At 40.9% G+C, this 70,684-nt stretch overlaps 4 protein-coding genes across 4 annotated transcripts in view; 1 reads left to right on the top strand and 3 right to left on the bottom strand.

Moving 5' to 3' along the window:
* Positions 1-3,848: 3,848 nt before the first annotated feature.
* Positions 3,849-28,184, bottom strand: mphosph8 (M-phase phosphoprotein 8). Its single transcript, XM_070914978.1, has 14 exons — positions 28,083-28,184; positions 25,187-25,348; positions 23,476-24,504; positions 22,137-22,233; positions 19,481-19,741; positions 19,116-19,238; positions 18,378-18,466; positions 7,212-7,352; positions 6,593-6,679; positions 5,354-5,508; positions 4,918-5,069; positions 4,556-4,680; positions 4,229-4,312; positions 3,849-3,890 (listed from the first exon to the last, which is right to left on the bottom strand). Exons 1-14 carry the CDS (start codon positions 28,182-28,184, stop codon positions 3,849-3,851), a joined length of 2,649 nt encoding a protein of 882 aa, XP_070771079.1.
* A 1,074-nt stretch (positions 28,185-29,258) lies between these two features.
* ttf2 (transcription termination factor, RNA polymerase II) lies at positions 29,259-42,610 on the bottom strand. Its single transcript, XM_070914308.1, has 23 exons — positions 42,583-42,610; positions 42,114-42,219; positions 40,264-40,350; positions 40,005-40,074; positions 38,787-39,632; positions 38,042-38,162; positions 37,598-37,780; positions 37,199-37,356; positions 36,626-36,707; positions 36,267-36,392; positions 35,955-36,105; positions 35,359-35,464; positions 35,061-35,245; positions 34,266-34,419; positions 33,966-34,057; positions 33,526-33,611; positions 32,744-32,886; positions 32,484-32,663; positions 31,903-31,958; positions 31,493-31,646; positions 31,177-31,259; positions 30,465-30,539; positions 29,259-30,215 (listed from the first exon to the last, which is right to left on the bottom strand). Exons 1-23 carry the CDS (start codon positions 42,608-42,610, stop codon positions 30,071-30,073), a joined length of 3,417 nt encoding a protein of 1,138 aa, XP_070770409.1. The 3' UTR covers positions 29,259-30,070.
* Positions 42,611-43,816: 1,206 nt separating this feature from the next.
* cpap (centrosome assembly and centriole elongation protein) lies at positions 43,817-55,908 on the top strand. The gene is made up of 18 exons (XM_070914307.1): positions 43,817-44,200; positions 45,053-45,179; positions 45,378-45,584; positions 45,839-45,983; positions 46,167-46,272; positions 46,590-47,375; positions 48,177-49,044; positions 49,352-49,484; positions 49,923-50,088; positions 50,524-50,655; positions 51,048-51,179; positions 51,527-51,632; positions 52,402-52,556; positions 52,853-52,942; positions 53,565-53,705; positions 54,435-54,519; positions 55,064-55,184; positions 55,716-55,908. The coding sequence occupies exons 1-18, from the start codon at positions 43,817-43,819 to the stop codon at positions 55,906-55,908; spliced, it is 4,077 nt and encodes a 1,358-aa protein (XP_070770408.1).
* A 1,354-nt stretch (positions 55,909-57,262) lies between these two features.
* rnf17 (ring finger protein 17) overlaps positions 57,263-70,684 on the bottom strand; it is an 18,711-nt gene continuing 5,289 nt past the window's right edge. Inside the window, exons 10-37 of the mRNA XM_070914306.1 lie at positions 70,476-70,684; positions 70,247-70,336; positions 69,510-69,668; positions 68,887-69,058; positions 68,060-68,201; positions 67,517-67,704; positions 67,225-67,354; positions 66,806-66,968; positions 66,270-66,385; positions 65,797-65,914; positions 65,522-65,639; positions 65,067-65,306; positions 64,205-64,352; positions 63,907-64,019; positions 63,351-63,441; positions 63,006-63,135; positions 62,571-62,758; positions 61,960-62,077; positions 61,527-61,690; positions 60,702-60,821; positions 60,185-60,265; positions 59,854-59,976; positions 59,668-59,724; positions 59,159-59,269; positions 58,732-58,855; positions 58,112-58,247; positions 57,606-57,792; positions 57,263-57,358 (exon numbers count right to left, since the gene is read on the bottom strand). The exon at positions 70,476-70,684 is cut by the window's right edge and continues 63 nt beyond it. Of these exons, the coding sequence (XP_070770407.1) occupies positions 57,263-57,358; positions 57,606-57,792; positions 58,112-58,247; positions 58,732-58,855; positions 59,159-59,269; positions 59,668-59,724; positions 59,854-59,976; positions 60,185-60,265; positions 60,702-60,821; positions 61,527-61,690; positions 61,960-62,077; positions 62,571-62,758; positions 63,006-63,135; positions 63,351-63,441; positions 63,907-64,019; positions 64,205-64,352; positions 65,067-65,306; positions 65,522-65,639; positions 65,797-65,914; positions 66,270-66,385; positions 66,806-66,968; positions 67,225-67,354; positions 67,517-67,704; positions 68,060-68,201; positions 68,887-69,058; positions 69,510-69,668; positions 70,247-70,336; positions 70,476-70,684 (3,832 nt within the window). The remainder of the gene's footprint in view (positions 57,359-57,605; positions 57,793-58,111; positions 58,248-58,731; positions 58,856-59,158; positions 59,270-59,667; positions 59,725-59,853; positions 59,977-60,184; positions 60,266-60,701; positions 60,822-61,526; positions 61,691-61,959; positions 62,078-62,570; positions 62,759-63,005; positions 63,136-63,350; positions 63,442-63,906; positions 64,020-64,204; positions 64,353-65,066; positions 65,307-65,521; positions 65,640-65,796; positions 65,915-66,269; positions 66,386-66,805; positions 66,969-67,224; positions 67,355-67,516; positions 67,705-68,059; positions 68,202-68,886; positions 69,059-69,509; positions 69,669-70,246; positions 70,337-70,475) is intronic.

Raw genomic sequence — 70,684 nt, forward strand, 5'->3', positions numbered from 1 at the left:
CAAGAGAACAAGACGAGAACAGGGAATAACTTTTCTACAAGGTGCCTAAAATTTTAAAATATCATCTTATGACATCTTTTCTGTCTTTCTGTAAAGTGGTGACTGCACCAAACTCCATGTATTTATTTGGGCAAATTAAAATATGTAGGTCATCACATATCCACATGTGATGATTAACACTCTCCTCTATTAAATATGGGATTTGATTTGATGACCTATGGGGTCCAAGTGCTGACCAGTCTGGCCTGGGACCCCCCACTTCTTGTCTCTGTTCTATCCTCTACCAAATAAAGGCAAAACATTTTTTTATTTTAATTAAATTTGATCACGTATACCAACCTCTACCATCCTTTAAAAACGTCCCATATGATGATTGAACACAGGCAGAGAAACCAGTGTGGAAATATATGTACACATTTTTATTTAGGACAGAGACACAGCCTCAGGGTAAGCAGTGACTGGCTGCAGCGTCTAATCAAATAACACTGAGATCACGCTCTCTCACACATACAGTACATGTCTACCTGCAGGAACAATCAGAGCCAAATATTTGTCAACACCCTTCAAAGTAAAAGGTGTATACGTTGGGAGATTCTAGAGGCAAGACAGAAGGGGATTGGCAAAGTAGTCAGAAAACCATGAGGGTTAAAAGCATCCGCAAACACAGAATCAAGACAAACTGTGGGTCACTTATAAAACAGCCGGTTCACATTTCTCTTTTTATAAGTTTTATCTCAACTACAAATCCTACATATTGTTCATTACTATTGACAAGTTTTGAACGCATGCTTGAAGGTTTCAGATTTCTTCAGAGATTTTTCCTTCCTTTCAGGTAGCCACTGACTTCTATTTATTTCCATGAATTGTGAAAACCAACTAGCAGACTCTTGGAACTTGCTACATGTGTAATCCATCACATTAATAATGGAGCTTTTTGTTAATGTTCCATTATTGTGGTAGAATAATTCATTTTTGTTCAAGCGTCATTATCGAGGCAGAGTAAAGCAGTTTAAAGTCCAGATTGATTTGAAAAGCCAGTACTATCATAATAATAATATGACTTTAACAAAAATCAATGGCAGGTTAATGCTCTCTGTGGTGGTTTACTATAGCAAGTCTTGAGTCTATTCTTGATTTTCATCCCATTTAGCAATAAATGTGGACCAATCACTGCGTGTAAAGTAGGAAAAGTACATTAAACAATATTAAACACAGCTCAGTGATTTGCAAAATGGTCAGTTTTGTAATTGTAAAGTATGTAATAAATGGGCATGCAAAAATCACTAGTATGGTCTGATCTGGAGTCATCTTTGGTTTGTCAGATAATCCGTGGAGGGAACAGGGCAAGTAATCCTCAAACAGCCCTCCCAACTCCAAAGGCTGGACACACAAGTTTCATATCTTGCCATCACTAATTTTCCCGTCTTTTTCAGTCACATTGATTGGTGCTGATCACAATCACAGTCGTCACTTAACTATAGAGCTACGCAGATCTTGCTAGTGTCCAAAAACCTACACCAAAACATTTTCCACACACTGAATCCTCACTCTGTAACGAAACATGTAGGTTTCAGGATGAAAATCTAAAGCCAGTTCTAATGTTGATTTGGCTGCATTTGTTATGTCCCCGTCACTTAACATGGTACAATTAAACTGTACTGCATGCCTCCACTAAGTGAAGTAAAATAGTTAGGTCAGGGATAAACCGAAAATGAAAGTCTTGTCAGAGTGTCAGTGTGATGGATGATGTTGTTGGGTTAGATTTCTGGAACATCCGTATGCCTGTTAAGACTAAACTGAGTCCAAAAGCTGTGACATCAGGTAAACAAGAGGTGAGCAGCTCTACAGTAAAATGGCTGACAAGGATATGGTCAGAAAGTGACCGAAAAACAGGAAGCAGTAAGAAAAGGTTTTCTTAAAGGGAGAATCAAACTTTAGCCAGCTGAATGAGGCGCTGAAGAGAGACAATTATGTTTTCATGCAAACAGCACTGAATACAGGCGTCCATATTGTCTCTGCTTGCTACAGCCTCAACAGTCTTAACATTTTGTATGTCGTCACTGAGACAAAATCACAAAACAGGAAGAAGGCTATTGATATCTATGGATTAAAAGCAATAACTGGAGTCAGATTTGCACGTACGCCATTGAGCTGTTGGTTAATATGTTCTTTTAACAGTCAAAAATACAACAACTGGGTATTTTCCTCCTTCACCTTTTAACTTTGACAGAAATGAGAAAGAAAAACAAAAGTGAAAACAGTGGATATTAAGGCAGCATGGAGAGGCCCCATCAATTTAGAGTTTCTGACATCAGCAGTGGTTCATTTTTACACTGCAAACAGACAAAAAAAAACAAAAAACATTTCACCAGCATTGTTCAAGGCTTTAAAGACATATTGCTGCCCTGAGCTGAGTTCGTAGGCAATATCAGACAGCTAAAATCTAAGCGTGTTCTCAAAACATTTGGGTTTGGTATTTATGTCTTGCAGAAGAGGGGCTCCTTCTAATATAAACTACACTTTTCAAATCCTGACGAAAAAGATTGTCAGAGGAGAGCGAGTGAGTTTTGATTGGCCGTCCCGCACTGACAGGCTCGGTACTGTGTCCGTGTAAAAATGTCTGAATTCTTCAGCGATCAGTAGGCGACTAAGAAGCTTTTCAATTTAAAAACCTCTAAACTTTGCTAGCGGGGCGGTCGATCTAAGGTGAGACATTTTAGCCCTTAAAAGTAAATTAACATTAGAGCTCTTTACTGTACACACTAAATAAGTTAACCCACTGCTCCAGTGGCAAAACAACAAACAAAACATTATCAGTCATCAGATGACACTGTATATATGTATGTATACATTTATATATAGTATGTGAATATGTACAGACCAGAAAATATAAACAGCAACTCTGTGTATGGAAGGCAAAAGGGACTTTTCTTCATTCATTAAAACTTTCAACATCTTACTTTGCAATCACCTCGTTCTGGTGTATTAACTTGTGGAGAAGTGCTGTAAACTGGTTTTGAGACACAAATCTCATTTTGGATGTAGAAATTTACACAAAAACAATTTTGTTGTCAGCGGAGCAGTGGCAGATTTGACATCCAAAACACATCACTACTTTAGGAAGTTTTTCCACCATGACAAGAATAAAATAAACACTGATACACAAGTTAATACCCTGAAATAAGTCCATTACAAAGTAATGTGTTATCAAAAACACAGTGGGAAAGCATTGGTCCAAGAAAAAAGGTAGACATAAAAATAAAATTAAAAAACAACGATGGAAAAATCCCCTCCTTATGTTTCTCAAATGCACCCAAAAGACTTTTTCAATCTACACTCACGTACACACAAGCTAGTTTTACAAACAACACACGCGTCTATCATATCCATGCTGACAGAAGGTGGAACTCGGAGAAAGGCACGACCCAGGAGGGTTTCAGTATTGGAAGTAGCTCCAGCGATGGAGGAGGAAGTTTGTGACTGCCTCCTTCCACCCGTAGCGATGGTATCACCTACAAATGGACAGGCTGCTCGAGGGCTACTCAAGGTTTAATTGACCTCGCAAGATCCTCTGATTTGTGCTGTGCATATGTAGGCCAACACAGAGCAGTGGTCTGGACAGGATTCCTATCATCAATGAGCTTCAGTCTTAGAGAATTTGCACTGACGTCAGAGGAAGCCAGCTTTTAATTTCACTTCACGGTGATAAACTCTTCCCTCTCTTAGAAGACGATGAGCTTGGCAGAATATATCAAGAATATATGTGTTATGTGCGTTAGTGTTTTTATTTGTGCGTTTCGCTGTGTTGGCCAGGCTTGGCGTAACCTTTGACATGATCAGAGGGGGCATCACTGCAGCTGGACTCTGTATGCACAGATGAGGAGCTTGACCTAAGGAAAGAGGAACATCAGAGAAGAAAAGTTCAGCCAGTTAAAAAATCATTGATACAATTGAAATCATTGATCGACCTTTTAGCATCTTACACTGACTGAGGCAACAAAATGGTTATTGTGTTTTTGAAAGCTTTTACATTGATGCTCCCAAACAGAGAAAATTGGATATTACATTTTTACTGTGTCTCTAAACCTGCTGACTGTTATTCTTCCTTTAAATGGCTAAAAATGACAATCCTCAATCCCAAAAATAACTCTGTATGATGGCCTGATTGGCTGCATATGTTTAAAATTGTGCATGTGTCTGTGTTTGTGTATTTCTGTATGTGTGTCACCTTGGCAGTTGGTGCCTCTGCTAGACGAATGAAGAGTTTGTTGATGCCAGGAACCGGGCTGAAGGAGTAGATGAAGTGACTATCCTGAACATTTGAAGACAAAAAGGAATAAATTAGGAAGAATAAGCATATTGCCACTTAATATGAAAGATTTCATACAATTAATTAAATTACAAACTCCTTCAGCTGCTGTTTTGTATGTTTTCAACAGTTCTATCTATTTGTATTTTACCAACCTTCTCATGATAAACCACTTTGTACATTTTGCTTTTAGCTAAGCGCTGTGTAACTGAACAGTGCTGTCTGCTGTTTTTGTTCAAAACCAACCAGGAAGATGGGCAGCTGGAACTTGTCGTTGAGCACCACGGCATGAACGCTGCAGGGTCCGCAGAGCCTGGCTGTGATTTCACTCAGAAAGTTAGCGTGGAAGATGAAGAGGAGGATGCCCGAGCCTGGAATAGGAGGAAGGGGAGAGGAAAAGTAGAGACAGTCTTAGAAGTCTCCCACAATGTCGTCTGCATATCAAGTCCCAACCCCCGAGGTTGAGAAACCTGGATGGATCAATGATAAGTTCAACAACAGAAAAACAAACCACATCTCTATGTGTGAGATATTTAAGTTGTGTTTTCAGAAATGCAACCAGCCGTTAACAGAGTCGATGCCCTCCAAATTGAAAGGTTGTGTTTTACCGTCTGGTTGTGGCTGTGACTTGAAGCCAAACTCCATGGAGAAGTCCGGTCCCTCACAAAGCCTGTGGCAGGCAAGAGGGAAGACGGGCTCCAGCAGCACCAGACGAGACTCAAAGTATGCTCGGATGGTGTCCTCCGCCACACTGGACAGCCTGAGAGACGGAGAGAGGGGCAGAGAAAAACAGCATGAATGACTTGAGAACACAGGACGGATAGATTGACAGGAACACAAACACACGCCAAAATGCCATGATTATTGGCCCTCAGAGGATTTCTTTGAAGTAATGCAGTTCAGAGTTTTCAGACATACTACACTATGGCATCAATTAAGTATTTAAATTTTTGTCTCTCTACCAACACAAATTGTGTCTCAAATCCAAATCTCAAATCTCATCATCAGTGCCCAGCGAGGCTGGAAGCCGTGGTTAGCACTCACATGTTGGTGTGGTCTTTGATGAGGTCGCACACCATCAGGTTGTTGCTGAGCTTGGCGAAGTACATGGCCGTGTTCTTGTGTTTGGACAGGATGTTGCAGTCCGCTCCATACTCCAGCAGGAGGCGCACTACGTCAGCGTTCCCTCTTTTGCATGCCTGAAGTGAAGGACAGGAAACATTTACCAACACAACCTGTGTCCCATGTACAGATCCTACCACTGTAAATCACACAAGCCTAAAGGTATGTCAAAAGTTATTTTTTTCATCACTGCCTGTCTCACTTCTTTTTATCCCCCTAACTCTTTTCAGACGCTGTAGTGACGTAGGATAAATCCGGTTTGCCATCACTCTGAATGGTAAAAGCATGTCATCCACTCTGATTGCGATCTAAGTTCAACACATTTCTGACACCAGAAGGCGTGAAATAGTAAACAGAAGTTTCTATTGAGGCTGGGTGATATGATTGAAATCAGTTTTCTTGTAAACAAACAAAAGTTCTGTTTACATTCAGTGTTACTCATTGAAACAAATTGTGTGTATCCTTGATGTTTTATAGATGAATGCATTTCTCTCCTCATACAACACTTGCAAAGATGTTTTTTCTTAGAGGTTTGAATCTTGCATTGTTTGCATGTTGACTAGCAAGCAGTCTTCTTCTTTCCTGCCTTTGTTGGCACATTGCTGCATGTCTTGGTGCATTCCCGCAATGGTTAGTGGAATACTGTGACACCATTGGCAGGATTGTGTCTTGCATCACCCGCATAAACATGCAAGTTCATAGAAAAACTGGAGGTAAACAAAAAAAAAGAAGAAGGAATAGTTCAACATTTTGGGAAATACGCTTACTCGCTTTCTTGCAAAGAATTCAATCAGAAGATCGATACCACTCTCATGTTTGTTAGATAACTATTAAGCTACAGCCAGGTGACTGTTAGCTTAGCACAAAGACTGGAAACGGGGGGAAACAGCTGGTTTGACTCTGTCCAAAGGCAACAAAATCCAGCTTCCAGCACCTCTAAAGCTCTATAATTAGGAGAAGTAGGGAAATAAGCCCATTTCCATAAATGTTGAACTATTCCTTAAAGAATTTGCTTGAAATTGTTAATTTAGACAACACAATCACATCATTGTGATACGATTCCAAGTTGCAAATCATCGTCCAGCCATAGCTTCTATGAAAACTTTAAGTATACTAAATAATTTCTATACACACAGAAGTTTGTGTGAAATGCAGCATTACCTTCATCAGTGCCGTCTCTCCGCCTAGCGTCTGAGCGTTGACATAGGAGCCCGCCTCCAGCAGGATAGCAACAGTTGTCAAGAAATTCTGACAGAAGATGGGAATAAAAATAAAGGTGTGAGAAAATACACAAAAATGGTGACTGTCTTCATTTGAGCCTGAAACAATGATGGTGCTACCAATTTCAAGTGTATTACATTATAAAACACAGTGTGTGTGTATTTGTGAAAACTGCAATGAAATGAAACCTTATTTTGGTAGTGAAATGATGGTGCTACAGTACAGTATGATGGTCAACCACAAGTGTTTTGTGCTTCAAACCTCTACTTTTTTCCAGCTTGTTGCACATTGATAAACATTTTATGGCTAATGTGTTAGCTAAACTGTGGATTATCTAAACATTGAGCAGACATGAGGCAGCATTAGCATTTATTTGGTGTTGTTGTTCTGGCTACCTGATGACTCTAAGTCCAATATTTACTCTCCGTCTGGCTGTTTGTCTCCACCCACTCCTGAGGGAAACGGTTCAGATATCTATTCTAAATGAAACACGGTGTACAACGTCAGAGACAAATTGAAGGCCCCCCCCCCTCTCATCTCAGGAGAGAGGTTGTATTACCTTTTCAGCAGCATGCATCAGGGCTGTGGTGCCGTTCTTCTGTCGTCCATTCACCTTCACTCCCTTTTTTATCAGCAACCGGAGGATGTCGTCCTGCCCCCCTGCCGCTGCCAGCATGCTCAGGGACATACCACTGACGTCCTGTGGACAGACAGATACACAGCTACAATGTCACAGATGAAGGGGGTAAAATGACCAGTTGTAGGGGGGGTTAAAGTCCTTAAGACTTTAACCAAACGTTACTCCAAGAGGTTTTTGGAATTCTATATTTTCTCTTTGGCCCTCAGAAGGCACAGTGATACATCTACATAACTTTCAAAGCTACAATATGTTAACGTTTGTGTTGAGCTATTAGACATGGCGTTAGTCCTGCACTTGCAGGTGTTTAAGTTTCCACCCTGACACCTGTCACCCATCTTGCTAAGCTGTATACTTGCAGGAGACTGAGCAAACCAGCATCTTGTCACAGCAATGCCGTCTCTTGTTTGGGGATTGGGGTGTCCATCAGTAACAAGGTTGAGAGTCATAAAGCTGTAAAGTAATTATTCGGAAAATATGTCTGTCTGTATTTGAATATTTTCCCATTAGTCCCTCAGCAGAAACTGTATGTATGATACAATGTCTAGTTACTGCATACATGGTGTAAAATAATAATAATTGTGTAGAAAAGCCAGAAGGTTTGTCATTGATTTTAGTGCTATTTCAAATAATTAGTCAGTCTAAATTTGATTTTTTTTCTATCCATCCATTATCTAAAACCTGCTGATCCTTCGCTAGGGGCAGGAGCCAATTTCAGCTGACGTCGGGCCAGAGGCCTGGTACACCCTGGACAGATCATCAGTCTATCACAGGGCTGACACATAAAGACAAACAACCATTGTATTTCATGTCTACAGGCAATTTAGAGTCCTCAGTTAACTTGCATGTCTACACACTGGGAGAAAACCTATGCAGGCACGGGGAAAACATTCAAACTCCACTCACAAAGGCCTCAGTCAGCAGCCAGGTTCGAACCCAGAATCTTCTTGCTGTGAGGCCACAATGCTAACCACTGTTCACTGCACCACCATGCCACTCCCAACTGTGGCTTTACAAAGGTGAAACACATCAACTTTGTAACATATGTCTCTCGCCCTATAGCACAAAGTGACCATTGAATGTTTAAAGAGGCGTGATGCGATTGAAGATCAATACTAAAGTTGACTCAACAATTACTTGGTCAGCTGCAGAGATTTGTGATGTCAGCGACGGGCCAGCATAAATCACCTTTAAAGAGATTCCTTGGTCACTGTAAGAGTTTAATAAATACTCGGAATACTTGCTGCCCATTTAGTTAAATGTGGCGTAACAAAGCAGGAGAAAAGATAGGAAGTTATTAAATATCTACTGACAAATAGGCTTCATGTTGGTGAACAACAATCTAGAAAGATACTGATAGCAACGGCATTCCATATCTCATGCATTTTGAGCCATGTTTACATTTTAACATGACAAGAAATAGGCACATATTATATATATATATCATATATATCAAAACGCATTCATAAATGTTAAAAAATGTAGGATGCCTGATATTCACCAGATTTTGTCCATATGTCCACCACTTTGGTCCAGACTGAAATATCTCTATAACTATTGGGTGGATTGCCATGAAATTTTACACAACCATTCATGGTGCCCAGAGGATGAACCCTACTGACTTTGATTTTCTGACTTTTCCTCTAGCATCCCCATGAGGTCGACATTTTGTTTTTTATTGAAATAACTCAACAGCTATGGATTCATGGATTGCCATGAAAATTGATACAAACATTAATGGTCCCCCGAGAATGATTCAATTCAATTTATTGTCATTATACCAGTCCAGTACAAAAAGTCTCCAATGATCATTCTCTCTGGTGCAACATAACTTTGATCCTCTGACCCTTCATCTAGCATCATCATCAGGTCTTTAATTTATCCAATATTCTGGTTTGTGACCAAACAACTGCAAAACTAATGGCATTCCAATCAGCCTCAGCTGTACTCAGTTTATTGCTATTTAGCTAATGTTAGCATGCTAACCTGCTAAACTTAGATGGTGAACATTGTAAACATTATACCTGCTAAACCATCAGCATGTTAGCACGCTGACATTAGTATCAAAGCACCACAGTGCTTAGGTACAGACTTTTAAGTCTCGTTTAAAAATACATACTACAATTGAAAGTTAAAATCTACCAAACAGTCTTCTTTGGCACTTCGTATTACAAAAAGCCTGAGGAATCAGATAAAAAAAAGCAAAACCTTTAACATTCAACCCCTGTAAAAACAAATGCATGTCTTTTTCGTAACAACACAATCTTAAAATTTGAAGCCAAGAAGCATTTTATTGTACAAGCAGAAGTTACAAGTTCCTTACAATACTTGATAAGAAGCATTAAACTGAAGGCAACATGATTACAACAGGATGAAGAGTAACACGCACTGTGTGCTTATACAATGGCAATGAAAGAACGCTATCTACTACACAGGAAAAAAACATGTTGCTTTGCAACACCAAACAGCAAGGGTAGTGTCTGGATGATCATATATCTTTGTAGACCATAAAATGATTTATTTTCAAAACACAAAACTGCAACGCAGATATACTTCTTTCACAAGGAAGCACCGCCATGTGAAAAACAAGTTTGCCGCTGGTTTGAATGAGTTAACATGGGTTATCTGACCCGGGTCTGCAACCCTGCTCAGAGTCAGGGTTTTATGCATGTCTGACACTGATGGCTCTGGTGCAAAAGGGTGAACACTGGTTTCTCTACACAAGGTCACTACAACCACTACTGAGGATAAAACAAAATCTTTTGTCAAATAGCAGTAGTGCTATCTGGAACTCTTAATAACTTCCGCTCCACAAGAAAATTGTGGAGTGCATGTGTTGAATGAAGACATCTAGAGTCAACTGACCCACCAAACAACAGATGGTCCACAGCCTGTTGAGTATCTAGTGTAAAATAAACACTCAAGTGACCAATTTCTGAAACTAAAATGTGACGACCCTGTTAAGCAAGGACTACAGTTGCAAAGCCTGTGACCAACAGTCAGCTACTGGTAAATGCAAGTTAAACCTTAACGAACATTATGTTTTAATCCTTCAACAAGGTTTGTATGCGACAGAAACAAACCTTAAGTTCTGCTTAAAATAAAATGTGTAATTCTTTTGTAATTACTAAACTGCATTTTCCGTTAAAAGTGATAATACAATGAACAATCTGAATCAAGTTAACATCCTATCCACAACAAAGGAAAATATCCTTTTCATCCAATCTAATGTCTGGTACACTTAAGTTTCACCAATCTATGCCCTCCCTTTATATTTAAAAATGTAAAAAGGGATGTAACTTTCATTTTTTATCTTGTTTTTAAATCTTCAGAAAGAAAAAAAGAAAGAAACCAATAAAATACTAAACTGTGTGTTTACTGGCCAACGTAGGTAGCTGTGATTGGCTCACAAAATTTTAACAGGTTCGTACTAACTATGCTGTGTTTGAGATGCAATCAACATGAATAGGAAAAAAAGGGAATAAAGCAAATGATCAACATAATAAGGCAATCTGATCTTGGCAACTGGATATTTATGTCACAAAACATCCAGATAATAAAAGCTTATACGAAGTAATACAAATGAGACCAATGCAGTGTATTTTACCTCAAATTAGAGTACATCAAATATGATAAAGTACTAAAATAATCTACACAGTTGCTGTATAGTGATACAAAAATACAACCAAACCTTTCGGCAGCTTGTTAATAGACATGAAAAACAAACAAACAAAGATAATGAACATTTATCAACAGGAGAAAAAAATGTTTTAAATATTTAAGTGAGAGGTATACAAACAGAGCTCCTAGTTCTCTAACATCAGCAAGGAAGGTATGCCATTACTGCTGCAGGCTATCAGGGGCCATCTACAATATAGGCTACTGGCTAAAGCAAGACTACAGTACACTTGGGGCAGGCATTTGGGAATTATGTAAAGCAAGTCAACGCACATCTATCATGTTGGAGGGACTGGCTGCAAAGATTCGCTGGTTGGTTTTTATTTATTTTTTGATCATCAAAATCCATAAAAATGCTACTGAAAACAGTACAGGCAGAAATATTGATGTCTTAAGTAGTTTTTGAAGTAAAGAAGAGTAAAAATCCCTCTCGAAATGTACAGTCACTGAGGCTACCTTTGCTCAGTGCAGGGTGGGAAATGCCCTGGTCACGGTGGCTGGGCAGTCCCAAACAATTCAGCCATTGCTTTCACCATTTTCACAAATATTGTGTTTGAAATTGTAAAAGTGCGTTTGGGTGCCACAGTGGCTACTTGCCACAGCCAATGACTGATGGCAAGTTGCAAATCGTGGCAAAATGAGGTTCACATTTACTAAATGATCACACATCTAAATTAAAATACTTTCTATAGATAACCTGTGATGATTTGAAAATTTGACAGCGATACATATTTGACCGTTACATACGTATATGCAATCTAACCATATTAAACATTAATATCTGCTTTTTCTGAGCCAAAGCTACAGTACGAACATCCGTATTTCCACCTATTTAGTGTATATTCATGCAACAGTGTACCAATACCTTAGTCCATCGGACCTGATTCTGAATACTTCAGGAACTTTTGAAAAAGTGTGACTAAAAGAATGGCAGGGCAGTCTGTACTCGTTGTCAAGATCTGCATGGCTACTGAGACCAAGGTTCACCGACAGTACATTTTACAACAATTCATATCTGCTGTATTCTTAAGCCCCATATAATTTAAGGTAAAAGCCACAGCCTCACAAACCTCTAAAATCTCACTGATCACTTATTGTTTTCTACCAAGTCCATTACAAATATTTACAGTGACAGATAAACGGGACCATCCCACTCCGTGTTAGGATTATGAGTCTCTGGTTCCTGTCCTCCACTTTGTTTGGAGGCGACTATATGCCCTCTTCTTTTCATTGACTGAATTGAGTTATGTACAAAATATTTGACTTCCCTCCATGTTCTGCTGTTCAAGGCAGGTTCAGCAGCTAAACATGCATCACAATCCTTTTTGCCTGGCACTTTCACCAGTTTACAGAAGTCTCCAAGCTGACGCCTCACTGCTGCCTGTTCCTCCTCACTCCACAACCTCTTGTTTCTCTTTTGAGGCTTGACAGCTGGAGTGACTCGTCTTCCTGCAGCGGACATGGGTGTACTTTCCTGTCCAAGTGGTGTTCTGTCAGGAACATTAAGTCTATGGATTGTTGGGACAACCTGTGCAGTTGTAGGAGCCCTAGGTGGTTGGCTTGTGGGGTAAGTTGCTGTATTTGAATGGTTTAGAGGTGTGAATGAAGAAACAATAGGCCTACTTCTGTCATTTAGTGGTGAGAATGGAGGGACCATTGGTGAACTTGCAGTATTCAATGGGGTGAATGTAGGAACCATTGAGGTGCTGGGAACATTAAGGGTGCTAAAACTGGGAATCATTGGTGAACTCGTAGTGTCCTGTGGTGTATACACAGAAGATGGGGACATACTTGTGGCATTATGTGTATAAGAAGAAGACATTGGCATAATTATGTTGTTCTCTGACGTGTATGCAGGAGGCATTAGTGCATTTGTAGTATTGTGTGGAGTAAATGTAGGAACCACTTGTGTATCAGTAGCATTCAGTGGTGTGAAAGTAGAAATCAATGGTTGACTGGTATGGACCATATTTGCACTAGTGGAACACAAGGATGCATAATTTGAAGTCATCTCTTGGGGGAATGGCGTTGATGCCATTGTCATACAACAATTTGAACTTTCTCTCAGGTGATCTGGATGCACTGTTGTCATAGTACAGACAACATTTTCGTCTTCCAAATCTTTCTTTGTGGTTTGGACTCCAGCTTTTGGACTATCATTTACATTCCCATCAGACTTTTGCTGGTTAGTTCTCCTCCGTATTGTCTGTAGTGTGTTGTGTACATAATTTTTGACATCTGTCCAAGATCTTCCACCAAGATCTGGCTCAGCAGCTATGCATGCATTGCACTCCTTTTTTCCAGGAACCTTCATCCCTGTGATAAATTCACACAAGTAACGCTTCACTGCAGCCTGCTCCCTCTCACTCCAAGGTCTTCTCTTTAAAGCAGTCTTCTGTACAGTTCCTGAAAAGATAAAAGAGTGTAGAGAATCATAATTATATAGAGAAATAAAATCTTCATCTAATTAAGAATGCAGTACTCTTGCAATTTAAAATGATAAAACAATGTTAACTGTAGAGCTGGACAGTTCATTCCTGACCTTTGGAAAAAGCAAGATTTTATTTTGTCAGTTGTTGTTTCCAAGACCTTGAGTAGAGACTGTTTTGTTACACTGGATACTTGCCATCCAACCTTTGCAATGAAAGAACACATTAATGCAAAAGGACCAAAAGGAACCTCACCATCTCTTGCAGTGCTGGGTGGACTTGATGGCAGTGTTCGATCCATCTTGAGAAGTTGTTTGCTCACTTCCTCCAGCTGTAATGCATTTTTTGAGAGCCTGTAACATTCCTGGCTGCTCCTTCCCACCAACTTGGCCACTTGATCCAATTCGCATTCACTGAGGCTCATTAGCTGCCAGCAGCTGGCAATTTGCTCTCTTAATGATGAGGACAGAAGTGCTTCTGGGTTTTTAACTCCACATTCCATTGCAGCCCTTCGGAAACAATCCAATCCTCTGATGAATGATGGACCTTCAGTCCGTGCAAACAGATATGGATTAGTTTTAGACACACCCGCTTGTTGTCGATTTTCAATGAGTAAGTCGATTGACAAAACCATCCTTTCTGTTAGCAGAACCAGCATGTTCCTTCCATACTGACCCTCTAGTTCCAACCTGGTGAAACTGGCACCGAGGTCCAGCTCCAATTTTGTGCATTTCCTTATTTGATCTGCAGAGGGCACAAATGTTCCCCTACTCTTTTTAAGAGTATACGTTTGCAAGAACATTCTGCCAATATTTCCCACCCTTCCTCTGTTAAACAAACACACATCTGCTAGAGTGGCCTCGCTGAGCTTTTTCCATGTTGACAAACTAGGACTGTCTTTCAGCTCCTTTCTGGCTTCATCTTCTTCCCCTATGATAAACCTGTGGAGTTTTATCAAATCTTCTGTCACAGTTGATTTGTCTACTTCCACTTTCTTGACTTCTTGCTTTAGCGATAACGCAAGAGCTTTACGTGAAAAACACTCACTCCATTTTGTATCAAGAAGTTGTATGAACTTTTTCACTTCACTTTCAGTTTCACTGTCCTCCGTCATCCGACTTTCCCCGAAAGCTATTTCTGCAGCTCGTTTCAAAGAGTAGCCGATCTTCGAGACAAGGGAAACAGTTTTAAACTTACTGGAACTGGGATCAAAACCACTAACTTTTTTGGCCCCTTCAATAGCTAATCCAAATCTGGATGGTAGACATATTTCATGCAAGAACTTCACACTCTTGTCAAGCTCATTTACAGCAAGTACAAATCTACCCAGTTCCCTCATCTTTTGTGCAATATAAGCAAACTGAGACTTGTCATGGTCATACTTAGCAGACAATGCATTGCCATATTTACAAATAAGTGGGTCATTTCTGATATGCCTCGAGATGTCATCTTGATGCATGATGTGGATGATTTCCTCGCAGCCTCCTGTTAAGAACTCTGACATTGGAAGAAGCCGAGAGTTCGCACTGTGGCTTTTCTTGGTCCTTTCAGAGGATTTCTGATCTCCCTTTCTGGCCTTACATGACCGCTCATGTCTCCATAAATCAGTTTTGCGATAAAAAGCAAAGCAATGCTGGCAAGGCAGGAAGTCACGAACAGATATGCTGGGATTTTTAACCTGTTTCTTGGTCACAATTTCCCCTTCTCCACTTTTGAGAACTTGGCAATTATGTTCATAATCACCTTTATTGCGAATTTGGTCAAGCAAAGTCTGCCTGACTTTGGAACCTTTTGGAAAGTGTATTGCATGGGCAACATCTGTTTCTTCTGCATGTTTCCTTTCCAAATGCTTTGCAAGTTGGGTAAAAGCCATTTTGCAATATAAACAGAAGTGCTTTTTGCATGACTCTTTTTTCTCATCATCCGCTGTGCTAGGTTGTGTTTCAAGCACTTTCTTACAGGTCCTTAAACTGGATCGTGTTGGTTGTTTCTTCTCCACAATTTTCCTCCGGCGCCGTAATCGCGTTTTAGGAATCTCCTTTGTGCCCAACTCAAACAGAGCTTGATCTGTGCTATCTGACTGACCTGCTACTACATCCTCTGCCTCATCACTTGAGTCATTTGCTTGCTTGGGGGAACTTTGTTCATTAGCTACGCTCTTTTGTTTTGTCTTGTCATTGTCCGTAGTCAGCATCCCTTCTGTATTTCTGGCAGGATTTGAGTGATCAAAGTTCAAACTCATTTTACATGATAAACCACCTTTTGTGTCATCTGACATATTTTCTTCCTGTAGTTGCTTCTGGTCTTCATTTCCTTGACTTTCCTGGTTTGTAGCTGAATCACAAGCAGTGTTTTTGGATTCAGTTATATCCTCCCCACCTTTTTGGATCTTTTCATCTTCCCTTACTGTCACTTGCTCAGTGTTTGAACTGGCAGGGTAGCTTGGCATTTTTTCGCCATCTTTTGGACCATCCAAGTCTTGTGGGATATTCTCTCTTACTCTTGGAGTACCCTCTTCATTTCTTGCACTGTCAAGGTTAGAAGTCAACCTAAGAGCATCACTCGAACTTCTCTCTTCAATCAAGCTCCTCTCTCCTTCAAATGACCTCGTCTCACCAATAGTACAAGCCTGTAAAAGAACAAGTATATGTAAGACTCATCGCCAAATCAGAACCCCATAAATAATTTGATTGAACTTAAAACACAGATCCATTAGGAAACAAATGTGTGTGTGTGTGTGTGTGTGTGTGGGGGGGGGGGGGGGGGGGGGTAAAAGCTAAAATTTGGTTTCAATTTAGGTTAAGTGGTGGTGATAAGTCAAGTAACACTTTTTGTATTGCCTTTTCAAAATCCTTTGCACATTTTTCAAATTGCTGTTTAACACATCAGCACCTTGGCAATGCCCCACCAAGATCCAGGCTCATTCAAACAGAAGTCAATGTGATGGCCACACATCACTTTTTAGCCCACCATCGGTAAAACCCCTGTCACTTCTCAAATCTCCGGTACAAAAACCACATGTGACCCATTCGAGAACAGTTAATGGTTTTATTGGATCAAGCAGCGTTTTGACATTGTAAATGTCTAACCAAGTATATGTAGTCATGGGGTGTTGGATGAAATGCTACATGGAGAGAACAGAATATGCACTGACACTAGACCTACATTCATGGTTTGCAATCAAAACACTTACTTTTGTACAAAAAGGTTTGGCTTAGCATAGCAGTGTTCTTACAGTAAAATCTATGAAACGGGTGATTTAACACAACATGTCTACAATGTGGCTATAAAAAAAAAACATAACAGGGTCCAGGACCAGGCTGGGTACAAATACAAAACATGGGAACACTTCAGGGGTGTTCAGCCATTCACATAACATTACGTTTTTTTTCATTTGAATGTCATCTATGTTTTTTCGATGTAAGATAAAAGAAAAAAAAAGATCCTGAATACATGATAGTTACTGGTGCATGCTGGCCGCACATGTGCTATGATCATGAGGATGATACATGTTCTGAAAGCATATACAGTATGTACCTGCTTCAAAGGGTTCATCTTGTCCTAACACTTCTTGTGTTCAGTGTCTTCCATTGGCTTGTTCACTGCAAGGAAAGATGACACCATAGTCTCTAATGTGCACACAATATGATGTATATATAATAGTGAATGAATAACAACAAAATTTGGTCAAAATTACCAATGTACAATTACACATACATTAAAGAGCCATTTTTAAACTATTTTGGTTGATACAATAAATTAGCTTAACTTAAACTGCCAACAGCACTGAGTAATTAGAACAAAGAGCATGTTATGTCATCCAGCTGACAACAGAGAGAGGCAGTAAAATCTCATAACACAGAGCTTAGTGGAGATTTTTTTTACATATTCTGCACACATTTGAACAATTCAGCTCAAGTTGAAAGTAAGCAACATGACAATTTATCTTAAAAATCTACTAATTACCACACAATTCTATGCATAAAATACAAACAAAAGTTATGATTGAACTAAATGACTACCTTTTAAAATACTGACACTATTACAACATTGTTTAACAAATACATTTTCGTTTCCATTGAAAAATAAAATAATTTGAGGCCACATTCTTACCTGGGTTTGTTGCAGAAGCAAACGTGCTTTGGAGTTGTGAAAAACATCTTGACGTGTTGAATTATTAGTAGACACAACACAGTAAAGTCTGTGGATGTAGATCTTGAAGAGACAGATTCCTTGGTGCACAGTTTTGAAAAAACATTTTTTCCATCTATAAGCGCTGTATGGTTAATTATTAAGATCCTTTGAATGTGATGGAATAGAGTCATCTCTGCTACATTATGTAGGCCTACAGGGCCATTATCTTAATGGTTACTATTCAGTATTTTCCATTCCTGCTGATACTATTGTGTAACTTGCTGATTTATTAGAGGGTTACCTAAGATATTCCAAAGAAGTTCCAGAAGTACCAAATTTGATCAAGTCAAATCACACACAGACAATTGTATCTGAGACAGAAAAACTGTCAAAAAAATTCCTGGACAACTGTTGTTTCTGCCAAATGTTTTTCAAATATTTCCAACCATGTTGCTTCTCCTTCGGCAAAATAAAGTGTAATTTTAATGCAATGTCAGTTCATACATTTGTAATGAAGAGGACCTGGCCGGGCAAGTATTCAACCTTATGAGTATCGTTTGTGACAGACACTGAGTCATCCACATTCACATTTTCTCATACTGAACTGCACAAACACTCCCACACATTCACACTGGGGAAAACCAAGGTGCAAGCTATAAAATTTGTAAAATGTGCTTTTGTCTTGGAATTGAAGGCTCAAGAAGCCTGGATATATTTAAATTAAAAATAAATATAAAACAAAATAAAATAAGGCACCAGCTAGTCAGCAAATAAAAATAAGATGGTTGGGGTGAATGGTTCCATAAAACTCATTAAAACAAAACATTTTGAAGGGGATAGAACATACCTCTTGGTCCAGATTGTAGTCCTCTTTGGAATTAAGTGCCAATTTTACAGCCATGTAATCTCCACTTTTCACAGCATCCCGCAATTCACCTGACAAGAACAAAGTAGAGCCAAATTAAATTCAAAGAACATTTATATTTTAAATCTCACAATCAAACATACTTAACAAGATATAGAAAAAAAAAAGAGAACACCTAACACCTTTTGGAATTATGCATTATCATTACCCCTCCATTTACTCTTGGTTTACATTTCCAAAAGAGCGTGGTTGTGGTCCAATTTATTAATTTCTTCCTTGATTCCTCCCCCTTCTGATTCAACAACACAGACGAGGGAGGTGTGGGTGGAAGTCAACAGTCCTCTACAGTTCTGATTTAACCCCCTCTCGTAAACCCTGCACACATATTTTGTTTCACTTGGAAATACGTCACATTAAAGAAGCTAAACATCCTGAAGCTGCAGTTTCATTAGGACTTTAAAGTCAAGGATTTAAAGTTGAAAAACAGTAAGATAATGTTTAGAAAAACGTTGATGTTACTGAGAGGTCAGGGTTTAAATTCCAAAATTGGTGGTTCAAAATACTACCAATGTGTAAATTAACAACACCATGCCTTTTTAAGAATCCTTTACCAAGTCAGAAAATCACCTATCAACCCCTTGAAAGCTTCTAGATAGCAGTAGTAATCAGTCAGAGGACAGTAGTCAGCTAATTGTCAAATATGTAAATGGAAATACTCACTGGGTGATAACGGTGGACCTGACAGGATCTCGTCCTCCCCATTCAGATGTTTCTGGAAGTCGTCCAGAGTCATCCAGTCCAGGTTGAGGTCCATTCCTAAACTTAGAGTGGCGTGGCCCTTGTCTACAACACGTAATGCAGAAAGATACACTTCATTAGTTGCCAGGCTGTTATTCTCTCCGAAAATCTTACTCACAGGTTTCAAACCTCAGTTAGTGTTTGTAGTAACAAGTTAAGTTTGTCAAAATCCAACAAAATTGACATCTCCACTGTGCAGAGGGAAATTTATAATTTGACGTGAAACAACAATCTTAATTGGAAGCAGCAAAGATCAGCATGTGCTCATACGCCAATCAAAAACATACCAGATTTGTCAGCGCCCTCTGGTGGGACCTGGGTGTCCTGATTGTCATCACATGCCATGAAGAGTCTGGGCTCACTGTCCTCTCTCCTCTTCCTCCTGTCATCAGTTGGGGTTCTCCTCTCCCAGCCGGGCCGCTGCGCCTCCTCTGGTCTCTCCCTCCGCTCCCGGGAATCCTCTCCAAGCCTCGTCTTTGCTGTAGATTCCTCTCCTTCCCTCTCATCATTGTCCAGGCTGAAGCCATAACTCTGGCCAGGCCTGGAGACTGAAAGGGGGAGCAGGCAGGTCGTCACATTTCTTGACAGATTTGTCATAAAGAGCCTAGATGGCCTTTCATCCTCCATCACAGCTGTCAATCAAACCTATACAAAACAGCAGCTTGTTATATCTTGGTGGTTGCCATTTCCCATTCCTGCTTTGATTTGGCATGAACTGGCACATTCATTAAGTCGTGATTATTTTGGCTGACGAGTTTTTCAATTATTTAATTTTTTTACTTTCATTTTACCTGACATACCTGTAATCTGAGTACAATTTCCCCTCGGGGATCAATAAAGTATTTGATTCTGAGCGTGTTGTGTTCAAATGGACTGTTACACAACACAAGGTGCAGGACAGACAGAAAATCTCAAGCCAAAAAAACAACAGAATCCACAAATTGTTTCTTTGCAATGAATGTGATACTTGTGGAAATGTGTCTGATTAAGATCTGTAACTGACCAAATTATTGCACAACAGTGACAAAAAATTATAGTGGGAGCAAAGAAACTGAGTTGAGCTGATTGTAGAATTTTTGCTTTGACTGACAAAATATCAAGGCCACCAACAGCCATTTCCCCTGCTGACTTGTATTGGATAACTTCTCATGTAAACACCACAGAACCATAGTTAACGGCTTAAATTGAAGAAAACACTTAAACTATTAGCATATATTAATCCAAATGACTGAATTTAATAATCTCATCATAATAATCTCATCTTGAAAATATAGGACAGTGAATTCACAATTTAACTGAAAGAAAAAACACATTTGAATTTCTTTTACAATTAACCTGAAATATGAATTATAAATTATAAAACTAAAACCTATTGTGGTTCCCTTATTGTTCACAAATGTACTGAATATGCTCAAGTACTAACATTATTAAAGTAAAAGTTTATTAAGTAACTTAGTGAAAAAAAAGGCAAGGCAATTAGTAAACAGTGTGTTTAGGGGTGTAACGGTACATAAAATTCCTGGTTTGGTATGTACCTTAATTTTGGGGTCACAACTGGTACACTACAAAAACGTTACGGGCAAAACTTGTGCTCTAGAATTTCTGTTCCACGTGTGCAAGTAGTATACATAAATAAACAATTTTGACAGTAAACGTTGTGAGTCACAGGGCATACTGAACTGAGGAAGTTGCATACCAAACCGGACCTCCTGTACTGAACACACATACAAGAATACACGTATCGTTACACCCCTGGTGTTTAAGCATCCTTCTGTGTGCCAAACCCATTCAAAATGGCTTAAACATAGTGATAGTGCAAAATTACATATTTACAAGTACTAATAACTGCAAAATGAGGAAATTTTAATTTGGTATAAAAATCGGATAGGTGGATATTTATGTGTCCAAAAATGTAATCATCTCCAGTCCTCTGGTCATGCCACTCTAAAGCACAGACGATCTGGGATAATGCACAGAGGGACATTACAAGACCGGCACTTAAAGATTGTTTTGTTTTTCTTCTTCAGGGCAAAGCGAGCAAAGAGAACACAGTACTTCCTCCCTGATGTTGCCTTGTGCCAATGATTTGAGAAGCTCACATCAGTGACAGTTACAGGAAAGCATCCATCAGGCCTCTTTTCAATGGCCTCCACCTGTGGCACTGAACGACACAGCAATTTCAGTGACATCGCAGCACCATAACCAACACAAGAAATGACACAGCCGAGTGTTGTTTCTTGTGCACTCTTAAGTGCAATCACGTCCATGTTGCACTGTGAGGCCGCCTTACTGTACGGATTGTGCCTTACCTTCTAACTGGTAAGCGCTTACAGCTAAAACAAACTACGGTTTACTACACACGACGAGGAAAAGGCGAGTACTAATACTGCTAACACAACAGTACGAGGGTATCTTTTCCCTACAGAAATGCGTTCTCCTCAAAACCATCAGAGCCTCTGCTGCTCTCTCCCTTAGATACACGTAAAAATCCACTGACAAGAAAAGCTTTTCCCTCTCATGCTTCGTGGTGAACAAAAAACTAGGAAATATATTAAAAAACAAAAATACACACACTCGAAATTGCTAGACAAACTCAATTCGCTGTGCACAACCACTCTCTCTCTGCAGTTGCAACAGACACTCTGTTGATGAATGAAATACAAGTTTGAATTATGCACACCTCCGGGGTAGTGAACAAACCAAATCAGGAATACCATATGACTTTGAAGAGTCCTTCATTTTAGTAAACGAGCATCTTGTTTCACATTGTAGCCGCCAGAGTCCACATACATAACACAAACAGGCTAAAGGTGCAATCACACCTAGACTTTGTTTTCTGTATTTGGCATGTTTTCACCTGTTGTTAGGTTGCTTTTTAACTGAAGTCAGTTTGTGTTAATATTTCTTACATGTGATTTTTCGGTGCCTGTGTGTCATGCATACCATCTAATTGCTTGGTCTTCTCCGTCTTCTCAGGATCTGGTTTCTGAGTTGGAGACTCTTTGTTTGGCTTGGAGACCTTCTCAGTCTTTCCTAAAAGCTAATGTTGGGGGGGGGAAAAATACAATGTCAACACCTTGTAGTTTTCCAGGCAAACTACTGAGCAAACAGGGTAAACATTAATGCTGGCTAAGAGAAATGAGATGTTCACCATTACATACAAGTCTCTAAAATTGTAATAATTTCAGAAACGTCTGACAGTATTGTCAGTAAAGCTTGCAGGTGTCTCTGGTTCTGTTCCACAACCGCCTTCTCCTATGATAACATTCTTGTTACTACCCGTTTCCTCTCTGCAGTAAGTTCCTCTGTGCTTTAGGCCAGTCGAAGGTTTTTTTTGCTGGTATGACTTTTCATACACTATATTTTTTTTTTTCTTTCTTTTAACTGCAGACCAGCAATGCAACCTGATAATGACGTTAAGAGGCGGATCCGGTATCTTCCAAAGTCACTGACTCACATTAAATACAGTTTTCTGTTTTGCTCAGTCCATTTACAGCAGTAAGCCAACATGTGTTCAGTTACCACTGCCACTTGTGCACTTCCTGCATGTGCTTCAAAATAAATGCATTTTAACTGTGAAGCCGGATTGGTTTTCACCTGACCAATGATTTGCATGGTTGGAATACACATTATCAAACTTTTACAAAGCTTGATAAAAGGAAAAAGCCCAGGAAGTCGGGACTGATGTTACATCTTATTAGCATGAACAAACATTTTGCAACTGGAGTCAAAAACCCAACTGAGCAGCTCTGTTTAGCAGGCTGGAGTACAGGTGAAGTGGTTTGCGATATAGAAGAGATATAGAAGCATGCTATTGCGCTCACAGAAGCCTTTTCTGTGTGGACCCACAGAGGACGGCAGTGTAGCATCTCTGGTCACTGTTTATCACAGCAGCTGAGTGCTGTTTTGTAAGTTCTGTATTCGTACAAAACACCAGTAATCTTAAGAACTGCATTACATGTATTAGACGAAAACATAATGGTATGTCTGTTGTTATGAGTTTGCTGCATTGTAATGTTTTATATATTTTCTAAAGCAACATAGATTACATTTTCAAAATCCTAAAAAGCATGTTTGTGTATGAACATTTGTGATACACAAAAAGTGAAATGTGTAGCCTCACGTTACTTTACACAAATCAAAATGGGCGGAGCTCCAAGCAAGCAAACCAAAGACACAATTATTCTGCACTTTTGGCAAGTTAAATCAACATGTATCCCATTTTCAACTCCAACATTTTATGTCATATGATGCAAAACAAAACATAGCACTAATACTATACCTTTGTGGGTTTGCTGCTACTCTTTTCTGGGGGGGGCTGATGCACTGGCTGCCTGCGGGGGGCGCGGTCCTTGGCCTCGCAGTTTAACAGGAACTTCTCAAACAGGTTAGTGGAGCCTGTGGCGTCTTTCTGTCCCAATACTTCCTCTTTTGCCACCTCTTCCTCCTTACACTTGGTGCTGCTAGCTGCTGTGACAGAGGATGAGGAGGAGGATGATGATGATGTGGAGGAAGATGGTACTTTGGGTGGTGCTGATGTGCTCTCCTGCCCTTTGCTCTTGACTTTCTTATGTAGGGTGGAGCTATCACTGGAGTCTGAGTGTGGGGCAGCCTCCTCCTTGCCTTTCGAGGTAAGGCTCTTTAGTTTTTGGAGGCTGCTTTCTTTCAGGGTGGCGTCTGGCTTTTTGCTCTTTTTGTCATGGATGAGGTCCTTAATGCCCTGCAGCTTTACTTCCCACTTCCCTTTCTTTTGTTTGGACTTGTCGTCCAAACGTGCCTTTTCGGCTGACTTTGCAGCAGTATCTGTTGATGCAGTATCGTCCATTAGGGATTCTGACGGGCCGTCGCTCAGGTCGTCTTCCAGAGGTGCAGTGGCCTCGTCTTCAGAGGTTTCAATCTTACGTTCCTTCTTCCCTTTCTTTTTCTTCCCCTCCTCTCCCCTTTCTTTCTTATGCTTTCCCTCTTTCCCTTTTTCCTTCTTGTGTTTTTTGGAGGGAACAGGCTCATCGTCCTCCTCTTCGGAGTCAACAAGCCGCTTTTTTGATTCAGTCCTTTTCTCCTTGGAAGGAGAGGGGGGAGTCGGGGCTCTCTCTTCTTCTTCTTCATCTGTCTCTGGTGCCGGTAGAGGCCTGAACTCATCCTTCCGTTTGTCTCTCTTCTTCTTCTTTTTATCTTTTGGAGGTGGTTCCTCTTCTTCTTCCCGGATCTTTTTTTTTTTCTTCTTCTTGGTGGGTGTCTCGGATGGACGGTCTTTGTCACTGTCACTCTCTGAGTCTGCATCAAACACATCGCTCTTTGTAGGCAGCAGTTTCTAATAAGACACAGGGACAAGCAATGTCACATTTCAAGATTTAGATTGTTTTTTTGGCTTTCTGGCTTAAAGGTTCCCCTGTGGAGTTTTAGACCTATAATATCGCTAGAGTAGAAGCTGGTTATCTATGAGTCCCCACCCTACAGGTGGCGAGAACACGACAAGATATGAAACTCCAAATTGTGGTTGGCCTAATTTTATTCCTACCACACACATATCCAAAGAGACACTGACTGTGCTCACATATTGTAATAACCCCACCAAGAAAGGCTTGTTAATTGTGAGGTAACTGATTGAGAAACAAGTAAGCTTGCTCGTCTAATGCAACAGCAAAATAAACTTGAGGAAACAGATATGTCTAATTTTGCTCAGTAAACATTTGGTCTCCTGCAGATATCTACAGAATGAATCATTCTCTTGGACTACTACCTTGTAAGTTCTGCAGTGGGGAGTTAAACAATTTAAACCTCACTCCCATTTTTTGGACAAAGTGTTTTTTTTATAATTCACCTGTGAGTTTTGCAACCAACCAAAATACAGGTTGGTCATTCCAACACGCTGCAATGAATAAGAGTCAACACTGTATTCCATAAATGCTGTACCTACACCAGCATTATTGCTTTGGTGAATACAGTATCAGTAGCATTCTGTATACTTGACACAACCTGTCACTTAGACTTACCACACTCTTCTTGACTTCTGCCTCTTTCTTGGCCTTAGCATCAGCCATGGATTTCTTAAAAGTTAAGAGGACCTCGCGACAGTCTTCTAAATGGGCCTCTGGCTCCCAAGTGTCATCGTCAGAGCAGTAATTCTTCCAACGGACTCTGTAGAGCACTTCACCCTGAAAACAGAGAGAGAAGATATGAAGCTCAAGCATTACCTCCACACCCACCTGACACGGTGGCTGTTAGCTGTCAGGGTTTCAATGCTGACAACTTCACCAATAAACAGAATCTATAGAGTGACGCAAGGTATCCAGATGATGGCTGCCTGCATGCAAACATGGCTGACAGGCTAGATAAAATGTATAATTATAGTATTTTGTATGGTGGACATTTTTCTTTGATTCACTGGTTGTACTCACAATAGATGATGCATAGTAGAAGACAACATAAGTTTATTGGGGAGAAAAAGCGAAACACTTAAAGCTGCACTCATCAACTACTGGAAAAATGTCAACATCAATAATTGCTCTTTGCTGATACACATATTTACTGACCTGGACCAAATTGTAAGCATCTATACAAAGGAAAACAAATGGGACAAGCAAGGAAAATATTTAACTGTCAGGTGCAGGTTTTTGCACAGCCATCAAGAGAACAAAGCAATGCTGAAAAAAGTGTGAAACAACATGGCTTTTATTGTGAAGTGACCAGAGGAAGTCTTGAGTCATAGTCACTCAGTGTTACTTTTCATAAACAAAAATAGTTGGGCTAAATCTAGGTTTTAAAAAATGTTGTTGTTGTTTTTTCACACAAGCGAACAGGTTAGTTGAAGAGCTGCAAATGATTCCTGAAGTTTGGGCTTACATCAAATGACCCAGGATCATGTGTCGAGTGTTTTCATACAAGCATTTGAAAGTGGGGGACAACAGTGCACAAACCAACAGGTAAACCCTTGTCCTTCTCAAAATCAAATGTGTCTTTGTGGAAATAAAAAGGAATAACAACAACAACTATGACTCAACAGAGATCTACAGTACAGTCTTTCTATTATAAAGTACATTACTGGCGTTATCACAATGATTATATTCAGCTTAAGTCTAACTTTAGATATTCTGTTCCATTCATTATTTTGACATGCATCTGCAGGCTGCTGCTGCCCCTTACTTCTCAGATAGATATAGATATCTGATTCAGTGCACCTTCTACTTTCCTGACTGGCATGTACACTGATTATATATAGCCTTTCTACTCTGATCTATATTGAGCCAGTGCCCGCATGTTTTGCAGCACTGCATCAACATACAAACATTCTGTTTTAAAGACTACCTCTTCCTGTAGAGGTGCCAGCTGTCAAGGCTTACTTTCTTAATGTGTCTGTTTCGACTTGTTTCTGAGGTTTTCTGCACAGGTGGTACAAAACCTGGGAGACTCTCAAGAGGCGCTTTATAATCTAAGGCAAGCAGTAAGCCACGTGTAAAGCAAAGTGTGTTAATAACTCACTAGGGCTAGTTTTAGCTCGGCTACCTCCATGACCGTGTGACCCTCATCTTTGGGGGGGGGGGGGGGGGGTGATTACTTAAACTGATGTAAACAAACACAGTGAAAGCCAGGAATCCTTCAAACTTTGTAAACAGCCTTTGCACAGGAAAAAACTAACACCACTCCCACTCATACACAAAAGCATGTATGACGGGTTAGTTAACAGTTAAGTGTGAAAATGTGGCAACCTCTTGTGACAAAGCATGACTTTGTGAACACAACATGAGAAGAGATAATAGGGGGGATCCCTCCTGCAAAAAGATAAACAAACTGTCCCACAATCAACAGCAGAGCTAAAACATATAGTCTGATTTTGTTCTGGTTATCAATACTATCTTGATATTGTTTCAGTAAAAAAATATATAGGAGGTATTCAATCAGAAACCACCTTCAACAACAAATATCTTATTCCTGGAATAAATAGGATAGGACTATAAAATGCAAACATATTCTCTGCTCTGTTCAACACTACAATGCAATCAATGTGTCACACTATGTTGTAATTATTAGGTTAATTATTAGTGAGTTGGTTATTTAAAATTAGTTATATTTCAACGTTTAATACGAACAGGAACTACAGTTACTCAGCAGCTATTAAATATTAGTATAAGTACATGTTGTAACATACTCATGCCCCGGGTAGGTTATTTGGTCAACTTAAATATTCAAGTAACTTAACGCAGCATGTCAACACGTTACAGGTCCGTTACTGCAAAGACAACTTCAAATGGTCTAAGTGAGATAAAATTATCAGTTGTAGTTAATTATTACCAAGTGTTGCATTTGTTTGATAATGCACATAACGGTAAAACGCACAGGTAAGTCGGTCAGTTGATGCCACTTCAAATACGGCAGCCACTAAGGTAACGTCAGTAGGCGTTAGTAAATTCACATTGGGAATTACGTTAACTGGCAGTGTTTACAGTTACCGCAAGGAAACCCCACCGTCCAATCTTGTTTGTGCACAATGAGACTAACATTACAACCAGGATTTGTTTGGTCTAGCTATGCCACTGAGCAAGAGCACCCAAGATGAAAATATTTGCAAGCTTGCAAAGCATCCGTCCTTGGCCCCAGCAGGGGAGAGGCGAGCGGACATCACGGGAGAAGTTGTGCAGAAAAACGGTGCTTTGTGTGGACGAGCAGCGAGCTACGACAAAAAGAGTACTCGCCTATGACTTGCTAAGTGACGCAACAGCAATTAAATGCACCACAATGCACTTAAAATACATTGTAGACAGGTGTTTTGTCAAAGGAAAGTGTCTGGGCGCCATTGTAGGTGGGCTATGCGTCGTGAGAGTGGAGTGAAAGCAATGCCAGCCATGTTTGCCAAGCTAGCCAGGCAGCTACGTAGCAGTTAGCTAGCTTTACCTCTTCCACCCGCACGTCAATGATCCTCTCCACTTCGTATACATCTTCCTCTTCGTCTTGTTCGCTGTCCGCAGGCTCTACCTTGTCAGCCTCGGCTGCCATGGCTGCGGGTTGGTGCCGGTTTGCTAAAATGTAGCTATTTTTGATTCAGCACTCGTAAAGGCCGTGTTAGCTGTGTGTTCACAGAAGCAGGACGCTAGCGTACCTGGCCGTAGTTTCTGCACTAGCGCTGCAGCTCAGAGGGTTATCGAGCGCAGACCAGCTACCGCCCGCTCTTACAACGCTGCATTCAAATGCTGCTCTTAACCTCCAAACCTAGTAACTCCAACTCACTTTCACGGCGTTCACCAATTTCAAATTGTTGTTGTCGAAGCTTGTTAGCGGAACAACAAATGTTGTGCTTTGTGATACGCAGCATTAATCATTTAACCGAAAGAATGCAGAAATACGCGATACTAATCATTTATAGACAACAAACATCGGTAGATTGTTTTAACCCCCTGTGTCTGATATTTGTTATGCCTTTTTAAAAGTTTCCCCTAAAGACATGCCTTGACTACATGCTTTTTTTTGAAAGACTTTCCGACTTGTGGATTCTGTTTACCACTCTACTGTGAGTCAGACATTGAAGCCCCAAATTCCCATGTTTCATAAAAGCAGCATGGACATAAAGCTACCCTCTGGATTTTTACGTATAAAGAACAAGCGAGCCATCAAAACATGGGGGACTGCACAAGGCGGAGCAAGAAGTCAAGGGATAAATCTGATACTAAACATTACTACATAATAACAATTGATGAAAGTATAATATGTCATCACCTCCCACATACTGTTATGTTCAAACACACAAAAGTAACTCAATTAACTTTTTTTTTTGCTCATATTGCTTGGTGACATTAAATAAACGAATGTATTCAGAATTCCCTTATATAGAGAAGATATGAAAATATATTTGCATTCTTCAGTGTCCAAAAAAATATTGCAAATAGACACAATCTTCATATTCAAATATTAGGAAATGCTTGTCTTCTAATATATCTTAAAGAGTTTCATTTGATCCTCAAATCCAAATCATCCAGAATTGATGAATTATTTCAATTTATAACGCAAAGGACTTCATACAGCAAGCAGTCACATTAACTTCCATAACCTGAATTTATTTAATCATATCAACACACATACAACAATGCACAACACTTAAAACAGGCATTTGGAAACAGCTTTAAAAAGGATATAAACTATGAGTTTATATAATTGTGTTACCATGAGGTAACACAATTAGGACATTTATGCCTCACTCCAACAAGTCAGGTACCAGAAATTAAAATAACTCTGAAAGCAGGCAATGTCCCTGTGACTTAGCATAATAAAATAATAAGAACTTGGAAGACATATCTAAAAATATTACTAAATGATTTACCACACTTACACATAACATAAAAAAAGCACCATAAAGCATCATTCTGGACCAAAAGATAAGGAGTATAAGAGTTCCTAACCTGTGTCCGCGATGGCATTTGCACTCAAGGTCAGACTTCGAAATGCATTTAGCAATAAATACATTTGTAGTTGTGTACACAGATGTTGCATGATGATTTTAGTGTGCATTAACATGTTTCGAGTCAAGTATAAACAGCTTCATGTGCTTCTTGATAAAAAAAAATAAGAGAAACTGATGCACTGGAGCAAGAAAAGACTATCTTCAAGTTTCTGAATTAATGCTACCTCTAATTTAACACCAACTGAAATACTGTTAAAATAAATCTGTTAAAAGCAGCACGCATCTGAGTGAACAGAGCTAATAGTACTTCTGGACAGTTAAAGAAAAGGAAAACTTGAAATAAAATGTTGAGGCACATTTAGTTAGGATGCAGATAAAATATAGAAAATTAGCTCTCTAGTATCTTAGATTTAAGTTATTTATTAGCTCTGTCTTATTTGGTTATTTCAAGACTTTTCAGCCGAATTTTGAATTTTTCTCTCCCATCTCAGACACCAAAAATGATTTTGAGATCAGCCAGGGTGAGTTTGGAGGAGGTGCTTCCTGTTCCTGACAGCACATTTTGGGCCAACTCCCTTTTCTTCACCTGCAGTGTGGAAATCTTCTCCTCCACTGTGCCTTCACACTCAAACCTGAAAACACATACGCACACAAATACCAAAATATAAACAAACAAGGCAAACATTTTCTCATGAATCTGTGAGTTTGTGGTTTCACTCCTGCCTACATGACTGACGATTTTTATTGGAACAGTTTTAGGCAACTATAACTGTACTTTGGTGTTTTATTCTGTCACTTTGTAGCCTGATACTCCTCTCAATACTGTCCTTTTGCAACAATGTCATATGATGTAATACAATAATGTCCTGCTGATTTGTTACCTGTGGATGGTGACATCTTTAGTTTGTCCAACTCTGTAGATGCGGTCACAGGCCTGATCCTCCAAAGCTGGGTTCCTGTCAGAGTATTCAGGGGTTAGAAGTTAAAATTCAACCATTCTTATACTGAAAATGTCACAGATTTTCTCACTTCATTAGTAGCATTATTCATTCATCCGTTTGTGATGACTGTAGTCACTGCAAAACAGCACCAAATGGTGTTACTGTGTTTTATCTATGGAGGGTATGCATGGATTTGTTTGCGAGAGAGATTTTTATTTATTTTATTTTTATTTCAATTCTTAAAGAAGTTTATTTTACCATATTCAATAATGCAAGGTTATAAAAGGTCTTTAAATGTCAATTCTTTACTTGTAAGATGTTCTATGGGAATAACAGTTGAAGCTGAAGCACTGGAAGGGCTGAAGAGACAGTTGAAGTGTAAACACTGGATGAAGCTCAAGTTTCAGCTAAACTAAAAATGTTAAAAACTGCTAAAAAAAAAAAAGGGTCAGCTGATGTGTGATAATAACAATTTTTCAAGTGAAGTTCAGTTGAAGGTCAAATAAAGAGCTATAACAAGATGTACTGTACCAATAGCATAAAAGGAATAAAACAACAATAATGCAGACCACATACTATGTAAATGACTGGCTACTTCAAGCAGAGGGAAGCAAACATCTGCAATTATATTGCGCATGTCAGTGCGTCTCACCAGTGCATGTCCATGAGAAAGAGGTGATTCCCACCGATGAGATTGAGTCCAACCCCTCCAGCACAAAGAGAAACCAGCATCACCTTTGGCAGAAAACCAGAAATATAAATCCATATTTATATTTACTCACAATATGTTAAATGGCACACTGGTGTGTATACGAACCTTTAAACAACAACAGAAATTATTAACTATTAAAATCAAATGTTTAATTGTTGTCTAGTGCATTAAAATACTTGCTTATTAATTTAAAAGCAGGAACAGTTGTAGTCTGTTCCTGTTTTTTTTAGGGTCGAGAGTTTTAGGTGAGATTTACCTGCGGCCCTTTAGGGTTAGTGTTGAATTCTTCCACCAGGTCCATGCGGCGTTTGGGATTCACCTTCCCGTCGATAACGCTGTATGTCAGGTCCATCTGCTGCAGATGAACTGCCACAATGTGGAGCATGCTGGTCCACTGGGACACGATCACGCTACACAGTACCAGAGAGGAGATACCATGTGGATTACACATTTCATGGTTCTCTTGTGTCAATTGAGGTGACCACTTACAGGTTAACAGATGTCAGTAGTTTACAGGTTAATTAACGCATAGTCCTTACAAAAGATCGTATATAGGAGAAGTGCGTGACGAAGGTAAATATGTATGACACCACGATCACTCAATCTTTCTCCTTAAAGTGCTCAAACAATGAAAATTTGTCTGACGCGAGCGTGAGAATGTTTTACCTTTTCTGATCACCTTTTTGTCTGATTGCCGTCAGCTCAGAGACAATAGCAGCAATCTGGAAAATGGAGGTAAAAGAATTAGTTCGTTTTTAAAATTTGATAAAATAACACTAGTGGTACAGGAACATTTTTGATTTTTTGTACTAATGAACATTGACTTTGATATGTTGTATCACACCCTGTCCTGTCAAACATTTTTGGTGAGAGTTTTCTCACCAGGCATGACAGATTTTAACCTATGACTTATGAAAGTAACTATCTGAAGATATGATCTGTCATCATCTTCATCAACAATGGCAGCTGAACTTGTCTCCAAATACCCTCATGTGCTTTCTGTCCTCCCCAACAATTACTTTTTTCACATACAGAGAGTATCCAACCATTCTGATACAACCATTTATCCTGCATACAAGTCATTTGTTATTTTGATCTGGGTGGCCTCTGGTGAACAAAAACAACAGTCATATTCTGAACAGAGCGAGTAGTTTATCTTAGTCTATCTTATTACCAGCCCACAGGATGCATTCTCACATTCAGGGTGTAAATGTTATGTTAGGGTGCTGAGCACAACGCTTGCCTACCTTGGTGCTCTCACTGGTGTCCTCAAACAGCTTTGAGGGGAAGCGGGTGCCATTAAGAGCCACGGTGTCTTTGGGGTCAGGGCCCGATGGTGAGGGGCTGGAGGAGAGCGACAGGGCATTGAGCTGCTCCTCCAGAGACAAGACGATCCCATCACCCTGCAGCTCAGACGAGTCAAGTGTCTGAGCAGAGAAGGAAGGAAATCAGTGCTTGTGTATAATATTAAGTTGGACTTGTGTGTGTGGTGTACTGGTAAACATACCTTCTTAAGAAGTGACAGGTGACAGCAGCACTGTCGGAGGCGCAGCAACAGGGACAGGATGTGGATGGTGCTGGACGTCTGTTGGGGCTGCTGGGAACTCGACACAGCAGGGTCAGCCTGGGACATACCAAACTCATGGGCCACTGGGGAGGGAACACATACAATTTTGACAAACACCACCATTAGTAATAGCAACACTGATTAGGTTTGACTGGAATATTCTCCACATAACTTTATACATACAACTTTCTAAAAACATCAATCCAAAACAAACAAACAAAAAAAAATTCAGAATGCATGTGTGGTGAGGCCAATAGATGATTTAGGCAAACAATATATTCTCCTTCATTTACAGACCGCAAAATATCAAAAAGCATAATCTCATGCTCATAATCCTACAAGCAATTGGAGACAAAACAGCCAGATCAGAGGTTGCCTACTCCAAGTTTCAGATTAGCTGTAATTGTGGCAGACTGTCTGCACGCTCGCTCAACCTGACAGGACGTGACAGAGAGACTGTTGTGTACTTATGTGGATAATAGCAAACATGCAAACACTTTATTGTATTTACTTAACTGAGCATAAAATAGATTTCTGCTTGGTCAAATTAAATCATTCTGTCTCAACAAAACGTAATCTGTATCTGTGTCTGTGCTCAAAATGTCAAATTGCATGCTCTGGACTGAGGCACAAATATAATTCCATATAATCACAGTCACACCTCTCACAATAATTGGGGCAGTCTTCATAACACTCTATAAAACAACCAGCTGATATCTCACCTTTGTCAAAGGGATTGGAACTGGAAGAGTTTCCCTTTTTCACATCATTTCCTTCGTGTCTCTTCAGGTAGTTCTGCAGAGTGGATCTAGAGGAAGAGAGCAAATCACCATTCTAGTGTCATTTTATTTATTTATCTACTGTGTTGTCTTTAAACTATTAATGAAACAAGGAACTGGGGGATGGGGATATCTTCTTTCCTTCCTTTAAGGATGGCCTTATTTCCTAAGCTAAAGGAGATCGGTAAAGAAGTCGTAAACCACCATTCCTTAGCACTTTCAGAATTAGACAAAGTCATATCATGGCTGCTCAGTCTGAAACCTTCCAAACCAAAAAAGAAAAAGTGAATACAACATATAGACTAAAGGATATGGGAGATATTTTTTTCCCCATAAATCTTTGGTTAAATAATAAAAAAAACAAAGACAAGTAGTTATGTTACCTGGATTGGGCAAAGACCACATCATACACAGCCTGTTCATCCTGGGACAGTTTGAGTCGATGCACCTCGCAGGACCGATCAGGAAGAGACACCTGAAACATTCAACATTTCAAGACTTTGGATCTGAGTGTGTGTTGATGTTTGAATCAATCAACTCAGTTGTAGCTTGCAACTGGAACTCAGTTGTAGCTTGCAAGCAGCTGTGGCAAGCAGATACTCTGCCATCATTTAAAGACAAAATAAAAGACTCAATGTAATGTTCCCATAAGGATAGAAGTCCAAGGTGTGTGCCGTCCTTACAAGTGGTTTCCCTGTGGAGTCCAGCTGGTCTTTGGTTCGTCGGAGCAGCAGAGTCCTCGTCAGGATGTTGAGTCTCTCTCTGCCTCTCTTCGAGCCATTGTCCACCTGAGCTTTCCAGAGTTTGAACTCATCGAACGGAGAACAACGCAGAAACCTGACAGATCGACAGACAGACAGTGAATGAACAGAATCTCATTCAATTAACCAACTTGACTTCACCTGACTGCAGTGAAGATGCAGTTATGTTAGTTTCAAAAACCACTTCAGGGTCAGAATCATTTTCAGTGTATTTTCAGGGGGAAAAAATCATAATTTCACTTATTCCTTATGCAAAATGTCGAATCAGAATAGTCTACAGGCTGTTCATAGCGCTGCTTAATAAATAAATATCTTTAAAGTTGAGCCTATTCTCTCTCCACCTGGTCATTTTGTTACCACTAAGGTGTTGATTTTGCTCCCGTATGATTGTTTGTTCGCCTGATATTTCAAAAGGATACAAAACTATTTCACAGATTTCAATAGAATTTGTAAAGTTGAGGTTAATCTATAGCGCCACCTTGTGGACATTTATGAAGCACTTTTCATTCATAACTCTTGAACTGTGAGGAAAAACACCAGTTTTCATTTTTGCCATTTTACTTTGCGTCAAAGTGCATTTGACAGGAACACAATTTGCTATATAAAGTAAGTGGTCACAAAAGCTTTCTGTAATTATTTAATACTAAACACACCAGAACCCCACATGTCCATCATGCAGACAAACCAGAGGAAGCATTTCTGCCAGGTAAGACTTACTTGAGCAGCGAGTACATGTCCAGCAGGTTGTTCTGGATGGGTGTACCAGTGACAGCCCAGCGAGCACGAGCCCTCATCTGACAGACAGCTATAGAGGTCTGCACTTTCGGGTTTTTGATGTTGTGGCCTTCGTCCAGAACCACCCGGGCCCAGGCCACTCGCAGAAGAGGACCTGAGTGTGATGGCTGAGGAAAACAACATGGGATGAAGGGTACAGGAAGAATCTTTACAGCATTAAAGCTGATAAATGCTGAAGTCAGAAGTGCTTTACATCATAAATATACTGGATATTACTCACCACATCATCAGCATCTTTGTGGGGTTTCCCAGCATCCTCCTTCTGGACTGGGGTCTCCTTAGAGACCAAACTGTATGTGGTTACCACCACATCATAATCTGCCAGCCTGAGGGACAACAGAGAACACTGTCAAATCTTCTAAACTGGAAGGGAAGTTAATGTCTTAAGTGTTGAAGCCTTTAACATATCAACAAATATTGTTTCCCTCGAGTTCAGTTTGAGACCATAAAATCAAGGTAGTAGTTCGATACCAGTGTTTAACTTTCAGTGAAATCGTACTGTAATTATATGATCATGCTGTGTTATTGATTTACGAAATTCTGTAATTAATACAACAATGATTCCAAGCAAATTATGAGTAAAAACTAAGAAATTGGTTTATTTGTTGTGTGAAATGTTTTGTCAGAACACAAAGAGAAAGCGGGCTCTGTCTTTGCAGTGCTCTTTTTTTCTCAAAACTATAACACAGGAAGCTTTCATTTGTTCCTGGATCAGACCAAAGGAAACAGGGTGTGACTGCGTCTTAAGTAATAGAGACAGAGTGCTGAAAAGAGAAAACAGCAGTGCATGTGTGAATGTGTGCATGGTTCCCTCACAGTTTGGCATTTTTCTCACGGTTGTGGCCGTGGTACAGGTACACAGTCAGCTTGGCTGTCTTGACATGTCTGTCAATCTCCTTCTTCCAGTGGTGGACCAGGGAGGCAGGACAGATGATCAGAGTGCCTTTAGAAACCACGACGCTGGAGTCTGGATGATCAACAAACAAAAACAAATCGAATCAAACTCCAAATACTCTGGATTTCAGACAAAACAGAGATATTATCTAATTCAAACATGAATTGCATGGACAGTATTACATACTGTATTTTGTCATACCAACTGAAAGAGGGAGAAAAGGTTCTAGTTACCAGTTTTGGAGAGCCAGCTCTCCAGCTTCTTCTCTTCCTTCTTTTCCTTTTCCTTCTTTGCCTTGATCTTCTGAGCCAGTATGAGAGAAATCATGGTCAGGGTTTTCCCCAGACCCATGTCGTCCGCTGAATCCAAAGATTGAGAAAATAACAAACAATTATAATTTGAAGCTTCTTTGCAAGGGTCATTCTTGGCTAACCAAACTGCTTAGCTTTGTCTTTTGAGGGGAGAAAACTGAAAACAATTATATCATCTTTATCTCACATCTTTCATAATTTATTTATTTAAAATCAGTCTTCGTTGTAACCTCTTTAATAAAGATCAAAGACCAAAAAAAAAAAAAAAAAGGTGAACATACCCAGAATTCCTCCACAGGGATTTTGGGTTTCTCTCCAGAGCAGCCAGGCCAAAGCTCTCCTCTGATGGGCTAGGAGCGACACCTAACCGACCAATCACAAGAGGGAAATGATATCGGAGTAACATAATGGACCAACCAAAAAAGGACATACAGGCTGTTTCTATAGCCAATGGTCAGATGAATTTTCAGCAAAGATTTCTAAGAACTGATTTCTAAAAATAGCAAATATACAATAGCCAGAAGTATGTGGACACCCAAAGAATAAAATCATATGTGATTGCTGAATATGTCATTCGAAAACATGGGCAATAATCTGCTGCTATAACAGCCTCCACTCTTCTGGTTTCATGCTTTCCACCAGATTTTGGAACCTGGCTACAAGGTTTTCCTCCCATTCAGCAACAAGAGCATAAGTGAGGTCCAACACTGATGTTGGGTGATATGTCCACATGTTTGCGAGTCATTTTTTATTTTAAAAACATATCAGAATGCAACAATAAATGCATCATTCCCTGAAGTTTCGTCAAAATCTCCTTAGTGGTGTCTGATGTTCTGAGTGAAGTAGTGTGTAACCTTGATGCCCTTGGGGTCTGGAGCCTCAGCCTCAGGGTTGGGGCAGGTCTCCAGGGATTTGTGGAGATGGTCGATGGCCTCGCAAGTGGCATTTTTCACCGCCAGCAGACGGTCGTCAGTCATCCTGCCACCGTAAAAGGCCTGGACCTGTGGGTTTGCTGGAAACATGAAGGACTGAGAGTCAGGGTGTTTGCACAAGTGATAAATAAAAGCAGTGAGATAGAAAATCCAGAGAAAAATAGTTAGGATAGAAAAATAAAATCAGGGTCAAAATGCGAAATGCAAATTCAATCAAATATTGATTATTGAATATTGAGAAGAAGGATAGCCACATCTTGCCACAGGCTAGCTTTTTAGATAGATTCAAATAAAACTGATATGTTATGTCCTACGGCCTACCTCCATACATCTGGGTGTATCCCTGGCTCAGCTGGAGCCCCAGGGAGCTGCTAGAGGCCTGGTGTTGGGAGGGGCCTGGGTCTGGGAGGGCGGAGAGCAGGATGGTGCCACCCTGCCGACTGAATGGGTTAACCTGGCTGCTACCTGGACTAGCATCACCTCCGGTACATCCATCCTGGGACCCTGAGAGTAATTTGTACATTATAGTTGCAGTGGTCAGACACTGTTATTAATGTAAATTCAACTGTTTCACCATATTTATGATATTATAGAGCTTTTCGTTGACATTTGTCATTCTTTATCTTTGTACTTTCAGCTATTAATTCTAAATTAGGTTATTTGACCTAATTAAAAACATGAATTCATTTCTACAACAGCAGTAGAATAGAGTGAAATCTTTAAAAGCCATCATATATTATTCCTACTGTACAGTGAGGGAGTTACCAGGCTGAGAAGCAGCAGTGAGGCTCAGGGACCCCAGCGCGTCCTCCAGCTCTTTGACCTGAGTCCTCAACCTTTCGCCTTTATCTGGCAGAGCCGCCACATTCACCATAGACAGGGTGGCCTTAACAGGAGGGGAAAAAGGGGTGAGAGGATAGACAGACAGATGAAAACGGATACATAGAAAAGATAACCTAACCTGCTTTTTATTGTTCACACATGAGCCTAAAAATATTAAAATCAGCGAGAATTAACCAGTGATCAAACGATATGCCGTTGTTTGACTTGACCGTAATGAGATAATTGAACATACGAGCTGCTACTACTGCAGAGAAGATCTATCAGATGGCATGATTAGCTCGTAAATACAAAACACTTGCCAAATATTTAATTCAAAAGTAATGAAAATATTCTGTGTGTGGCTGCTGCAGCAAATTGCTCCCAGTTTCAGTTTCCATTGGATTACAGCGAGAAGGCACAGGACTGTGGTAGATCTGTACAAGAGCCCAACCATTACACTGGTATGGTCAATCTTATGAGCTGATTTGACGCATCACAAATATATTTTGGTGTATAAGTGTTGACAAGTCACAAGAAATTGCAGTGAGGAACTGCTGAAGATATGTTTGAGGTGCATATCTTGGTCAGAACTCTTTAAAACAAAATTGGTATTAGCCCAGCTCTAATCTGTACCATAGAAGCTAATCTATGACAAGAATATGTCTTTCACAGTTGGTCACTTACTCACCTTTTTCTGTTTGAGTTGAGTGGTGAGCAGGGTGTGCAGCCCTCTGGGATCTTCCTGTTGACCTTTGACCTTAGAAACTGTCTGGAACCCAGGGAAGGTGGTCAGGGTCTTTTGGACAGCAGAAACTGGAAGACTTTTCTGTGTAGCAGGCTTCGCTGACACCAACACTACATCATCGTCGTCGTCGTCGTCGTCATCGTCGTCTTGGAGGTTTTTGATTTGACTGGACTCTGACTGTGTTGGTTTGGTAGATGTGGAGTTCCTGGTGTTATCAGAGTGTCTGGAAGCCTGGGTGCTACTGCTGGGAGCAGATTTAGAGACAGTAGGGTGAGTTTGTTCCACCAGACAGGTTTGACCATCGGTTGGTTGCTGGGGCGAGTCCTTGTGAGGATCCTTTGAGGTCTGATTTATTTTCATGGGATGAACAGCCTTGACACTGGAGGTAGAAATCGTTTTTTCTGCTCCTCCCTGCTCAGTGTGGTTCTCTTTAGTCTTGTCTTGGTCCTTCTCTGTCATTTTTTCCCCAGTGTTAGCTTTGACACTGTTTCTCTCCTCATCTGAAACTCTCTTCTTTAACTTCATCCCCTGTGGAAGTTGTTTATCTCGGTAAGTATCCAATGGATTGAGCTCCCCTTCCTCCTCGTCATCTTCCACTCCTACAGCTACGCTCTCCACATCCTTGTGACTTGTCTCACTGTTTTTCTCATCACCTCCACCACACTGCATTCTTCTCCACTCAGAGTCCTTGTCCGTCTTGCCAGGAGCCTTAAAGGGGTTTCGGACAGGTGGAAGGCAAGAGGGTGGTAGCTGTGTGTCAGATAGAGGGTTTCTCTTTTCTTTCTCTGGCTGCGATGATGGAAAACAGACAGGAAAGTTAGAGGTTGAGACTGACGTGATATTTATTTGTAAAAGTTAAGAAGCTACTAAGTTAGAATAACATTTTATGATGTTGTTTATCTTATGTAGGTCTGCATCTAACTATTGTCATAATTGATTAATCTGCTGATTATCTCGTGACAAGAAGATTATCAAGATCATCAAGAATTCAACATAGAGCTCTGAACACGAGTGTGTGATGAGTAAGAGTTGGAGACAGGGTTGAAGACATAAAAGTGTTGTTTACAGCAAATGAGTCCCAGATACGGTTGGTGATAAAAGGTATCTGAAGTATAGAAATGTGTGTGTAAGGTGAAATTTGTGACAGGTGCCGTCTCTTACTGCAGTCCAAGGCACGTTTCCACACCACTTCTGGCCTGCTTTTTTGCCCATAATACACCGGTAGAACAACCTGGAAAAAACAGAATGAACTTAGAGTCAGAGGTCCAGTCCAACTAACCAGGTGTGTGGTCACCTAGAGACAGGTAGCTTCAAGTGCCAAATTAAAATGTAAAGCTTGCAACAGCAATGCCGTTTCTTTACTTTACAAAAGAAAATTCTTCCTGTTTTGGACCATAAAACAATCCACCTGCACACCCACCTGTGGCTCTGCTGTTGTTGACTGTAGGTGAGAGCTTGGAGTTCCACTATCGAATCTTCATGATGGAGGCAGTGGGATGGTGAGATGCTAGAGGAGATGATAATGATAAAGCACATCAAAAACAGAAAACATAAATCTGTGAAAAAAACCCCAAAACATTTTCTCTCAGAACCACAAAAGCAGAAAATGGAATCCAAAATTTGCCAAACAATTTAACCATTATGTCATTAAATAACCACCCGTTATAACCTCAAATGTTTTGACAATGGCAATGGTTGAACTCAGGCCCATCATGTATTAGGTATGTATTAAGTAATGGCTGATATCAGTGGAATAAAACTGGATGACAGTATGAATACCACAAAAGCCATAAGAGATAGCTAAGACTTGGGTAAACACAGAAAAGTGACAATCTAAACAGATGTGTCTTGCATCTCTTACTTTGAGGTATTAGACTTTTAACACTTCTGGATTGGACTACAATATCCCTAAGGCTTCTGTTTTGGTGGAGAGATCCACCCTCGCCTTTGACATCCTCTCTAAAGTCGTTTCACAGTGTTAGACACGGGACCAGCGAGGAGATACACTATATTGCCAAAAGTATTCACTCACCCATCCAAATAATTGAAATCAGGTGTTCCAATCACTTCCATGGCCACAGGTGTATAAAATCATGCACCAAGGCATGCAGACTGTTTCTACAAACATATGTGAAAGAATGGGTCGCTCTCAGGAGCTCAGTGAATTCCAGCGTGGTACTGTGATAGGATGCCACCTGTGCAACAAGTCCAGTCGTGAAATTTCCTCGCTCCTAAATATTCCACAGTCAACTGTCAGTGGTATTATAACAAAGTGGAAGCGATTGGGAACGACAGCAACTCAGCCACGAAGTGGTAGGCCACGTAAAATGACGGAGCGGGGTCAGCGGATGCTGAGGCGCATAGTGCGCAGAGGTCGCCAACTTTCTGTAGAGTCAATCGCTACAGACCTCCAAACTTCATGTGGCCTTCAGATTAGCTCAAGAACAGTGCGTAGAGAGCTTCATGGAATGGGTTTCCATGGCCGAGCAGCTGCATCCAAGCCATACATCACCAAGTGCAATGCAAAGCGTTGGATGCAGTGGTGTAAAGCACGCCGCCACTGGACTCTAGAGCAGTGGAGACGCGTTCTCTGAAGTGACGATCACCATCTGGCGATCTGATGGACGAGTCTGGGTTTGGTGGTTGCCAGGAGAACGATACTTGTCTGACTGCATTGTGCCAAGTGTAAAGTTTGGTGGAGGGGGGATTATGGTGTGGGTTTTTTTTTCAGGAGCTGGGCTTGGCCCCTTAGTTCCAGTGAAAGGAACTCTGAATGCTTCAGCATACCAAGAGATTTTGGACAATTCCATGCTCCCAACTTTGTGGGAACAGTTTGGGGATGGCCCCTTCCTGTTCCAACATGACTGTGCACCAGTGCACAAAGCAAGGTCCATAAAGACATGGATGAGAGAGTTTGGTGTGGATGAACTTGACTGGCCTGCACAGAGTGCTGACCTCAACCCGATAGAACACCTTTGGGATGAATTAGAGCGGAGACTGAGAGCCAGGCCTTCTCGTCCAACATCAGTGTGTGACCTCAGAAATGCGCTTCTGGAAGAATGGTCAAAAATTCCCATAAACACACTCCTAAACCTTGTGGAAAGCCTTCCCAGAAGAGTTGAAGCTGTTATAGCTGCAAAGGGTGGACCGACATCATATTAAACCCTATGGATGAAGAATGGGATGTCACTTAAGTTCATATGCGAGTCAAGGCAGGTGAGCCAATACTTTTGGCAATATAGTGTATCTGCCCCACGGTGATGTGAATACCTGGCCAAATGACTGAAGTCACAGCCTTGCTTGTCAACGCAGACGTAGAAGCTTTTGCCTTTATTTGGTCCATCTTTTACGCCCGTTTTTAACATACACACGATGCCTGTATGGGGACACAGAGAAGTTATTTAGCAAATACGTTTTACTTACTGCGAGTTAGCAAGGGAAAGTTAACTCAAAGGATAACCACATCTTGCCACAAGCTAGCTTTTTAGATAGATTCAAATACACAAGTTTCAAATAAAACTGATATGTTATGTACTACGGCCTATGTATCTCCATACATCTGGGTGTATCCCTAAAGTTAACTGGTTTACACGGATCATGAAACTGCTGCCTTGTCATACACATAACACAAAGTATTTCAAGGAATAACATATAAATATGGCTTCTGGAAACCCAACATAATACCTAACTTTCTATTTCACAACAAGCAATTAACTACCATTAGCTTATTGCAACTTACCGTGGACAGGACATATAATCTTTTCCATTGCTCAGTCACGTTCAATTCAGTTTCAGTTGCTAAAACATGAAACTAAGTATTTTCATATCGACCAATCACAACTGTCCGAAATCATATCCGGTGTATAAATATCAGTATAAATGTTAACGTCCAAATTATTTAATAGAATTAATCTATATTTACCGTAGAAATAAAGATATAATAATATATATAGTAATATGGCGTAGACTACATGACAACTTCCGTATGCAAAACGAAAAGTCAACGGCACGCCAGATTTTATTCTCAGTTACCTTTATTGTGAAATATTTTTTGCGAAGCGCCTTTAAACCGGATATAATTCGAAGCTAATTTTCGACACAGGTTTCACTTTTAATTTTCTTAAAAGGTGTACTTGTATTATATATTATAAATATATTTTAACTATTATAGTCGTTTATCTGAAACAAAAATTGAAATTTAAATAAAATTAGCGAAACCGACGTTTTAAAACTGCAGTTGAACTACATTACCCATAATGCAACAGCTGGTTAGTCGTCCGTTTTTTGTTTTTACTCTCGCGGGCTTTGTTTTGACATGGCGGCAGGCTTCGAAAATTCTTACTGTTATGTTTCTATTACGCACGTTTTCCCTCCAGTAGCATCGCTTTTCGCCTATGTTACAGGTAAATCACATGTGTTTGGACACTTTCATTAATGTTGGTAATGTTTCCGCCTCGTCACTACAGTGTAACAGCAGTATAAAACTTTTTGTATCTCAAGTAAAACGTAGCCTGCTAACAACAGGCGAGTTTCACCAAGGAAGCCAAGACTTTTAAATGCACCGAAAATTGACTAACATTACACTTAGAGCACCATCAAACTATTAGCTGAATCGCGATATACATATCATAAATGTTGTCATCCTGTCAATGATTCAGCCGTTTCGTTTTCATAAGCAGCTGTGATTTGTTAGTTTACTGTTGCTAACCAAACAAACGCTCATTTAAAACCGACACCGCTGCCGTGACACGCTTCGGTGTAACGTTTAAACGGTCAGAGCCAGATACTCATTAAAATAGCTGATGTTATTTTTAACGATAATCGGTGACCATATATAGTTTTCTTGGATCTGGGCATCATCTAGAGCGTGTTGGGCGGTGTTTATTTACGGTATGATTAACCCTTAACCTGTCACCATAATCTGTCGTTCAAATCCCGGATTAGCGAGCCCTGCCTGAGACAGCGCGGTCATCATGTCCTCCCCAGCCGGGTTTCAGTACTCCCAGGCAGACTTCTTGGCCCGGTGGATGCCAAGTAGCACCAGAGCCGGGGTGATCCTCAACCCCTGCCCGGATTTAGCTGGCTCCTTGCGCCACATCTCTGCCGTTGGATCCCCGCCCCTGAAGCCAGACGACTCCTTTGCCTCCGACTTCGCCCCTCTGCCCGCCTCCGCAGACAGCAGCTGCCTTGGTGTGGATGGATTTGCCCGGTCGCCTGGAGGAGACGGGGCTGGGACTGACAGGCCTGTGAACGGTCTGTCCTCTGTGCCTCCGAGAAATTCAGATGGAGAGTTGGGCAGTTTGGATGAGATGGCAAGCAAGTCACAGGATCTGCCCCTAATGATGAAGCTAGAACAGGTACGGACATTATTGCATTTCAGAAACTGGTGTTTCTTACAATTGATAGTGTTTCTGCCAGGCCTGGGGCAAATATGAATTGCCTGTCACTGTAATAATGTCACGTGGTTAATACACAATCTGGTTGTCAAATAGAATAATATCTGAAATTGGCAGCTCTTCCTACTACCATGAGATGGACATGTGCTTGACAATTTATCTACTGATTTACATACCTAAACAGATATTGTGATATATTCTATTGATACTGGGATGAGGTTGTTTAGATATAGTGATCTTTAGTAACAAGACTGAGGCCGAATGAACACCTTATTTAGGTGAATACACAGTTTTTACAGCTTATTGTGTCAAACCAAACGGAAATAGCCCTGCAACCATTTATTCATTACTAATGTTAGGACATCTGTTGATATCCTGAAAATGTGAATTTCTGGCACTTTGTGTGGACTTGTGTTAATTATATCACTGCTTCTTGTCTAGTTAATACCCCCCACCTCCACACACACTCTTTGCCTCTCCTTGCTATTATTAGTGTTTTTCCCCTTATGCTATTTATGTTGGCGAGGACTAAAATAGTTACGGAAGTGTGTGCATGCAAGTCAGTTAACACTTTAAATATGTTGACTTATCAGTATGTGCAGTGTACAATTGTGGTGGGCAGCCACAAATAAATGTGCATGTAGGGAAACACTGAGGTGGTGAGGTCACAGGTTATATACACACTGTGACCAGTGTGGTAATCAAAAGCCAAGTGTCAAGCTGAAATGTCTTTAAACCTACTGAATAACAATGAGAGACACCGTGGAGTGTTAGCTACAGATAATTAAGATATTATAATGTGTGTTTGTGCAGTTGAGGAAATGGCAGCAGCACATGCAGGAGCAGCTAAAAGCCCATCAGTTGGAGGAGCTGCTTCAACTCCAGGAGGAGCAGCAGAGGCTGCTGGGAATGATGAATGGATCCGAGGACTGCACAGGAGGTAAAAAAGAGAAATGATCAGAATAACAGCAAATGTCCTCATTTGGTTCACTAAAGATATAGAATATGTAGGTTGGAGAATGATGTGAATGTATTTGCTCTCCTTCCCACCACTTAGTCGTAGCTTCTGTTTGTGTATATTTTCCTTCACTCGCTATGTGAAGTGTAATGTACCTTACTGATCACACAGAGAGTTCAGGGCTGTCAGCAGCTGGATGTGGAGAGAACTTATTCCAGGGAGCCTATCATTACACAGAGACCCTATACAACCCCACCATAAACTGCCGTGGGGTCCCACAGGGGTCCGCCTGTGGCCTCAGACAAGAAGAAGAGCTCTCACCAGCAGGGGGGCAGGAGCAGCTACAGAGAGGTCAAGATTATGAGGAGGTGGATGATGAGGAAGAGGGTGAGAAAAATGTTTTTTAAGCTTAAGGTGACAACAGAATTTCTAAAGTTTTTTTATTTGCATTTGGACTAGAGCAGCCAGCACAAGGCTCACATTGCTTTCATCATCATTGCAATTTGTTGTTATTGCTGCTGTTGTTGTTGTTGTTTTACACTTTGTTTATTGCTTTTTCAAGTACTTTCATGAGATTGTTGACATGATTGTGGGGATAAATCACTTCAGTGTGAAATTCTAACAGTGGGCCTTTCCCACAGGCACGTGGAACTCCAGAGATGATGATCAGGAACAGAGTGTCGATACTAGCCATTTTAATGAGCATGATGACACGCTAATGCCAAGTAATGGTGAGGCTTTGACTGAAGACAACAGCACAAAAGAAGATAAAGTCTTCCATGACAGGTAAGTACTATATCGCAGTATTGTATTCAGTGTCTCATGAAGAGATAAACCAAGCCAGTCATTCAGCAGAAACACATCAGCGAGGCTCTTATTTTTGCTGTTTTGCATGAGTATATTTGTTAACAAACTTGTCGTAATGCATACATGTGCCTTGTGTGTGTCTGTGTGTGTTCCCCTGTCCAGACCTATAAAGCCGGGTATCGGGGGTCAAAAGAAGACGTTTGATGAGTTGTTGGAGGAGCAGCTAAAGTTGGAGGAGCAGAGGTTGATGTCTGCCCGGCAACAGCAGGTCAGAGAATATAACAAGGGTCTCCTTACGAACAGTAAAAAGTAAATCATCAGTCAGTACTAAAACACAGTAGACTGTGTTCTTAAAAGCAGGAGAGTTTTCTAAGCAAAGCTCTTAAGACTAATTTAATTATGACCTATGTAGCACACGGTTGGTGACAATCTCAGTCCAGACTGACTGTGTTATTGTCACATGGTGTTATTGTCACTCTCCGTATTGGTGCATTCAAGGAAACTCTGACATCTTTTGCTACAATAGCAAGTTTTTTTTAATGCAACAAACATCCAAATTCACATTGTGTCTCCTCATCTTAACAGAGCCAAGATGACGCTGAAGCTGTACATGCCCCTCCCAAGAGGGCCTTTCTGAAGCGAGGCGAGGGTCTCTCAAGATTTACCAACAATCGCAAAGCCTTGTTACCAAAAATGGAGGTGAAGAAGGACCCCAAACCTCAACTCCAGGCCAGAGTAATCTGCCGCAGCAACTCAGAGCCTGTAGCTATCCAGAGAGGTGGCACAAATGGCGTCCAGCGGCTTCCTGTCCAGCGTAAAACCGCCACACTCAACAAGGAAAACCGACTGAGAGGTCTCAGTTCGCCACCTCAGGACATTAGAGTTGAGAGTAAGGCAACACGGACGAAGGTTTTGGGTAGTCATCAAAGACACAACACAGAAGGACCAGAGTCTATTCAAACTGATCCCGAGGGTAGACAAGCCAAACATCAACTGGGTCAAGTAATGGAGCAGAATAATAGGAAAGTGGGTCTGACAGCTCAGGCTGTGAGGAACCCTGAACACAACACGCAGCCAAACCCTGTAACCAAACAGGTGGGCATGTTGAGAGGGCCAGAGAAGGCTGAAAATGATGCAGCTAAAGAGAAAAGTTGTGGCTCCAGAGTGGAATTGTCAGAAGGAAGAACGTGTTCAGAAGGAGGAGGAAGAGACGCAGCTCCACAGGAATCTTTTGAGTTGTCGTTCCAGGAGAAGCTCCAGCACTGGGAGTGTGACCGGCAGTTGGAGAGCATAGAGCTGGGAGAGTTTGAGCTGCTGGAGCAAGCGGCCGAGGAGCTGTCCTTCTCGTCCAACTCCTCTTTTGTCATGAAGGTGCTTTATTTAACTCACTAGTGATTGTCATGTTTAGAGTTCCTGCTCTTACCACTCGCACTACACCACAACATAGCCTGATGAAATGTCTTTGAAGCCTTGTCCAAGTGTTACATTTTCTCTGCCATGGTGATTTCTTTAAATACTATGCAATGCTCTTTTAAAGTGGCTATAATCAATATTTTTATGACAATGGATCACATGACTACTTGTGTGTGAATTGGGCATTTTTCACCTCCTTGTTTTGGTTTTCCCGGGCACAGACACAGCAGGCAGCTTGAAAACACTCACTCGCCCACTTATGTCAGTGTTGTGTTTGCAGCTTGTTTCTGCCCCCAAGTGGCCAAAGATCCGTTACTGTAGTTTAAGATATGGTGGGTTGCCCCAATGGCCCAGAGGTTAGTGCGCTGACCGTGAGCCACAATTGCATGTCATTCCCCATCTCTCTCCCCCGTCATTTCCTGTCATCCCTCAGCCAGCTGTCTAATATAGGCATAACCCCCCCCCCATAAAAAGAAATGACCAGTGTAGAGAAAATGTAACCAAATGTAATAGCCTGCTAAATGTTATCACTTCAGTCCTCAGTACTTCTTTTAGCAACAAAACCTCGTGGTACAAGTATATTCTCTTAATAACCGCAGTATGGGAATAGCAGCAAACAACCGCTCAGACCAGGATAGTTTAACATTTTCCCGTAGTTACAGACTTTATTGTGTCAATTTTTTCCCTGTATCATTCTATGACATTAAACCTGTTGACTGTAAACCGTGAGATTTTTAAGACTCTGTTCTGTACTTGCAGGTTCTTCAGATGGACCGGCTACAGGCTGCCAGGGGGCCTCACCCTCGACGGCTCTCTTCCACCCCCATTAAGTCACCTCCCAGAGGAGCACTTCAGAGGTGCAGTAGTGTCGGTAGTAGTGGTGGTTTGGCGCGTAAAAGCAGTTCCATGAACTCAGAAGCATTAGTGGCAAAGATGAGAGACGATGCACTCCAAAACAAAGTGAGCTTTGAGGATAAGGAGAAACTGGACAGCGGGAGAGAAGACAAGGACGAGAACTGTGATGTTTCATCCTGTGGCGGCTCTGAATTTGAAGACCAGGAAGTGACAGTCAGACCACCTTTGTTTCCCAGCACCCTTTGCTTTCCTGCACAGTCTAACCCACCATACGACAAGCGGTCGTATCAGGACGAGGACAGTTTCAAGGACTCAGCTTCAGATATGACACAAGTTGATGATGAGGAGAGTGACAGCGTCCTCAGCAACGCTGACGAGTCCACTCTGATAGAGGACAAAGACAGGCAGAAGGGTAGAGTTGTGTTTGACGATAATGACACGTGGAACGACCTGGAGGACACTGCAGTCGGCACAGCCAATGACAGTAGAGGAGTTTGTCCAGTTTCCAAGGCAATAGCCAATGGAATCTCGCCACCAGAGCGGACTCTATTGAGGAAGGTGGCAGTGAGCAAAGTTGTGGAGCTGGATAAGGGCAGGTTGATTGGTTCAGCTAATCAGGAGCCAGATACTCCTCCTCCTCTTCCTCCTGCCTCCCAGCTCATGACAAGGTTGTTCCCCTCGCTGAAGCCAAAGGCCCACAATGCACTTCTCCCTCCTCCTCCTCCTGCCGCTTCTGTTGCTCCTGAGTCCAAAAGGCCAGAGGAGGAGACAGGTGAGACAAACATCATAACCTGCGTCAGTATTTTACTCTCACTATACACTCAGGAAGCAAATTTTCATCACTGTTCACATGAACGTGATTGGTATTGATGTTTGACGACAAGGTTATCCTCATTTTCATTATCAATATCTGTTACGTCTCTTAACGTTTTGGTATAAAGTTGCGGAACCTCAACCAACAACAAATAGATCATTATTGGTTATTGTTATTGGCCCTGCCACAAAGGATCAAATATTCAGTTGGTGAGCAGTGGGTAATATTTTCAGTTTTGTGTGTGTGTGTGTGTCCTCGTCTCCAGGCCAGCAGGTCCAGTCTAGACTGCTGAGGGAGAGACTGGTTGAGCTGGAGATTGAGATCGAGAGATTTAAGAAGGAGAATGCTGCCCTCACCAAACTCAGACAGGAGAACGAGAAAAACCAGGAAGCTCTCAGGTGATCTATCTGTCTGCACTTAATGTTGTTTTAATACCCTTTAAGTTACCTTCAGAAACAGGTTTCCACTCACAGTCCTTTGATTTCCAGTTCAGTTTTACTATTCTGTATTTCCTCCATACTGTTTCATTCATTTTACTTGTGGATGGATGATGATAAGGTGATTTATTTTTTTTCCAGGTGATTCTTTACAGATTAAGTTCTTGTCATGGCAATCACATCATATTTACACTATCATATAACTGTAAAGGTTTGGTTACACTACAACATTTGACAAAGAAATGTGTTACCACAAAACTCAAGAAATCTCTTCAAATGTACATCCGGCACTATTTTCTTCACCATGTTCTTTTTTTTATTAGAAATTATTTGGATGAATGATGGGTTTGTCTCTTCTTGCCTGTGTGATTTATGTCTGCTTTGTTGCTGTTTTTGTAGGAAAGAGCGTTTGGAGTTTGAGCAGATGAAAGCAGTGGAGGTGGCCAAGTTTGAGGAGCACAAGAAAGAGGAGAACAGGAAGTTGCAGAAGGAGCGCAAACTGTTTGAGAAGCATGCAGCGGCCGCCAGAGCCATGCCCGACAAGAAGGAGCGAGAGGAAATCCAGGTGACACAAAACTCGACCATTGTTAATCATATTTTGTCCCAGGATAGTTGATTCCTTCAAATAAATACTAAATTCGGTGTAAATAAGTAACTGTCGGCTAACAGGTTATCCATATCAACTTCAAAGGTGATGAAAAGTCAGTGTTGTCTTAAGAGCTTCTTTCTGCTTCCCTCAAGTGGCCAAAAAATTGTCATTGCAGTTTTAAGATAGGGACTGGAGAAATCAACTGACCAAACTGAACCTTTTCCTTCTTATTCAGAATTGATTTTTTTTTTTGAGAACGTCCGTCATTATATGTGTGTCAATGTTGTTTTCAAAATCAAAACAAATGAAAAAAATGGTTACATAAACAGTAACTGACCTGTTCAGATGTTATATGTGAAATCTTGAAATAGGTGGAACTCCCCTTTAATCAGTCCTTGTCCTCCCTGCCAGGTGTTGAAGCAGCAGCTCAGCTCCCTGCAGGAGGAGCTGAGGGGGAGGGAGAGTCGCTGGGCCTCCACACACAGCCGGCTGCGGCAACAGATCGACTCCCTCGGCCAGGAGAACAGCTCTCTCCAGGACGAGGTACCCGCCTGAACTCTGACCGGGGTCTCAGGAAGGTCACCCAAGTTTGCCTCTTCCTGCTAGCTTAAGCAAGCCACGTTGTAGCCGCGAGTCTTCCCCTGCAAGAATCTTTTTAGAAATGAATGACGTCCGTTCATGGTATTGCTTCCCTCGACCGAGGGCGCGCCATGTCCTTTGACAAATCCACCAGCCCCCTTTAACTAATTTGCATATTGAGAACAGTGTCATTATCCAGATAATGTATCCAGATCACATTTTAATACCAGGTGTAAATGGGGCTTCAGAAAATCATCGGGGAAGATACCTGTGAATTTTTGTTTTAAAAAAGTTTTGTTATCTTTGCTGAATGCTTGTGGTTAAAGTTTTAAGCCTACTTTATGTTTTAATTTAAGATCCAAATGTTGGAAAAGCTCCGCCTCAGTACCTGGAAGAAAAACCCCGTCAATGCAGAGAAGGACAAAGAAACGAAAGACAAAATGTTTGAAAACAATGTGTCAGCTGTGACCAAAGGAGTGAAATTTGCGGTATGTGTGTTTATACTATTTGTGGTTTATTATGTTCATGTTCTCTGGTATGTTGTGTCAGTACAAGTCTGTCTATGGTCAAGATCACACGTCTCAATCTTTGCTCAGACCTTAACTTTTTGATTGGACTGAAATTTAATTGACTATTTTAAATGCGTGACGATGTGTGATGATAGAGAAATGATGGGTCCATAATACTGATTTATGATTTTTGTCACATAAAATAATAGTTAACCGCATAAATAGGCATCAGGTCTCTTTGACAGCCCCCCCTCTGATGATCTCTTCAGATCGTTTCTCATCTTGACATAACATTGAAATCACTGGTTCTCCCCCTTTGTTTTCAGAGTCCTCTTGACTCCAGAGGCGGCGGCAGCAGCAACAGCCCTCCACAGAGCAGCACTGCTGCAACCATTAGAAGGGGCTCCAGGGAGAGCAGTCAGGGTGTTACAGGTACGGTGAAGGGTTCCCAATCACAGGGAGAATTCTGGCTCATGGATTTTGGAGGTTTTTGCAGACTTTAAAGCAGCTATAATCAATATTTTTATACTAACAAGGGTTCACATGACTACTTGTATGTAAAAGGTGTTGTGTGTAGTGAACCAACAGAAAATGATCACCCAACAATTGTACTGTTTTGGTTCATTCTCGCTGCTCCGAGTGTCGTTTTCAGCCACAGCAGGCAGCTGTTTTTAGCAAAAAAGATCAGATAAACCCACTGTACACTACCTGCTCAGCAGCAGACAGACAATGTGAATGACCAGCTGGTGAACACAGAGGAGCATTTAGCAGCTAAAGAGCCAGACATTTCCCTCAGGAGTTGGTTTGAGACCATAAAAGAAGTAAAATGAATGATAATGTTGCTCTGTATTTGATGGGTGTGTAAATATATCAACTTAAGTGGTGATATAATGTGTCAGTGTTGTGTTCACTGCATCTTTCCACTGCTCCCAAGTGGTCAAAACCTAAAAACGACTTTTACTGAAAGGTTTCCTTTATTTCAGTTTTTCTGCCTTTGCAGAGTGGACGTTTAGTCAGATATACTGACAGATACACCCTGAGCCCTGCAGGCTGAAAAATGAATTGGTTGTAATACAACATCCCCAATTTTACTCCACAATGAATTTAATCAACCCTCAATATATAACGGTTTGATGACTGAAGCAATCTTTTAATAGTTGAGAATGATCAAGATTTTATTTTTTATTTTCTTCTCTGTCAGCAGGGATAAAGAGCAGCCTGAGGAGGCCATCAGGACCAGGCTCCTCTTCCTCATCCTCCTCACTGCCTGGCAGGAGGACAGAGGAGAGGTCAACACCTGCCAGCAGGAGCCAGGAAAAACCGCCAAACCAAGAACACTCAGATGACTGCTCTCTGGTAAGAGCCCTGCTCTCTCTTCAAACACTGCAGGTTCTTCAAAATGCTGCTGCATATTTACTGACGAATATAAGAGTATGTATTACTGGTTTTAAAGCACTGGCAACAAATTAAATGTATATTGTGCATCTAGCTAAAGCTAATTCATAACCCTTGACACTGTTTAGAGACTGTTGACAGTGTGGTCAGTTCAGCCCGTCACAAATCCATCCACTTTTTTGCCTTCTTCTCAATCACTACGCCTGTATAATATAACGTTTAATAATGTGTTGTTTTCTGACATCTTGTCATTGTAGAAAGGAGATCCTCTGCCAGCAGAGCCAGAGTGCAGTGAGGCCGAAGAGCCAGAGTCAGCTCAGGAGGTTATCACACACCCTGATGGGAAGGTGAGACAGACGTGTCATGGTTTTTCTTGTCAACGAATCCCATGAAAAGACCAAAAGCAACTACGCGTTAGTCCGTCTCTCAATGGTCTGTTGCTCTTAGCCCCAAGCCCGTTTGTACGTCTTTAAACATGGCTTCTAAAATAAAAGCAGAAGGATTACAGCTGGGTGCTGTGGTTTTAAGCAAATGATACTCGAACAGGAATACTTTGCAGCTGGACGGTGCATGTGGGATTGATTCAAAATAAACTACAGTGGTCGTCTTCATTGTAATGAAGGAACATGTCACCCAGTGAAACAGTGTGGCTCATTGTTTTTCTACAACAATGGAGCTCTGTGGCACAGAGGGATAGGACATATCAGGCTTTGGATACACAGATGATTCTCTTTAGTTGGATCAATCCATTGGTCTTTTCATGGGATTTGATAATAACAAAGGGGGTTTGTTCTTGTAGTTTGTCTGTTAAGCCCTGACAGTTACATGAATGTGTGAACAGCTAGAGGTACATTAGCTAACACAGACAGCAACAGTTGTATCAAACACTTTGACGAAACGTCACTTGGTGTTAATGTGAAGTTGTTTGTTGTTGATAAGAAGATGGAGCTCTGGTTGTGATCATTACAGATAGAGAAGGTTCTGGCCGGTGGCGATCGCCTTATAGCCTTCCCCAACGGGACCAGGAAGGAGGTTTCAGCGGACGGGCTGACGGTCAAAGTCACCTTTTTCAACGGAGACACCAAACAGATCACAGCCGACCAGAGAGTGGTGAGACGTTCACCTCACATTACATTAAATTTGTAGTGTGTAGAAGTGCAGTCCATCCAAAGCAATAACTAAAGAGTGTTAAGTGTTACAGTAACCCCAAAGCCAAGCATTTTGCTGAGCACGTGCGCCTTGCAGTAACTGTTGAGGGGGGGGGGGTGTCTGACTAACATTTCCCCGACAGATTTTCTTGGTTGAGATTTGAACACAGGAAAACAAGAGGCAGTCTGCACACCATCTACCTTCTTTGCAGAGAATTGAACACAAATATGCTCCTTGTGTAAATACTTAAACTGAGCAAATCATTAGTTATCATCTGTCATAGCAGTTTAGTCACAGCAGCTATCTCAAGTCTTGGAACTGAGATTATATTGCCTTACTTAGACCGTATTTTACGTATTCTAATGAGGCTGATTATGTACTTTTGAGGTTTCTGAAGACTTGTGGAAATAAACGTTTTCACTGTTGAGGTAAGGAAGGCTGCAAGCACTCTGAAGCAACAAATAAAAACTCTAGCTCTGACATTAAAGTGGACAGTCAGTTCAACCTTAGCTTCACTAATAACCGAGGGGAAATCGTCAAAGAGTGATGTGAAAAGAATTGATGTTTTCTTTGTGTACCTCGAGAGTCTGCTGTGAAGTAAGCTAAACAGAAGAAGCGCCTTTTCAATGTTCCCCATCTGAATTCATCTACTGGTAAGTCTCTTACCACCGCTCTGCTTTTTGAGCTCAGATCTACTACTACGCTGACGCCCAGACTACACACATCACCTACCCAGATGGCATGGAGGTCCTGCACTTCCCCAACAACCAGACTGGTGAGAGCAGACGATCAGGCTGCGAGGAGTCAATAATCCCCATGTTGTCAGATTGTCAGTAGAGGATCAAGTTGAACTGAGGAGTGACTTTTATAAATCACCTTCTGGTAAATTTAGTTGTGCTGTCATGGGAGATACATAGCTAGGGCTGTGTCTTTAATCACTCACAACTCCCTTTATAATAGACACTCAACAGTTTCCTCAATAGTAAGCAGTCAATTGAGATTTCGGACACTTAATGAATCATCACTGAGTCCCATGACTGTTATATGCTACTCCCCCCCCCCCCTACTATTGTGGGACTTTTTGAGGGCACTATTTAATGGATCCAACTGACACTCAAATAGGTGGAGAGAAAATACAGTGCGTTAATAAATGTACTTAGTTGCTTTCGATCTGCTGTATTTTGCCACATCCACGTTATCTGGCGGTTATGTTTTAATCCAGTATGCAGGTAAATGAATGAAATCAGTGACTGAAACCACCATGTTTATGTTAACACTGTACTGTACATTACACATCGTGGTTTTTATTTTCCCTCCAGAAAAGCATTTCCCAGACGGCCGTAAGGAAATCACCTTCCCAGACCAGACGGTCAAGAACCTGTTCCCTAGTGGCAGAGAGGAGAGCGTGCTGACGGATGGGACCATCATACAAGTCAACACGTAAGTAAAGACCACAGCTCTGGCCCGTCCAACTGCATCTATTGTAACAAGTTCTAAGTCAACATCTGTGGTGAAAACATACAATAAGATATTATTATATAAATATAGTTATAGGGTCCATTTTTTTTTGCAGAACCAGTATTTACTTTTGATACTTGAATTTAGGACTTTTACATTGTTGTTTTACATTGTTGCTTATACTTAAGTAGAGTATTAGGGTTGCTAACTTATTTTCATTATCACTTAATCTGCTGTTTATTTTCTGAAGATATTCAGTTTACTATCATGTGTGACACGGACAGACATTAAATGCATAGAATAGAGAAGATGAAAAAATAAATCTTTGCTTTTTGCTTAAAAATAGACTAAAATGATTATTTGATAAGAGGGACTTCTTCCACCACTGGAGTATTTTCATAAGGATGTGCTGTTACTGATGCAGGTTGAGGAGTTTGTTTCCATTTTTAAGTCTCACGAGCTTCCACCTGACATGAACAGTAACAGTGTGTGAATGCGTGCTGCCTCTCTCAGGGACGGCACCAAGGAGATCCATTTCAACACAGGCCAGAAGGAGATCCACACGGCCGACTACAAGAGGAGGGAGTATCCAGACGGCACCGTTAAGACGGTCTACAATGACGGCAGGCAGGAAACCCGCTACCCCACCGGACGGCTCAGGATCAAAGACAAAGATGGCAACATCATCGTGGACAACAGGGCGTAGAAACACCGTGTCTCAAAGACTCAAAACTCTTTTTGGATCTGAAGGTTAATTTCATACAACTATGATTCCCAAAAAATAATTGCAAAAAGTCTTTCTTGCTCCCCTCTGCTCCACTTTTCTATTTCAGCTCACTTCTCAATACTTCAACGTGCTGCCAATATCAGAGGCAAAGCATCGACTGAAATGCGTTTGAGGAAGTCATAAGCCTTTTTAATAGCATTTAAATTATTTTTTATTTATATATGCATTCAACATGTTTGTTAGACCTCAAGTATGCACACAGTAACTAACAGGAACTCCACGGGACACATTTAATGTTTCAGTGTTGCAGAGAAAATGTTTTGTGTCTAAAAAGGTCTGAAGACCATCTTTGGTTTGTGGCAGGATATTTTTGGTTTATTATCTACCATCAAACTTAATTTACAGTCTTAAGAATCTGAATATTTTAACAATAAGTGTTACATCACATTGTTTCCGTTTTCAGTAAAGGCCTGGGAATGATGTAATGCTGCACAGTGTCGCCTCTGTGTATGAAGTGGTTTTAAGTGTTTGTTTACAACAATTTTAATTTGTAAAAATGTTAAATACATATTTATTTTCTTAGCTGACTGTATATGTTTTGTAAAATAAATTATCTTTTTTTAAATAGAATCATATTTTTCTTTTGATAATTGTTGTCTAAGTGTAACTGCTGGTCTGGACATGTTATTATTTAGTATTAAACCACAAAGAAAACTAGGTTAGACAGCGTTGGAGGATTTTAATTTGTACCTTCATACAGTCAAGTCGGTCTCAAATGAGTCAAATGACTAGAAAACAAAGTGCAAAGTCAACGCAGCTCACTCAAACACAACAGCCAAACTTAAAATAAACCACTGCTCTTCAGAGTTACTGTGATAGAAAAGACTACTGCACATTTTCTGCAACATGTAAAAACTAAGAACAGCAGTCAAACAGGACAGAATGAAATCAAGGTGTGAACAAAACAGCATGTCTGCGAGTAAACCTGCAGAAAGATTAGAAGGGGGATTTATTAACAGCAGCTCAAATAATGTCACAACAATGTTTTATGTCTTGAAGATTCAGCTGTTACACTTTCATCGCAACATTTAGTACCTGATCCAATTTGGCTCCAGGGCTGCAAATTTACTATGAATTATAGTCTTATTTTTCATTGACAGATAAATCGTTAAGACCAGTGATTGTGACAAATCTGAGCTTTACGAATCAGACTCAGTAAAATAACATCAAAGTTGGGCTCTGTTTAAATGAGTGTTTTTACGGGATTTGAAATAAAGCTGAAGACTTACATGAACTGCACCCTGTGGGTTGAGGAGGCTGTCTCCGCTCTGCCTCACTCAAGCTCAGCCAGTCCGCTGCTCACCAGAGGCAGATGGACCAAGTCTCCATCCTCGTTGTACAGCAGCACCGTGAGCTCTGGTTCCCGGGCCTGAACAGACAACAAGAAGGCGTGAAGGCAGTAAGATACTGACTGAAAAGAGGTCATGTCTCATCGGTAGCAGCACCGCAGCAGAAGCATCTCTAATGTCTTACATTAGAGTAATGTGGGTAAACAGTTGAGATGAGTATTCCTTCTTGTCAGTAAAGACGTCCATTCAACGTTTTGATACAGAGAGCTGCGTCTGTAGTTTTGAATTAAAAGCCACATCATATGATGGACGTTGTGTGTTTCTTACCACGACAGAGGCTGTGATGTTGCTGTGTAACAGGTCGATCATGTCCATTGCAGCCTTCACGCTCCACCCGGGGCTGTAGGGCAGCACGTCTTCCTCCCTGTTGGCCCTCGGAGCCTTGAAGCCAGCGACTTTGACCTTGAGCACCTGCGTCGGAAACCGCAGCAGCTCGGCCGGCATCTGACGCAGCCTGACAGGAAGTGACGGAAGCAAGATTACATAAATTAAAGTGGCTATAATCTATATTTTTATACTAACAATGTATTAAATCACAATGTGAAAACCATGTGACTATGTGAAAGAAGTCGTCATAGTGAAGAACCTACCTATATCTCACTATAACTGAATTAACTTTGGCGATCCTCTGACGCCACAATCAGGTAATGAAATAATAATGACATTCATCAGCCTCAGCTTGACTTTGTGTTTGGTGCTTGTTAGCAAATGTTATCATTCTAACATGCTACACTAAGATGGTTATGCTTAGCATCAGCATGTGAGGTTCATACTTGCTGGTGGGCAGAGTGTCGTCAGAGCCAAAGTCGATGTGTTGGACCAGGATCATGAATGGCTCCATGCTGCTGAACTTGATCAGCTTGGCCCGGTAGTACATCCCATCACTGTACTCGGCCAGACATGGACCACCTGGAAACCACAAGTCCAAGGTCAGCTCAATGTCCAACTTAGTGAACTCTGCGACACAGCAGCACAGATATTTCAATATGTGACCATGGGGAGTCTTTGACGGCAGAAAAATGTTCACATATTGTTCGTGCTTCTTAACATTTTACTGTACTTTCTGACTTCTCAGCTTCACATGCACATACATATGTCACCTAGTGTAACAAATACTGCAGAGAAAGCAGGTGCAAGGCCAATGGAATGGAAAGATGAATGGTTTAACAGCAGTGCAATGACTCCAGTCCACACATTTATTAAACACTTGGCAATGTTTCACAGCAAGATCCTCAGAGATCCAGTTGGCATCGGAACATTTAAATGAAATATGTACATACATTTCCAATACATTTTCACATCTATTATTTTTTAAATAAATGTGAAGACATGATGGCAAGTCTTACATTTTTTATACCTGGAAACACACTGAGTGAACACAGTGAAATGTTACCATGAGGGAAGTTGGTGAGTTGTGGCAGACTGTCGATGTTTGCATTGATTCTGGTCAGAGCCTCGTCCAGGGACTCTCCATCCACCTCCACATCAGCTGTTCCCTCCAAAGGCCACAGGAACAGCTGCAGGACAGACAGACAGATTTATCATCAGTTTAAACATCGGTTAGGTTTCATTCATTAAGAGTTAATCCTGGAAGGTTTAAAAGGAACTACATGATACAAGATGGCATAGTGTGTTTGGACCTTCTCATTCATGTACTGAGTACTTTTTACAATACACATCTACCCTTTACTGCACAGACTCGGTTTTCTTTTCAAAGTTCACCTAAGATCATTTAAACAATGTTATCAGTTGTTATTTGGTTACTACATTGGTACCACTGCATGTACATCAGAGTTTTTAGCTCTGTGGTTAGTAGTTACCTCGTTGGGGGTCCACAGGTGCTTGACCCTGACTTGAAACCGCTGTCCCGCCTGTGGCAGGTTTGGGTAGATATAGGGCCCCAGCATCGGCTCCTCTGGGCCCGTCAAATCCTGGAGACACAGCTTAGATCAGTCTTAGATTTATTCACCCTGCAATGTGTGCATGTCTGGTAAAGACGAGACTCACAACCCGAAATGTTTCAGCCTGGAGACTTTGAATTACTGTCACCTGTCAACTGCAGCCACAGAAGGTTAGTGAGGTCTTACACAGTCCTGACACTTTTGACTTCGTGATCATTTAGTTATCTTGGAAATGCTTTGTTAACTGCAACTCCTGAGAAAAATATCTGTGACTTAAGCTGCTAGATGTTCCACTTCCTTCAAAAGCTACTTGTTTACTTCAGTTCTTTGCCATTTTACACTGGACAGGTAGCAACACAAGTATATCTGTATGCTTGCTCGTGTATGTGTGTGCAGTCGTCGTCCAATCTTCATTCTAACTACAACACCTCAGTGTCGATGTCCCAGTCATCCAGAAAGAGGGCAGGAGACATCACTGAGTGTCCCTGCAGAGAAACAGACATTCCTGAGTAAATTATGGCAGCACTGCTTCATCTTGGGAAACAGAAACTAACACACACACACACACACACACACACACACACACACACACACACACACACACACACACACACCTTCTGTGCTAAGAAAGTCTGGTCCATGGAGGCGTGTTGGTGGTGACACAGGATCCTGCTGAGGCTCAGCCCGTCCAGGAAGAGCTCAACTGTGAGGATTCCCCTTGGGTCAGTTGGCAGCTCCTACCCCACACAAATACACACAAGGGTCACCAACTACTTTACTAGTCAAGTAGTTGACCACTAAAATCACTATTCAGTGCTGTAGGCAGTAGTCCACCAAGCATCCCAAGATTTATAGTAGTGAATATTTCCTGTATATATGTATATACAGTTTACAGTACATTCATTCAGGTGTGATACCATAAGAAGTTACTGAGTGTGATTCTACCATGACTTGCATGTCCACACAGCGGTTCAGCAACACCTCCTTCAGCAAGGCCACTGCATCCCGCTGCCACCGACCACCAACCTGGAGACACACAGAGAGAGAACTGAGAATAAAAAAAGAAAAGATGAGGTGAACGTGCCAAGAGGGTTTACTATGATATCCATGTGCAAACACATCTTTTTATGCACCCAATGAAGTAGTTTTTCTGAAATCACACACGGGCAATAAGTATGAGAGTGTGGAGTCTGGATTAATAATAGACCTTTTTAGATTGATTCTGATCATTTTAATAATTGTGGATTTAAAAATATAAATATAAAAATAAGTATTTATATGCACATTATGTAAGATCTATATTAAGAGAATATTACACATTTTTTAGAGCTTCAGCTCCATTTGCTGAAGAGGACACTCTGAAAAGTGAGCAAGTGGACCTTTGTTTGTAGAGATTACTTTGTTTTGTCTTTTTTAGATTTTTTGAGCACTCATGGATATACCGACACACACAAATTCTTACAGGGTTGATGCTGTACAGCTGGCAGGACATACAGAGCTGAGGAACATCCTCACACAACAGCATAGGGTACACATGGACCACTGGGATGTTCTCCACCAGGCCGTAGTCCACATATTGTACCTGTTAACACACAAACACACACGGACATTACCAAAAAAGACTAATTAGTGATATATTACTGTACCAGAAAGGAAAAGCTTTTAATTTGCTTCATGCATATTCAATTTAGTATACATAACAACATCTCTTAGTTGTCATATCGAAGACAATTACATCATCGTTTTTGCACTTCAAGTTGATTGGTGTTACTACTCAATAAAAGTTATATATTACTTTCATTTGACATTATTATGCAAAAGAGGATTAAAAACACTAACTGTGATGGAAGTAGAGCAGAGTAATGGAAACGGAGAGCAGGGTGACGCAGGGCAGCGCAACTGTCAATGAAGTTACTAAACTACTTCTGATCCAGTCGCTGGTACAACCTCCTCTCTACTGCCATCCAGCATGACCGAGTGTTCGGCTGACAGCCCGACAGCAGAGACGCTCCGTGATGTGCTTGTATAACTGAACTATGAGCAGGACGCACACTTTCTATTTCTATGTAGAAAGCTGATGTTTTTATATCACAGATGAAGGCAAGGGAGGTACATTTCTCATATTTGTAGGTAAAGTGTAGTGACGAAAAGGCATGTGTTTATAAAAAAACAACAGAACTTTTTCTGTGTCGTTTAATTGTTATTGCTTGTTGAATCTATTTTAAATGGTTCATGAAAGATTTCTCCAAAATTACAAGAAATGGATTTGTGTGTGTGTCTTTCTGACCTTAACGTGTCCTCCCAGCACCTCCAGCAGCTGTCCTCGATACCACAACATGTCAGGTCCAATGACAGCACAGCCCAGGACCGACTTCCAGGTGTAGGGCTTCTGTCTCGGCAATGTCTTCATGCTCTGCTGAATCCTCTCCCTGAGCTGCTCCAGCTGACACTCTGACACACACCACAGATACATTTGTAGTCCAAACGAAAAGAGTGAGTGTTGTGAAGATCCATTTAGGTCTCGTCCTTAAAGGAAGATGTTTGTCATTTCTAGGAAATACCTTACACCTCCTTGTTGTTTCTGTTTTACACATTAACTTTACCGCTCCTCATGTTTTATATTCGTTTTTTAACACCTGCTGTGTAAAGCGCAATTGTTAACAGGACTGCATGACGGACAGGTTATGTTCTGAGTCAAATTCTATTTTATTATCTCTTGTGCGCACCTTCATTCTGTGTTCTGGTGTAAATGAGTCCGTCCTCTCCGATGGCAGAAACACTTATCTGGATGTGACCGAGGCATGGCAGCTGTGGAGGGTGGTACAACTGAGTCTTCACCTGTACACACACACACACACACACACACACACACACACACACACACACACACACACACACACACACACACAGAGAATATAACCAGAACTATGGATTATAATAGCTTGGGCAGATTATTTTTATAAACCACATTTATTCACATACCCTTTTCCATATTTTTTGAACAGACCCCAAGTCTTCTGGGAGTTTGTTCCAGCTATGTGGTGCATGAACACTGCTTCTCCATGTTTAGTTTTGACTCTGGGGACAGTTAGAAGACCTGCCCCAGACGATCTAAGAGGTCTGGACAGTTCTTAAGCTATTGCAGTATTTGTGATATAGGTATTACTTTCTTACTGTTCGGAACTTAGCTAAATGCCGATACTGCAACACATTGTCACTAAGTTTGCTTAAGTGGCTAATAATCGTATGTAATATATAATAATATATAATATTCGCACGGAGTCAAGGTGGATAGATTTCTTGCCCAGAGAGTGTCTGTGTGTCTGATCACCTTCTCAGCAGACACAATGGTGCGGGGGGCTGGTTTTGGGATGGTGGGAGTGGAGACGACGGAGACGGGAGGAGGGGGAGAAACTGGTGAAGGAGCTGGGCAAGTGTATTTCTTCTTGCCATCAGAGCCATCAGTTTGTGTCTCGCTCACTGGAGACTGTGCATCAGTTTCTTTGGGTTTTTGAACGTCTCTGCAAGACGACAGAAATACTCACTTTGGAAAAACACAGGTGCCCACTACCATTAGACAGACATTGGCTTAAGCACTATTGGCACATAGTACTTTTTTAAAAATTTTATTCAGAGCTTCTGATGTGTGGTAATGTCTACCAGAAAGAGAAATAGTCAGAAATACATATATGGAGAAGATAAAATATATATAATATTTCAGGAATTTCAGACCTGTAAATCATAATAACCACACACATTCTTGCACACACAGACCTTGGTTTTCTTTCCCTGAGGGCCAGACCCTCGCTGGCCAGAAAGTCTGCAATGCTGACAAACTGTCCCATCCTGTTCGAGCAGAACAGAATGACGGGTAGAGGACGCTCATCTGTCAACTCCTGGACAACAAGAGAGGGGAGGGAGACCCACAACGAAACTAGGTCATTACAGCAACAAAGAAAAGAGGTACATAGTGGAGAGCAAAGAGTAAAATGAGTGAAGAGGTGTAGCCCACCATTATTAATCTTTACAAACTACTGTAGGTTGATAAAGGAGCAACAAACTTGAGCAAAAAGAAAAGAAAAAAGAAATGGGAGCACAAGGAGAGGAAGACCTTGATGGTCATAACAGCCGCGGCTCCGGTCAGGTAGTAGGAGATTAAGTCGCAGGCTGTAGCCGTCCAGGTGGATCCGCCTCCTGCTGGCCTGAAAGAAAGAGGAAGAAGTCAAGGTGAGAAAAAGTGAACAATGAGTGAGAAAGAAGTGGAGACCAGAGAATACACATTTCACCCAAAACAAAATGCTAAAAACTGTAAAGCAGCTGTCATAAGAAAACTGACACAGACTCCATGTATGAAACTCTTTGTCCACAATCACTATGAAGCATTTTAACTGATTAAACACAATAAATATAATATAAACAATAAATAGCTACTATTTTACTATCTCACCACCATGTACTGCATTAAAATCACATTCTTTTGAAATTATGAGAATAGTTCGACATTGTGATATACAGTACATCATTTCTGTCCATTGTTCAAAACTCACAGTGAAACCACCCAGCCATACTGAGGGTGTGTGTGTTTGTGTCTTTTTTATGGATTAATTCATAATGCACGTGTCTTGGTGCATGACTAAATACAGTGTGAGTGACGGTGTGTGTATAACCTGATGTCAGTGAGAGTGCACTCCAGTGCCAGAGAACCAATCAAGGAGGGTGGCAGTGGCCGCAGGTTGCTGATGTGGAGCTTGACTTTGTTGCCATGGTCACAGCGCATCACCTGGTACCAGCCAGCAGAGAGAAAAGGAGCAACAGTCATTATTATCAATTCCAACAAGCTGTAAGTCATTAACTTTAAACAAGGACCAAAATATGTCTTGGGTTACAGTAAAATTGCTATAAAAGGAAGTGACAGAAAACAAGCACTACTTTCAGACTGTTCTTTGGGAGCAACAGTTTTTATACCTCTGCATTGTTGCTGGATGTGATGTCAGAGCAGATCTGTCCTCTCTCCCAAACCCCATTAATGTGAGCAGCACAGTACATGTCTGCCTTCCACACCACATCTTCGGGTTCCATAATCGCACACTCCTGCTTCACCAGCTCACACATCCTGAAAAACACTGCAAGATATAATAATAGAACTGACACTAAATGTTTGCAACATCAGCAGGACATTTACTTGGTTGCTTCACATGGATTTATATAGCGGGCAAAAATAAACAATTGTAGGGATGTTTATTGTTCAAATGATAAAATCAGCCATTGTTTCATTGTATCGTACATACAATACTGTGTTCGCACATTTTTCAGACAAACACCAAGTAATGCTTGCTTGCTTGTACTGTTCAAACATTAGTAAACTAAAATATTAGCCTAGCAAACCTAGCTTGAAGTGTATTGCTGTGTACCACGGTGTGTGAGGGGTAAGGTAGCAACTATTGATTGTTTTCATAATCAATTCACCTTAGATTATTTTTTAGATTAATAGGGTGACATACTCAAATTACTTAGTTTCTCCTACTAGCACTGCAAAAATTTAACATTCAATTTTAACAATATAAAAAAAGAGAGAATCAGCAAATTTTCACATGTAAGAAGTTAGAACCAGCAAAAGTTTACAGATAGCTGATTAATAGAAAATGAAGAGACTCATCTTTTCAGTGGGAGGGATTGCATTTCTGAAAGGAGTACTCATAATAAATACTAGGTATTTTACAGAACAGTACAGACAAATCTGGCCCTTGACTAGAGATTGAAAAGGGATTTTTCTGTACCAATATTAGGTTTATTTCAAGGATTTTTAAATGATGATTTTGCTGCTGACCTTTTGAGCTGAGAGTCGTTCTGAGTGAGATGGACGTAGAAGCTGCTCGGTGAGTTCACGTGGCTGACTCTGACTTTCAAGTCTTTGAGTTGGGTAGGGAGCTTCAGCTGAGGCTGAAACTCCAGCGGCTCCTCATTCTGCTCTCTGGGGATGTTTTGGTCCTTGGCCAAATCAATTTCGAGTGGAGGGTCCCATGTGGCGGACTGATCACGAGGGGGACTGGCATCCTTGGACTTAAGTCTACAGTAGGGAAGGAGGAATTGGAGGAGATAGTGGGGGCAGTGAGAGAAGAAAAAGAGATCGAGATAATAGAGATAATGTACAACAAAGAGGAGTGACAGCAAGAGGTGGAGGGAAAGCGTGTGATAGAAACAAACTGAAAGAATAAAGATGACAGTACTCAGTACAGTAGTAGAAATACAAGTTGTAGAAGACACTCCCCAGTCTAATCTCACCCCTCTTTGAAAGAGGCCTGCTCCTCTTTAACCAGTAGCTCAGCTATGTTGGCTAGTGGCCCGTTCAGGCTGCTCTCAAACAGTTTGACTGGCAGAGGTTCAGTCTTAGGGACTGTTCCTGGAGGGGAATACAAATGGTGAGAAAACACACACCAAAAACGGGTTATGGTATCTGACACACACACAAATAAACAAGAAACACACAGATACTTCATGTTACTACTCCACTCTCCTGTTTTGTTATTTTTAAAAAGACACACCCATGCACACAGTACCTGTAGCCACAATAGTGACCAGTTTCTGGTAAGCCAGGCTGATGAATCTGCTGGTGCAGGCATCCCTCCATGTCTCTCCATCCAGAGGAATCACATCTGACAAACAGCAGTGAATTGCCTGGACAGCAGAAGAGACACTTACTGTTTATTTAATTAACCGAGCATCCTTTAAGAGTGTGAAGAATAAAAATAAAAAGTAAATAAAATGTACATATTATGTGTATTACCTGTTAATGGAAAATGTTATTGTATTATTGTAAATGTTATCATTTTACTGTAATGTAAAAAGGATTTTGGAGGATAATTATTTGGATGTTTTAAGCAGTATGTCATGTAAGTGTAAGCCGAGATATTAGACTAAGGAAATATTACAGCAACTAATCTTGGCTGATTTTATTGTCACTTAATTGGGGCCAACTTACACTCAAGTAAAATATAAATATCAATTGATCAATGAAATGCTGTGTTCTCACCATGGAAGGAAGGGCAAAGAACTCGTCCTTGATCTTCCTCAAGTCGCCGACTGACAAGATGTTCTTATTGCCAAAGTCAACATACCGCACTTCCACTTTTGTTCCCCCTGGATGACCTACACACACACACACACACACACCACATCAGGGTTACTTTAGTGTACTCCATTTCTGGTTATTTCTCGGCAGCAGTGACAGTGAGTCATCCACAGCACTCAAATTTTAGTTTCTGTCTCTTCAACAAAACTAATAGTTATAACATACAGTGCAAACAAATTTTGGAAACTTTGTTTTTTCCTCAGTTGATATTGTAAACTGAATTTTTTTCTTGTTTTTTTTTAACCCAGCCCAAACTGTAATCACCTCTAACAAATAATTCCACTAAACTTAAGGCTAAAGATAAAAGGCTGTCTTTAACCAATTCCAAGATCGACCTTTTTGTGTGTTCAGACACAGACTTCAGTGAAAAGTTAGCACATATACATGGGGCAAAGACATTCATTCAAACTGTGACATGCACATACATGTATCCTCACCTATGACCTGAGCTCTGTACCAAAACTTGTCATCATAGCGGGCAACACAGGCCTGACCTATCACAGGGCAGTAGACGCTGAAGTCATCTTCTGCAGCCACTGCAGTCGCATTGTAACAATCCTGGAGCTTGGCTGAGAGCAACAAGGACTCCAAGTTATCAACCTGGGGGTGAAAAGATGGGAGAAATGAAAAAGAAAAAAGAGAGACAGAAAAAAAGGTAGTGACACTAAATAGAGAAGAAGTTTCTTTCTGGGATTTCCTTTAAATGCTAACCTTTAAAAACTGTCATATCTTTTCTTTTAAGCAAACACATTTTTTTCCTCTTGTTAAATCCAAATTACATCCCCAGCATCTGAGCCTCATTTGAGCATATTATACATATGGTGCATGTGTGTTTATTTATGTGCATATTTAGTACCAGCTGGATGTAGAAGTCAGCGGGGTTGTTGATGTGGGACACCACAGCATTGACCTCTGTGTTGACCTTGGGATAAACAGGAGGGTAGTACAGCAGGGCCCTCGTGCCCAACGTCACTGGAGAATAAAACCTTGTTTGGAAGGGCACAGGCAAAAGTTAGACCACTTCAGTAGTAGGGCTGACATTCAGAAAGTCTGAATTTGATTTTGAATCAATGTTACTTATTATTCAGTTACATCAGATAAATACCAATTTGCTTATCAGAATTTTTACTGGTAACTTGCACGTGTACCTGGCCACTTCAATGAAAACAAGGTACTCTCTGACAGAGATGGGCACATCACTGGATTGGTCCATGGGAGCTTTCCTTAAATCCACCAATAAAGAGTCTCTGTCCTGACCCAAAGGCCGCATCTCCACTGCGGCAGAGCCAACCACACTGCTGAATTCAACCTGTGCCTCTTTACTCCAGCCCTTTGTCTGAACAAACAAACACACACACACACACTCTTAAATTATCGGTAAAAAGTTATTTTGAGGTCACAATGACCTTTGACCTATGAGCTAAAAGCATCACCAAGCTGTCTTTCTCCCAACATAAATAATTCAGCATTCTGTTTTAGTGGATTACCAGTTACCTGCAAATTTTGCTTATATTGCAGCAAATGTTAGATGAACTGGCAACCCTTGATCAGCAGGGGAAGGCTAGGCCCGTCTGCTTATCACCACAAATGCTTCCCACTAACGGCAGACAAAGTGGTAAATAACAGCAGTAAACTTGAACTTGGGCAAGTCCCAACAGATACTACGTCTATTGAAATCTCAGTGCTCTTACCAGGTCATAGGGGACCAGGTCCTTCAATGAACATCTGATGGCCTGAGGAGCAAAGTGACCCAGTTCCAATTTCAACGCCTCACCCACCTTCCTCAGGTGGTTGTTCACAGCCTTCAGTAAAAACTCAGTGGTCCCCTCCTCACTGGAAAAGAGAAGAGTGGAGGATGTACCAAAATAACTGTTTGCAGCATTCTACTGATAAATGAGAAAAATAGTTTAAAGGCTAGAAATCAAAATCAAGACATTCGAAAAGGGTCAGTTAAGCATTTATGCTGCACGTACTATATATTTATGTGCAACTTCTCAGATAAACATGATGGCATCGACAACAAACCCAGTGAAAACACATTGGTGGAACATTTTCATTAAACTGAGGCCATACTGAGATAATTTACTGATATATTCTAATAACATGATGTAATGATTTTGCTGATTTCAGTCATTCAGTACAGAAAGTTAAACAATCCAGTTGCAAATGTATACTTTTAAATTCAGGCCTACATGCTGAAAACACACATTGTGTAGGGATAACAGAAGAACTACAAGTACAACTTGCAATGCAGGCATCATTTTGCTTCTTTCTTCTGTAAATTAGGGAAAAAGGTGTAACTGCTTCTGAGCAAGAAAAAACAAAAGGGTGACACCTGGAAGGCTGTCATTGATTTTGCTGGGAAGTAGGCAGTGACGTAGCAGTAAGGATGCAGTGCTCGGGAGTTGACAGAATGAAAGCCTATTTTGTCACTATAAAATGACTTCTGTCCTTGCCTGAGATGCGAGGCTCCATTTTCAGACACTGATACGTATACCTTGTCCATTTGTGTGTGTACCTCTCTATGATGAGGCTTTTGGTGAGGCCATAGTCAAGGAAGAAGACTCGGATACTAGCCAGCTGGGTGACTGGGCAGGCTTTCACAGCCTCCACACATCCGCTCTGCAAGACTTCAACTACTCTGGCCCGGCACCAGAGTCCCTCCTTCCAAGTAACAAGGATCATGGAGCCTGCAGAGGAACACAGAAACAAAGGCTGAATCACATGCCAAGTATGTTTCACACCACTCATCCTGAGTCGTGTGTGATGCATCCTCAATATCATTTGGTGGCAAACTCAAACATAAGAAAGTGAACACAAAGGAGTGGAATATTGTTATCTGTTAATCTATTATCATGGACAAGAAAATAAATACATCTTTATAATGTATTTAACATTTTTTTAAATGAATTAATGTGCACACTGACCAACTAATTAAACTGTTGTCAGTTGCAGCATTAATAAACCTAATAAACTCATTACTATACACATTATTTTAGTGAAAACTTTGCCTTTAACCTTTAACAATAACATTAACTTTCATTGCTATATGGAATATGTTTAAACTCAAAGTTGAAAACTAAAATTATCCTTATTTCTCTATTATTTTGAGGACAGACATACAAACACACACACACACACCGGTCTCCACTGTGTCACTGGAAGTGAAGTGACAACCATCTCTGCAGCAGAAGTGGTTGATCTTCTTAGATAGGGTCTCGCTCTCCCTCTTCTCGGCCACGTAGCGGACATAGAAGTGACTTGGATTCACAACGTGGGTTACAACCACCCACTGGGTGACTATAAGAGAGGAGCAAGGAGAAAGAGAGGAAGGAAAGGTGGTAGGGGTAAAAGGAATTAAGGGAAGAGAGAGACGGGAGAAAGAGGATGAGACATTATTATGGGTTGTTTGTTACCTGGCAGTACAGTGGCTAGGCCAGCAATTCTCTAACCATCTGTCTATAGTGTGTGTTAGGTAAGTTAAGTGTTTTCTGCTCGTTTTGCTGCCATGGAGGAAATAAAGTCCTTACTTTTAGGTGTACTATTCTTGTACACTACTTTTGTAAAGTAAAAATGGACCAGACAGATGAATCTGTCGAGTTATAAAGACAAGATATAAAGTGTCACAAAATGTCACGTGATAAGACTTGAAGCTGAAAACATTGGAAATCAACAAACGTATGAATCCACTGTTTCTCTCTGAGAGGGTACAAATTTGCTACAAAGACCAGTTTGTTGTTTTTATTTAAATGTGACAACCAATTTGGAAGATTTCAAAGACAGCTGAAAGACAGATGTTTCAGTTCAGACAGATGTTCTTAAAAAAGTCATATATAACGTCAATATAACTACACGATTATACAGTTGCCTCTCCATACCATTTCCCTTATTGCCAAACAACTGATTTCTCCTTCTCCTGTTGATTCTCCATTTGTCATTCGCCAGCTCAGGGCCAGTGGGTGGGAGAGCTGTGGAAAGATGCAAAACATTTAACAAAACAAAAGACTGCCTTCTTCATAAGCAATTTCATGTTCTGACTAGATCTGACATTTTAAGTGAAATCAAAGTCAAACAGGAGCATGTGAAAAGGCCACACAAAACACACACCATGCTGTTTTTCCTCGTCAAAAAGCTCCTCAATAATTACGTCTGGAGTTTCAAGCTCTGAAGCTGAGTTGTGGCGAGAAGGGTTGGACCTGCGACGAGGTCTTGGGCTTGGAAAGGAGCCTCGTGAAGATGACCTGTTAGCTCCTGGCCTCTCCTGGTCCTGTTTTTGTGGGGAGGGGAGCTTGTTGCTGTTCCTGCCCTCTGCAAGT

Source organism: Enoplosus armatus, chromosome 11 (genome assembly GCF_043641665.1).
Source record: "Enoplosus armatus isolate fEnoArm2 chromosome 11, fEnoArm2.hap1, whole genome shotgun sequence".
Lineage (NCBI taxonomy): Eukaryota > Metazoa > Chordata > Actinopteri > Centrarchiformes > Enoplosidae > Enoplosus > Enoplosus armatus.

Bases quoted from the DNA above. Each gene is read 5' to 3' on its own strand.
- mphosph8 (XM_070914978.1), bottom strand. From the start codon at position 28,184: ATGGCAGCCGAGGCTGACAAGGTAGAGCCTGCGGACAGCGAACAAGAC. The intron at 22,234-23,475 runs GTATAGTATTAG...CCCCAACATTAG, and splicing joins GTAGCAGCAAACCCACAAAG to CTTTTAGGAAAGACTGAGAA. The intron at 19,239-19,480 runs GTATGTTTTTGA...TACGTGTTGTAG, and splicing joins AGAGGGCGCTGACAAATCTG to ACAAGGGCCACGCCACTCTA.
- ttf2 (XM_070914308.1), bottom strand. From the start codon at position 42,610: ATGGAAAAGATTATATGTCCTGTCCACG. The intron at 39,633-40,004 runs GTAAGAGACGGC...CCATCATCGCAG, and splicing joins GAAACGTGCCTTGGACTGCA to CCAGAGAAAGAAAAGAGAAA. The intron at 30,216-30,464 runs GTAACAAATCAG...ATGTGTTTTCAG, and splicing joins AAAGATGTCACCATCCACAG to GTTTGAGTGTGAAGGCACAG.
- cpap (XM_070914307.1), top strand. From the start codon at position 43,817: ATGTCCTCCCCAGCCGGGTTTCAGTACTCCCAGGCAGACTTCTTGGCC. The intron at 49,045-49,351 runs GTGAGACAAACA...CCTCGTCTCCAG, and splicing joins AAGGCCAGAGGAGGAGACAG to GCCAGCAGGTCCAGTCTAGA. The intron at 49,485-49,922 runs GTGATCTATCTG...CTGTTTTTGTAG, and splicing joins AAAAACCAGGAAGCTCTCAG to GAAAGAGCGTTTGGAGTTTG.